Source organism: Gracilinanus agilis, chromosome 4 (genome assembly GCF_016433145.1).
Source record: "Gracilinanus agilis isolate LMUSP501 chromosome 4, AgileGrace, whole genome shotgun sequence".
NCBI classification, from domain to species: Eukaryota; Metazoa; Chordata; class Mammalia; order Didelphimorphia; family Didelphidae; genus Gracilinanus; species Gracilinanus agilis.
The window spans coordinates 253001734-253071487 of NC_058133.1; the positions used below are offsets into that span (position 1 = coordinate 253001734).

General features: G+C 41.0%; 5 protein-coding genes across 6 annotated transcripts; 2 read left to right on the forward strand and 3 right to left on the reverse strand.

Moving 5' to 3' along the window:
• Positions 1-7041: 7041 nt before the first annotated feature.
• On the reverse strand, positions 7042-13534 carry CNPY4 (canopy FGF signaling regulator 4). The gene is made up of 6 exons (XM_044673104.1): positions 13306-13534; positions 9340-9466; positions 9097-9193; positions 8658-8780; positions 8256-8373; positions 7042-8176 (listed from the first exon to the last, which is right to left on the reverse strand). Exons 1-6 carry the CDS (start codon positions 13430-13432, stop codon positions 8073-8075), a joined length of 696 nt encoding a protein of 231 aa, XP_044529039.1. The 5' UTR covers positions 13433-13534; the 3' UTR covers positions 7042-8072.
• Positions 13535-13661: 127 nt separating this feature from the next.
• TAF6 (TATA-box binding protein associated factor 6) lies at positions 13662-28006 on the forward strand. Its single transcript, XM_044673539.1, has 15 exons — positions 13662-14423; positions 22416-22616; positions 23007-23093; positions 23244-23397; positions 23874-23930; positions 24087-24206; positions 24459-24604; positions 24753-24830; positions 24942-25043; positions 25154-25336; positions 25439-25513; positions 25643-25768; positions 26440-26613; positions 26724-26921; positions 27462-28006. The coding sequence occupies exons 2-15, from the start codon at positions 22461-22463 to the stop codon at positions 27843-27845; spliced, it is 2040 nt and encodes a 679-aa protein (XP_044529474.1). The 5' UTR covers positions 13662-14423; positions 22416-22460; the 3' UTR covers positions 27846-28006.
• A 101-nt stretch (positions 28007-28107) lies between these two features.
• Positions 28108-37351, reverse strand: AP4M1 (adaptor related protein complex 4 subunit mu 1). Its single transcript, XM_044673540.1, has 15 exons — positions 37283-37351; positions 37018-37106; positions 36684-36790; positions 36507-36603; positions 36251-36361; positions 36082-36162; positions 35790-35852; positions 30098-30164; positions 29881-29934; positions 29526-29632; positions 29332-29426; positions 29161-29205; positions 28872-28922; positions 28574-28685; positions 28108-28444 (listed from the first exon to the last, which is right to left on the reverse strand). Exons 1-15 carry the CDS (start codon positions 37338-37340, stop codon positions 28232-28234), a joined length of 1350 nt encoding a protein of 449 aa, XP_044529475.1. The 5' UTR covers positions 37341-37351; the 3' UTR covers positions 28108-28231.
• Positions 37352-37673: 322 nt separating this feature from the next.
• On the forward strand, positions 37674-47915 carry MCM7 (minichromosome maintenance complex component 7). 2 transcript variants are annotated; one of them, XM_044673545.1, is made up of 15 exons: positions 37674-37825; positions 39059-39138; positions 41623-41787; positions 41880-42004; positions 42087-42267; positions 42689-42826; positions 43091-43240; positions 43350-43464; positions 43585-43716; positions 44107-44190; positions 44314-44707; positions 44971-45054; positions 46047-46215; positions 47222-47331; positions 47422-47915. In XM_044673545.1, the coding sequence occupies exons 1-15, from the start codon at positions 37795-37797 to the stop codon at positions 47630-47632; spliced, it is 2169 nt and encodes a 722-aa protein (XP_044529480.1). In that variant the 5' UTR covers positions 37674-37794; the 3' UTR covers positions 47633-47915. The 2 variants fall into 2 exon arrangements, with proteins under 2 accessions (XP_044529480.1, XP_044529482.1); XM_044673547.1 differs by lacking the exon at positions 37674-37825 and adding an exon at positions 38624-38654.
• Positions 47916-48000: 85 nt separating this feature from the next.
• On the reverse strand, positions 48001-51046 carry COPS6 (COP9 signalosome subunit 6). The gene is made up of 10 exons (XM_044673548.1): positions 50942-51046; positions 50581-50706; positions 50092-50223; positions 49805-49893; positions 49285-49347; positions 49137-49184; positions 48925-49039; positions 48746-48838; positions 48510-48610; positions 48001-48323 (listed from the first exon to the last, which is right to left on the reverse strand). The coding sequence occupies exons 1-10, from the start codon at positions 51000-51002 to the stop codon at positions 48183-48185; spliced, it is 969 nt and encodes a 322-aa protein (XP_044529483.1). The 5' UTR covers positions 51003-51046; the 3' UTR covers positions 48001-48182.
• Positions 51047-69754: the final 18708 nt, after the last annotated feature.

Sequence of the window (69754 nt, forward strand, 5' to 3'; positions counted from 1 at the left end):
ACGAGGTCAAAGAGACCAACCAATCTTGGTGGGATTGATGAGGTTCTGCCTCTACAGGGGACTTGATCCTATTTTGGGGTTCAAGGAAGGAGCTGTTTGCAAAGTCAGATGCAGGATTCCCTCATACCAGATCCAGACTTCTACCAAGTACCTCAGTTTGGCTGTTCTTCTGGTTCCCCTATCCCTGAGAGCAAAGGTAAAATCAAAATAAGGAATGCTGTTTCCTGTCTGCTTCAAAATCCAGTCCTTTTTCTTTCTTTCATAGTGTGGTAATTTTCTGTAGTCCTGGCTGCTGATTGGGTAAGTGCATAATTGATATTACAGGCTTGTGGGACATAAATCACTTTAACCGGGCCCTGATTCAAGGACCTGTTATAGGCTTATTTTTCCTTACTTAGAATTTTTACACATAAAAGTGATATTTTCTATTTTGTTCCAGAAGTTATTTTTTCTTTTATTTGGATTTTTTGATGTTTTTTATTTCTTTTCACAATTAATTCACATACCTCATAACTCAATCATGCATCCCTAGGTGATCTGTGTGTTTGTCAACACCCTCCTCAGGGGGGATTGTATAATTGTCATAAAATTCTAGATTGATAAAAATTTTTTCTTGTTTGAGAGTAATTTTAGGATAAGAAACTTGCTACCTCCCCAAATCCAGAAAGTGAACTGTTTGCAGAAGGTGCCACAAAGATGCCTGATCCAGAGTGAACTTTGGGATGTGGTGATTTGAACTGTGGGAGATTAAATGCATTTATTTTCCATGTACACTCTTATGCCAAAGGGGACTGCCCTGTAATTGTTTTTTTGTCAATGCATCTAACATTAGTTTTGTTCTTTTTCTCTTTTGTTTCCCTTTTATCCCCAAATTATTGTAGTTTCCCCTTAGAGAGTGCAATATTTATTGTATGTACCTCCAATTAAAAATCTTTAGAGTTATAAGTTGGTAATGGGTAGTGATTCCATGGGGAAACTAGGCATGTAAACCTGGGAGATTTCTACATGCTTGTTTTCCATTGGAATCACAGCGGGGGATTGTGTAATTAGAATTTTGTATCCTAGGACTCCATTTCCCAGAATTCCACTTTTGTACTCATGTTACATCCTTACGTTTTGGAGATAAAGTTTCTGTAACTCCATACCCTCTTCTTTCTTCCCCCACTATTGTGGTCGGGAAAACTTCTCTTCACTCAGGTTCTTTCTATTTCCTTTACTTAAAGCAGTGATGGGCAAACTATGGCCTACATGCCAGATGCAGCCCCCTGAAATGTTCTATGTGGCCTGTGACATTATTCCTAATATGACAAATGCAATGAGTAGGATACAATACAATGAAACTTTGAAAAAGTTGCCTTAGAAACAAACTGACAAAACAAACAAACTGTGGGTACACTAACTGCATTGTTGATCCAGTTGTAAATCAGTACAACCACTTTATAAAGCAATTTGGAATTATGCAAATAAAGTGACTAAAATGTTTACAGCCTTTGACCCAGAGATTTCAGGACCAGGTATATATCCCAAGGAGACCCATTACAAAAAAGAAAGGTCCCTTATACACTAATATATTAATAACAGAGCTTTTTGTGAGAGCAAAGAACTTGAAATAAAGCTGATGCCTGGGGAATGGCTAAACAAATTATGGTACATGATGTAAAAGTGAAATTTGGGAAATGCCATCTAAAAGTGTATATATTTCTATGGACATGGGAAATGTATCAAACTACATTTCCCGTGATCCAACGTGGTCCAACTGGTTTCCGTTTCCGAGTTTTTGGGCGTGGGGAGGCCTACGTCTTGACGCAGGGAAGAGTTTATAATCTCCTGGGTTAGGAGGGGTCTCTCTCTTGGCCAGCAGATTTGGGAGGAGACAGGAGACAGTAATGGCGAGGGCGGCAAGTTTTGAATGCTTACAAGTGTGTGGTCTAATTATCTATCAGCATGGCTTTAATTAAAATACTAATTTATATATTTATTCCAGCCTTTATCATTTTTAATATTAATAATTTGGCGAACCACACGGGAGTAATTCGAACTTTCAATTTTCTGGATAGTCTAAGAGGAAAAAGCCATGCGGCTTTGGGACCCAGAGTCTCAGAAGTGATTTTTTTCCTCGCCCAGTCCTCTCCCAGTTTTCCCCAGCCTAGAGGCTGTTTTACGGGGAAGAGAGACAATGGTTTTAATTGCCGCTGGGCTGCAAATTATTTTGCTCAATGCCCTGGGCTTGGTGGCCCTTGCGGGAACTGATGGACTGCTGGTGCCCAGCCAGTTTTGTCTCGCAGCCGATCTCCTGACTCCTAACTTGATCTCCATTCCTGCCGCGCCGAAAGCCTGCAAGCCTCCCAGTGCCTGTGATCTCCGATCCTGACTCGCTGGTGCTGCTGGAGTCCAGAACCCGAGCCCCAACAGCTCACCCAGTCCTGACTTGCCGAGATCTCGACCTCCAGAGACTGCTTCAGCTCTGCTGCTAAACAATTTGGGTAGTATATTCCCTTTTCTTCCTATTTCTAGCCTTCCACGTGTTTCTCTAAAGACCTAATTTAGCCACCCACACAAGCTCTACACGTGGGATTTTCTACAAAATTTTTTCTCTAGCCCCGAGCCCAAAGACCTGACCCCATGTGGACCTAGCGTTTACCCTTAATGGGGCCAAATGGCCTATTCAGACTTGCTTGTGATTAAAAACTGAACTCAGGGGAAGAAATTTCACCCCATACCTGCTCAGAACTTTGAGCAAAGACTGATTATAAAAAAAAAAAAACCTTTCAGAACTGAATGACTTTTAAAGAGACTGTATCTTACTGTATTTTGTTAATTACTTTTGTAAATTAATCTTGCTTATTTTGTTGATTTTCCTATTGCGCTGAATAATTTTAAGTTAATGAAGTTTGTGGCTGCTAGATTAATTCTGTTGATGATTTTATTGTAACTCCCAAATAATGAGAAAAATCTATTAGAACTGGTAAGAGGTTTTGACCAGCTTGTTGATCTGATACTACTGGATTTATAGAAGCACATGTCTTTTAAAATTTATTCTGTCTTGGTAATTGCAAAGAACCTTGAAAGTTTCCATGCTTTAAATATTACCTTGTAATTTTACAAGAGATCTTTTTTAACTTTTACTTTAAATCCTTAAGAATTGTTGTCTTAAAGGATAAAGCTTTTATATATTTTATTATAAGAGATATCATTGCCTTAAATGGGTAGAAGCATTTCCTACCCAGGATTTTTTTTTTAAATACAGAGAGTCAAGGAGCTCCTGTATATTCTTTGCTATGGAAGCAATAATGGAATTTGTTGAGAAACTCTTAGCCAAGATTTAAAGTTGTAACAAGTAAATGATTTTAAACATCATTGTTTTAAAATGTGCTATTGGAAATAATGGTACTCTATTTGAATGTGCACTGTGAATCTGCTATTTGTAAGATCCATTTACACTCACAGAATGAAAACCTCATTTTTGGGTAACAAAACCCTTCTAGTTCTAAGCTATATATATATATATATATTTTTTTTTTAAACATTTTTCTAATGAGCAATTGATTTTTCCTTTTTCTCATCTTGTACTGGAAGTACATATATAATCATTATTTATCCTTTTTCTGATTCTACAGCAAATACCTGAGCCTATAGGACTGTGATTTAAATGCCTCTCTGATTCCAGAAGGGAATATGAAAGCCGTTAATAGTGCTAAAGAAAGCACATGGTCAGAGACTTGACTGACTAAGATCTGCATAATTGCAGCAGTTCTATGCCAATACTTTAGGGCTTGGAAATTGGGGTTTGAGTCCTGGAGTCCCAGTCTTTTCTAAAACTTTAGAGGACGTGGGTCCCCTCGACTTAGATTCCTAGAAAGCACCTAAGATTGGTTAATTATTTGGTTCACTTCCCTAAAAAGCTGATAAGTCAGATCAGAGAGAGACATTTTCCTTAAGTCCTGGCCCTGAATGGGTAATTGCAATTTGCTGAATTCACTTTAATTAGGCCTTCATTCAAAGGTCTAAGTTTATTTTCCCCAGATTTTTTGCACATTTTACATTTCATTCACAAGTTAATTTTTTCTTCTTTTTTCTTGAATTTTATTCTTTGTATTTTGCCATCCTTAGCTGACCGGAGGTACCCTTTTTTTAGAAAAAAGGTGTGTTTAAGTTTTACCTCACGGGGATATCTGTTAAGTTTTTTAAAATTCGATAATGTAAAAATATATGTATATTTAACTCTTTTAGGAGTAATTTCACGGGGAATTGTATAAATCTTAGAAGAAAATGTATGTTTTGTAATCTATAATGTAAAGTTTAAATTCTTTTGAGAATAAGTTCAGGATAAGGATCTTGCCATCTCCCCAAAATCCAGACGACGAACTTGTTTGGTGAGGACACATGAAGATGTCTGAAAAGCCTTCACTGTACCATGAAGACCAAACTTTAAACTTTGGGGTGCAGTTGATTGAACTATGGGGAGTTGAAATTGAGTATGTATTGTTTTAATTGTACACTGTTATACCAAAGGGGACTGCCCCCAAATTGGTTTTTAGTCAATGCGGCTAATTTTAACCATTTGTTCATCTATTTCTTTTATCCCCAAATTCCTGAAAAATTTAGAAGTTGTTTATTTTTACAGGTCCAGCGAAGAAAAAAGGACTAACCTTTTTTTTTTGCCGGACCTCACGGGGAATTGTAAAAGTGAAATTTGGGAAATGCCATCTAAAAGTGTATATATTTCTATGGACATGGGAAATGTATCAAACTACATTTCCCGTGATCCAACGTGGTCCAACTGGTTTCCGTTTCCGGGTTTTTGGGCGTGGGGAGGCCTACATCTTGACGCAGGGAAGAGTTTATAATCTCCTGGGTTAGGAGGGGTCTCTCTCTTGGCCAGCAGATTTGGGAGGAGACAGGAGACAGTAATGGCGAGGGCGGCAAGTTTTGAATGCTTACAAGCATGTGGTCTAATTATCTATCATCATGGCTTTAATTAAAATACTAATTTCTTCCAATAGTACATCAGTTCAATGGACAAAAATCTCACATTTGGAGTACCTACATTTAAGTTAATGTTTATAGACTAAAAACTGTCCTTAGCATCTATTTCTACCACCATAACTGTGGAATAATAAGAAGGCCATCAGAACTGAAGGTGATTTTGTACTTTTCTTTGTTTCATAGGCTACAATGACAAAATAATTCAACACCTAAAGGTCGATCTAGTGATGATGAGTTTCTTTATACTTAATTTCATTGGTGGTTAAGATAGCAAACTCAGCCTATCACCATTATCATACTCAAGGCCTTTCCATTTTGGTAAAACATACTAGAAATAACGATCTCCTGGTTTAACCTTTGAGACTCCTCTGTGCCATGAAGAAGGCATAGGATAAGACTTTGTTGAGAACCAATATAATAAAAAACTATAAAATAACCACATTGTCAAAACAAAAATTAACTTAAACCATATAAAATATAAAGACTCAATTTACAAGTGTATTTTATAAAAAATTTAAAAGTACAAATATATAATTTATGTACATAAATTAATAAATTGTACTTATATAAAAATGTATTAAGTGCCTAATGTATCTACACACATATATATTGTTACATATACATTTACATACATACATGTGTTTCTTTCAAAATTGGAAAAAATGTTGCTCTCTTTTTATGAGGCAAATAAGTTCTTGATTGGTTGGATATAGGGAGGTAAAGAAGTGGAATTAAAAGACAATATTAAAACTGAGTATCAACGCACAAGTGTTAAGTAGCATTCTACAAAATGAATATGACAATGTATCAGAACATGTACCTTATAAGCAAGAAAATATATACAAGGAATGAAAGAATGGCTCAAAATCTGGAAAGCAATGAGCACAGCAAAGTATATTAATGGTTAACTCAATCACTAATAACCAATATATTCAGAAACTTAACAAATATTATGCTTATCCATCTTAAAAACAGCAATATGCACATTCAGAAGAACCGCAGGAGAAGAAACACAGAAGTAAAACAACCGCTTGAACACATGGGTTGATGTGGACATGGCTGGGGATGTAGACACTAAATGACCACACCAATGCAACTATCAATAATATGTAAATAAGTCTAGATTGATCACACATATTAAAACCAGTGGAAATGCATGTTGGATTTGGGGGGGTGGTTAAAGAGGGGGTGAAGGGGAAAGTAAAAACATGAATCATGTAACCATGGAAAATTTTTTCTAAAAAAATAAAATATTTAAATAAAAAAAAAACCCAGTAATATATCAGAATAGTAGGATTTTTCCTAAAGATAATAAAAATATATTTATTTGAAATTAAGAGATGCTATTTTGTAAAACAGATGGTGTCCCATTAACAAGTGTAAAGCAAGAATGTCTACTCATACTATTCAGTGCTTAGCAAATAATAGGTGCTTAATGAATGAAAACTGCTTGGTTCTTAGAACTAGAAGATAAAGTGAAGTAAAGACAGATAGAAAGTAAAGACAGAACTCACTGTTAGAAAGAACCTTCTGACATAAGCCCCCAAAGGAAAAGTCCTGGGAATGGCATAGCCAAAATCCAGAGCTCCCATTTTTACAAAAAATGTTGCCTGTTGTATGGATGCCAGTCCCTGGGGATAGGAGGCTTTTTTGATCAGGTCTTTCATGTGCTTGCCAGTAAATGGCCTGTCTTTTGGATTTCGACACCCATCCCTGGTTGGCTGCTCCTTGTAGCATCCATTCTTTGCCTTCTAGTGTCCTTTAAACCTTCAGAAGTTATCCTTCGTGTCCAGGTACCACTCTATCAGCAGCATATAGTATCTTCTCACAGCTTTGCCATTGAGCCACAAGGTCTTTGCTGAGTTTCTACCCCAACTCCCTCTCACTCCTCTCCCTCAACTGATCTTCATGGTAGTGCCAAAGACAAGGTAGTTACTACCATGATCACATTCCTACCACTTTCGTGTTCAGGAGTCACCCATACCTCTGTATTTCTGAGAAAATGCAAGGGGTCTATGGATTTTTTCCTAACATTTTGATAATTGTATTTCAATATAATTGGCTTCCTTTGTAATCCAATGCATTTTTTATGCATTTAAAAACAATATTCTGAGATGGGATCTAGAGGCTTTACAATCTGCCAAAGGAGTCAGTGAAACAAAAATAGTTAATGACCTTTATCTTAGCAAGTGAGAGGGAAAAGTGAATTGAAGGCTGGGGAAGAGAGGTAGGAGTGTCAAAGATCCCATTTTGTTGCAGAAAGGATAAATCAATTGGGAATAAGAGAGGGCCCTCCCATAGGGCTGGAGTAGGGTTGACCAGGGTGGTTGGAAGAGTTTTATAAATAGCCAGTTACAGTGCCTTTTACACTCTTCTCCCCCAGCCTAGAACACTTCTGGCCATGAACTTTAAGTTAGTGATGGCAAAACTTTTATTAGTGACCAAGTGCCCAAACTGCAACCCTCAGGCTTCTTGTGAGCCCTGCCTTACCCCAGATAGAGGGGGGAGTAAGCACTTCCATTGAGTTGCTAGGCAGAGGGGTGGGAAATGTCCTCAGGCATGTGGAGAGGGGGAGGGGAGCAGCCCCCTCCAGCACACATGCCAGAGGTTTGCCCACATGGCTCTAGATAGATTGGTTGCTTTCTCCTTCCATAGACTCCATCCTAATGTCCACTCCTCGCCCCCTCCCCACCGTAGCACACAGAAAAGCACCAATGGTTAGTGACCTCCATAAGTTTATCTGCCAAGATGGTACAGGCCTTGTAAACTTCCCACTAGAAACATGGGCAGGGTAGGTGCTGGTACAGGTGCAAGTCTGAAAACATCTTGGAGCTCCAAAATTCCTTTCAAAATACCATGGCCTTGCCCTGACACTCATTTCTGTGGTCTCCAACCTTAGGGGCTACCATAGCCGGTAGCCACATTTGAGTAGATAAAATCTCCAAATGTGGCCAGGCAAAAAACACAGCTGTAAAGGTGCCATCATCTTCAGATCTATGTGATATATATGTATGTACATATTTGTGTATATAAAAACTTTAAAGGTGATCTAAGAAAAAAGGAGGTGATATTAGGCCTGACTCTGGTCAGAGATCTGCAGCATCATGGGGGTGGTGTCCTAGGCTTTCTTCCAGGCCCTTCTCATTCTGTTCTCCCTTTGATTCCTCAGTCCAGGTTTCCTGAAGACAATCTGGGTCGATGAAAAGACAAACAATGAGTACCCAGGTAGGTGCTGGTATTTCCTGACAAGGCTCACCTGGGTCACTCACCTGCCTCTTCCTTCCCAAGCACATGCCCCTCACAGAGGAACTGCTGTAGCGGCAACTCCTGATGGTGGAAGTACCAGTCTTCAACAACATCTTCAAATCTCTCTAACATCATTTCACACTAACAGGGAGGGAAGAGAAGAGGAGAAGTAAGGTGGCAGAGGGAATTCCTGATTCTGGGAGGAGACTTCTCAGAAATGTGAATCCATCCATTCTTACTAATCTACTCTGCTACTCCTTCCCTCCCCCACCCCAAGATCTTTCTCTAGGAGAGGGGTCCAGTCCTGCCTAAGTCCCAGGCCCTGGTCACTCCCATGATCAGTCCTTACTGTCTTATTCTGTTCTCCAAGTCCATACCCTTCTCTCTGTCTCATCTCATTTTTCTGGCATGTGACATCTTCCTACCTGCTTCTTGAGGAATGCAACCTCCACACTGGGCTCATCCCACAGTTCCAAAGGGATTCCCAGATCCACTTTCACACCCTTCTGTACCAAGCCTTTCAAGGTTGCCATGGTCTCACTCTGACCCTGGGGTGGGGGAAGATGTAGATGGGGTGAGAGAAGTAGAGTACCACAGGGCCAGCTTCCTTTGCCTTTATTTCCCTCTTCTCTCCCTCCTCATTCCCATTACACCAAGATCATTTCACTGAACTTAAGGGAGGAGATGGAGTACACACAGGAGATCAGGGGCTAAGGTGGAATGATTGAGGGCTTGGGACATCCTAGGGGCAGAGGTCTTGGGAAAGGATTCTAGGATGAAGAACAAAAGTTGATACCTCTGAGTGGTGACCCTGTAGTGTTTTATTCCATTTAAAGGGCAAGTGGGAGAGAAGGATTATTTTACCTTAGCATATCTTAAGGAGCCCTTATGCTCAGCATGGACACTATAATCCAGAATCCGTTCACATAACTTTTCAAGGGCCTCCTCCAGACGAATCTCCCTGTGAAAGACAGACATGGATGGGAAGTGATAGATAGGGAACAAACAGCATTGGCAATGAGGAAAGTTAGGGAATGATTTATGGAGTTATGTAAGGGATGAAGCATTAGAGGTACCATGAGGGAAGGAACGCCAAGGGAGACTCACGAAGTGTTGTAGGGGACTCGTCTCTTCCTCTTGCCAGTGTCTAGTACCTGGCCTAGTTCTAGCAATTCCCGAGACTGGCTGCTCCGATTCAGCTCTCCCTGAAGCTCCAAGCTCAGTATTTTGCACACTGTGGGGAGGAAACAATTGTGCAAAAGTATGTTCAAAAAAGATATGTAACAATATATAGAACACTGCACTTAGGGAGGAGAGACCTGAGTTTTGGTTCTGGTCTGGTATAGTTGATAGTGTGCTGCCCTAGTAACCAGAAAAATGTGGGTTCAAATCATACACTAGTTATGTGACTGGCCAAATCAGTTAGTCCCTTAGCCTCAGCTTCCTCATCTGTAAATTGGGGCTAATACTATCTATAATATCTGCTTTAAACTTTATTTCATTCATCCATTCATTTATTTATTTTATTTTTTAGGGAAATTTTTTCCATGGTTACATGATTCACGTTCTTGCTCTCTCTCTCCCCATCCTCCCACCCTCTCACCCCCCAGGAGTCGACCCGCATTTCCACTGGTTTCTTCATGTGTTGTTGATCAAGACCTATTTCCATATTATTGATAATTGTTCTAGGGTGTTCATTAAGAGTCTACATAGCTCAGTGGACCGAGAACCAGGCCTAGAGATGGAAGGTCCTAGGTTCAAAACTGGCCCCAGGCACTTCTTAGCTGTGTGACCCTGGGCAAGTCACTTGACCCCCACTGCCTACCCTTACCACTCTTCTGCCTAGGAGCTAATACACAGTATTGACTCCGAGATGGAAGGTAAGGGTTTAAATTATTAAAAAAAAAAAAACCAAACCAGATAGTATCTGCTTTAAACTTTAAAGTATTCTATAAAAAGTCAGTTATGATTATTAACATTACTAATCAGTCATGTGATCTTAAACAAATCACTTTACTTCCCTGGGCCTAGGCTACCCAGGGAAATGGAGAAGATGGAAAGCAGTTCACTAAGGTTCCAGTTCAAAAATGTTATCAGCTCTTTGAGTATGATCTGTGTAAACTAGAAGGTGAGAAGGGTAGAGAAGAACACGAGTGTCAGTTATTAGATACTGATTGAGCATCCTCATCTTATGCAAAATGTATTCACCCTGGAGCAGCTGAGGAAGCTCAGTGGATTGAGAGCCAGGCCTAGAGACGGGAGGTCCTAGGTTCAAATCCGGCCTCAGACACTTCCCAGCTGTGTGACCCTGGGCAAGTCACTTGACCCCCATTGCCTATCCTTACCACTCTTCCACCTATAAGTCAATACACAGAAGTTAAGGGTTTAAAAAAAAATGTATTCACCCTGTCCTCAGGTAGATTAATATATTATCACATACTGACATCTAATTCTCCTCTTGTCCTCACCAATCCTCAAATTACTTCCTAACCTACAACTCCATGCTTCAGCAAAAACTGATTATCCTCCTTCCTAAATCTTTTCCTTCTTCTGACATAATTATTTCCATCCTTGGCACCACCATTCAGCAGGTCACCTATGTTCCTAATCTCAAAATTCTCTCCCTTATTCTTATGTCACCCAATCAGTTACCAAGTTAAACTCACCTTCCATCTTAGAATCAATATTATGTTTTGATTCCAAGGCAAAGAGTGGTAAGGGCTAGGCAATAGGGGTTAAATGACAGCTAGGAAGTGTCTGAGGCCAAATTTGAACCTAGGACCATCCTTCTCTAGTCCACTGAGCTGCCTATCTGCCCCTTGTTTAGCATTATTAAGAGCCTAATAGATCCCAAACACTATGCTAGGTCCTGAAGAGACATGGATAAAAAGCAAAATACTTTTTGTCCTCAAAGTCCTTACAAAGATACACTAAATAATATAGTCAGAGTAAAGTAAATAACTAGGTGGGGGGCACTAGCTACCGGATAAGGTAAGGATAAAGGGTAAAGAGAATGGTTCCGAGCCAGAATTCTCCAAGAGGCAATGGTGAAGAGAGGTACATTCCAGGCATGAGCAGTAGGGAAGGAGTAGTAGTACAATAATGTATTCAAAGATAGAAGACAGACAGCATGTGCTTTCACACCTTTACTGATTGTGTTGTTCCCTATGCCTGGAATGCATATTATAAGGGGAAGGGAATGAGCCCACTAGGGGTCTGGCACTATATTAAGTGCTTTACAAACATTATTTCAGTATAATACAGGCAAAAAAAAATGGTTGTTGTATTGTACTGTTGTAAACTCCACTTATGTTACATGGGTAGCACAGGACATGGAGTGAAGACACACCTGAGTTCTAATCCATCTTTAGATACTTACTGGCCAGGACCCTGGCCAATTCACTTAGCCTCTGTCTGCCTCAGTTTTCCAATTTGTAAAATATTACCTCCCACATATCTGTCATAAAGATAAAAGAAGATATTTGTAAAGCAGTTTGCAAACTCTAAAAAACTATAAACACTATCTATTGTTATTATTTATATCAAAAATACGTTTAGCATCATATTCTGAAGCTTCATGGTAGCTCTTTTACATGCCAGTAAAATTCAGATTGGTAACATATTTTATATGTTTTATATAAATATATATATTCAAGGACCAGCTTAATTGGGAAGAGGCTCATCACCATAATGACTAACAAGAGACGCTTTAAAAAAATTTTTTTGACATAACAGTTGTTCACAAAGACTATTGTGTGTATGTGTGTTGTGTGTGCGTGTAGCAGGAGTTAGTTGCCTTCTATATCAAGTGAAGGGCCAAACCTAAGAAATTAGATCTTCTGAAACAATGAATTACATTAGTAGCACTGAGTCCACCAGTGGAAAATACACTAGGCTGTGTGGCTAGGGGCAAATTAGTTTAAAGTCCATGCTATTTATAACTTCTACACTGTTCAAAATTGTTTAAGGATAACACTCTCCAGTCAGGCAGTGTGATAACTACCCTTTTTCTTCCTTTCTAGTTTATGGGCATTAAGGAGTGGCTGAATCACTTGCTCTCCAAGGAGTAAACAGGCTTGTAATTTGGTAGCGTCCAAGCAAGGGTGGAACAGTTCAGGGTGTTCACAACTGCTGCATGTGGACAAGAAGATTTCTAAGGTCCTTTCTAACTCACAGCCCACCTCCAGGCTGAATTACATACACTTTCCATCAGTTCTAGAAGGCATGGGCTCTATAGGCACTAGAGTTAAAAGGATTTGTTGATTTTGTCCAGGGAGCATATCTCTTTGTACCTTAGTGTAGTTGATCTTTTTATGAGTTGCTGAGTAGGAAAAAAACATTATTCAGGCCAACCTGGTAATAAACTTCTCCTGATTTAGCTGGGCTGCTACTTTGATGAAAGGCTTGAGAATTCCTTGCTGGGTGTGTACCTGAAGCTTTTCTGGTTTGGTAAGGCTTCCTCCTCATCTTAAACTCTACTGACATAGCCTTCAAAAACCCATCATAGCCACAACTGGAATATGGCCTTAACAGAAATCGGAAGCTAACAAGAGTGGTGAATTTCTATATTCGTTGGACCCAAAGAACCACTTAAATAAAGTACAGTAACAAAAGCCAGAATTTGGCTTTGGATTTGAGTCTCATTAATTTCTAAATCCCATTTTACAGACAAGGAAACGAAAGCTCAAGAGAACCTTAAAGGGCTTGGTCAGCAAGTGACAGACTCTGAATTCACATGCAGGTTCAATACCTCTAAATTCCAGACCCCTGGCGAGGTTAAGGAAGCAGGCACTTGCTGGGGCGGTGTGAGCAACAGCGGAGAGTGGAAGGGGAGTGACAGCAAAAAAGCACTTTCCTCCACAACAACATGTAATCCCACAGGTGGGATTACACGCTCACGACCATTTGGCAGATGGGAAAAAAAGCTCAGAGGGGTTATGTAATTTGCCTAAGGCCACAAAGCGACCGTCAGCCACACAGCCCTTTTCCCCTCTTCCCAGACCTCGTCCAAGGCTGCCCTAGGTGTGCAGGGCGCATCCCTGGAGTGCCCCGATAGGGGAGGACGGATGCTACCTTCGCATTTGGTGGGTAGTCGCTCCTCTTCGTTCTCCTTTTGCGTTCCAGCGCAGCTCCTCAACACAAGCATGAAGTAGCAAAACAGCAGCAGCTCTTGCTGCCGCCGCCCCCACCGCTGTCCCATATTAAGTTTACCAAACCCAGTCTACAGACAGAGGAGGGAAAGACAGCGATTTGCTTAAGGTAAGTTTGCCACGCAACTGGCCCTTTAAACCCAGCCCCGAGTAGCGCGACTACACGCAAAACGAACCAGAGAGGGAGAGACCGCGCAGACTCAGAAACTCAACTCGCCGCTAAGGGTCACCTGCTGCGCAGGCGCAGAGGCTGTTTACTATCGTGCAGGTCCTGAATGTAGCAAAACCGGACGGTTAGAAGTGGGAAAGCGGCCAAGGCAGACAGCAGAGGGTAGTCCTTTTGTCCAAGGGAATGTGGAAGAGACTCTTCTGTGGAAACTGTCAGCGGAGAAAGATTTTTCCGGGTTGAGGTGGCGGGCCAAGGGATATTTCCATGGTGCCTCACTGTGGGTCTGCCAGGACCTGTGCGGAAGCCTGAGGCTCTAAAACCACCAGCTGAGGAGGCAGATTGAGATGGTGGCTCGCGCCACATGAGCTGCGGTTGGGAGCCGGTGAAGAACCGGGGTGAGCACCTGGTGGGGGACTCGACGTCACGGGGCACGTCTTCAGGAGCTCGATTGGCGATCAGTGACTGGGTAGAGAGAGGAGGAAAAGTGGTCCCCAGATCTTTTGGGGGTACCCTGGTGTGAACAGCAGTAGCTACCGGATCTCTCTGCGCATGCGCGGGAAGGGGAAGCCGGGATTTTTTTTTTTTTCTTACACCCCCCGTAGGAGGAGTTGAGAAGGAGAGCGGTCCTTTTGGAGAATTGAGCAATTGGCGTGGAAGCGCCCTTTGGCCTGTACGAGGTTTGTGGGAACTCACTCACGGGAGTCACTTTGGTAGAAAATAATTGTAAAAGCCTCTTCCAGCAAAATTATATTTTGGCGCTGTGGATTGGGAGCCGGCGGGAAGCAAAAAAAATCAGCATTCAAATCGTGCCTCTCAGGAGAACTACTGGCTGTGTGACACTGGGCACGTCGTTTAACCTCCCAATGCCTTAGGTAACATTATAAGACTCTTGGTATCAAAGAAGATACCTGTAGAAGATAGGGGGAGTTTCTTTATTTCAGAGTTTCCTATACAATAAACTTTGAAGTCCCTGTAACCGGAGATGAGATGTGAGCGTCTCATTCGAATAGGATTTCTAAATGAATTTTTCTTTTCCACTCTTACCACACCTTTTGTTCTTCACCTCAGTGAGGGAGGCGAATTTTCTCATTTCTTCTTTGGGATCAGATTTGGTCATTATAATCATATTGTATTCCAAAAAAGAAAGGATGGGCTTTTTACAGATTTGGAGTGATCCGTTTTTTACCGTGGAAAGGGCATAGAACTGAGTGCTTTTATTCCCCTCCCCCCCCCCCATTCCCCAAAAGATGTGAAACTTGTAGCCAGGACATAGTTTGCTTTTTTGTATCTTTTCCTATCTCACCTATTGCATGAACCATCAAGAGATTTAAAGTATTTTTTAAAAATTGGGAACCCTGAACTGTAGAGGGTTTGTTGATTATTGGGCAAAAATTGTTATTTCTAAGCTCACAGAGATGAACATTTGGGAAATGTACGGGATATTCACTGAAAGTCTGGCTAAGGGAACTCATCCCTTTCCTAGGATTTCCTAGTTGTGGAAAGAAAAGGCCACTACTTAGACTTTCAATTTGCTGAAATGGTCCAGTTCTGTGATATCCAGGCTGGAAGGTGGTAGGTCTCAGAGCAAAGGCCCCAAAAGTGCTCATCTGAGGAAACTTCTTAAAGTCCTAGGGTAAGGATTCTTGCTCTTTCTGAAAGAGTGCAGTTACTTTTTATGATTTGCAGCAGTGTTCATCTAAATTAGGTAGTAGAGACAAGAGCTGACCATTGAGGAACAATGTTCTCAATTAGGAGCAAATTCAAAGTTCAGAAACTGCTTTTCCAGTTCAGCTGCCAAGTCCAGCAGGGATTAGAGTGGTGAAAGGCCCAGCTATGCTGAAGTTTGAGTTGTGGGTACTCTGTACCCATTTTCCCCACTTTGATATTTCTTAGTTCAAAGTCAGTCTCAGACACTAGCTATATGATCCTGTCATTTCACCTCTCTCAGTTTCCTCTACTGTAAAATAGGAAGATCATATGAGATATTTGTAAATTACAATGCCCAACACATAGTTGTAGGAGCTTCATAAATCCTTCCCAGCCTTCCTCCTCCTTTTCCTCCCAACTTTTCTCTGTATGTGGGGAGTGTTTCAGTTTAGTAAATATCTTTGCTTTGACCTAATTTAATCTTCTTGTTAACTACTAAACTTAAGCTCACTGGTGAGAGTCTGGGCTAGTAGTGCTAATCTACAAAGTCAAGTACCCTTTGGACCAGAGATAGCAAGTAATCCCTCTATGGAAACTAATCTTCAAGAGCAAGTTGGGGATAAGGAAGTTCCTGAAGAGGGAACTATTCAGTGGACCTTTGTTCAGTATATATTTGGATCCTCTATGCCTTCTAAGACTATCATTTTTGGATGCCCTAGTATTGCAAGAGAAGAATTAGCACTATGAGTTTTCCATTATATTTACTTTCAAAGAAAATGGTATGATTTATAGACGGGCATTTAGCCCCACAGAAGTTAAGTGATGATATCTGTTGATATCTCCATCAATTAAGAATGTGAAAGTAGAAACATACAATCTGGATGTTAAATGGAATATTGATTTGCCTGGAGCAGTGGTGTCAAACTCAAGTAGAAACAGAATCCAGTAAACTGCATATTGTCCTTTGGGCCTTGTTATTGAGTTAGTTTTTTAAATAGTAGGTTTGATCCCCCTGGTAGAGCACATTGTGGAAACATTCATGTTAACTTTTAAAATCATATTTTTGAGCAGAGCAGATCTGGACTGCTTGCCTTACTGTGGTGTAGCTTAAGTCTAGACAACTTGTCTACAGAACTTTATTGGACTACATGGACTAGAGTTGCCATGGCCTAAGGGCCCTATCCACCTAAAATGCTTAAAAAAAGCCACAAAAACCTTTCCTTTCTATCCTTGTAACAACTCTTTAAGACAGAAGGGCAAGAGCTAGGCAAGTGGGGTTAAGTGACTTGCCCAGGATCACACCACATGGAAGTGGCTGAGGCCAGCTTAAATGTTTCATACCTTTTTAGAAGCCTAGGATTCTTCTGAGATAGTTTGATTTCTTTTTTAATCTAGCCTGCTTGTCCAAATGAAAGCATCAGTTCAGACCTGCATTTGGAATGCAGTATGTGCTGCAGGGACCCACTGGCAATTTTGATATATATATATATATAACCCTTAACTTCTGTGTATTGGCTCATAGGTGGAAGAGTGGTAAGGGTGGGCAATGGGGGTCAAGTGACTTGCCCAGGGTCACACAGCTGGGAAGTGTCTGAGGCCGGATTTGAACCTAGGACCTCCCATCTCTAGGCCTGACTCTCAATCCACTGAGCTACCCCAGCTGCCCCCAAATTTTGATATTTTTAAGTGTTAAAGACTCTTTAGAGTAGCTGACTCTTGGGAAACCCAGCTTGGGAGTGGGAGTTCAGGAGATGAACATTATTATAAAAAATTGGAGATATGGGGAAAAGTAATTTTCTCTCCCTGGGAAAACAAAACAATCTCTTTGTCTAATTCAGTCCAGTTCGTTTTAAACATTTATTAAACACCTGCTATATGCCAGGCACTGTGCTAGGTGCCAAGGATACAGATATAAAAATGAGAGTGCCCCTGTCTGCAGTGACATTCCTGGGGACATACATGGATAATACAAGAACTATACAAAATAAATACAAAGCAGTTTGGCAGAGAGAATGATGGAGAGACAGAATGATTCATTCCAGTTTGGCTGGAATGTTTGTAGAATTGTGATAGAGTACTTTCTAGTTCAGTGATGGGCAACCTTTTGAGATTGGTGTGTCAAAATTCGCCAAAAAACCAAGCATAACTCGGTGGTGTGTCACTTTGAGAAAAAACACCATAATTTCGCAATATTTATAGTTTAAATAACAAAAATGTATAATTGTAATATTTAACTGTATTTAATAAACCAAAATAGGTAAATTAACATAGGTAGAATTGTCATCTATAGTGCACAAAGTGTCTACACTACACTATAGCAAATGTTTCATCCTTGGCATGCGGCCCCATATTTCTCTGTATGCGGCCACGTGTCATCAAAAATGTGTCATCAAAAATGTCAGTGCTGACACATGTGTCAAAGGTTTGCCATCACCGTTCTAATATAATCAGTTACAAATTGCCACTTGATTAGGAAGTGGTTTAAATGCCAAATAGAAGAATTTGTATGATCCTAGAGGCTACAAGAAGCCACTGAAGAGAATCATGTCTTAAACCTGTGCTTTAGGAATGTCAGTTTGGCAGCAATTTGGAGGATATATTGGAAAGGAGAGAATGGATGTTGGGAGACTAGACAATTCTTGTGATAGTCTAAAGGAGAGTTAAGAAGTGCTTGAACTAGTGAAGTTGTATTGAGAGGAAGGAAGGGACCAGAGGCACTAATCTTTATTTACACATTGACCCATTAAAACCAGTTTTAGGAATTTGGAGCAAGGAGGTCAAAAACAATAAAAGGTTCCATATATACAAAAATACCAGGGTAGGTAGGTGGCTCAGTGGATTGAGAGCTGGACCTAGAGACAGGAGGTCCTGGGTTCAAATTTGGCTTTAGACTCTTCTCAGCTATGTGACCCTGGGCAAGTCACTTATCCCTCATTGCCTAGCCCTTTCCACTGTTTTGCCTTAGAACCAATACCCAGTATTGATTCTAAGATGAAAGGTAAGGGTTTAAAAAAAAATAAAACTTCCTGCAACACTTTTAGTAGTAGCAAATAACTAGAACAAAGGGGTGGGTGCCTAGTGGAGAGAGGCTTGTAAACATATGAGTGTAATGTAATGTTATGATACCATAAGAAATGATTATCAATAAAGTAGCAAACATGAGATGATTTGTATAAACTGATGCAAAGCTAAGTAAGAAGAAACAGAGAATGATTTACAGAATAGTTATATATATATATATATATATATATATATAGTACTTTAAGGTTTCCAAAGCTCTGTATAGATTATCTTACTTGATCATTGATGATCAATGAAAATACTGAAAAGCTTCAGAATGCCAATTAATACAGTGATCTTTAATGACTTCAGAAAACTGATGGTAAAACATGCCCCTTTTTTTGCCTATTGACAAAGAAATGATGGACTAGTGGTACAGAATAATATTTTCATATAGGCAAATTCAAAGTGTTGATCTGTTTTGCTTGCTATTTGTTGTTATTGGGGAGGATTCTTAGTGGTAAATTATAGTAATGTTTTTAAAAAAGCATCAATAAAACATTTTAAAAATAGAGAAGAGGATGGATAGGAGAAAATGTTTTAAAGGTAAAAGCAACAAAATTCGGCAATTAATTAGGTATGGGTGAAGTAAAGAGTTGTTGACTTCAAAGTTATAGACCTGGATAATTGGGGAAAAAATAGCACTCTCAATAGAAATAGCAAAGTTAGGAGGAAGGGTAAGTTGGGAAAGATAATGACTTTTTTGTAGAATTTGAAATTCATCCAGGTGAAGATAGCCAACAGGCTGTCATACTGCAACTTGAGAGGAGAGATGAGGGCTAGATATGAAGGTTTGAGAGTCATACATGAAGATGTTAGCTGAAACTGTGGTATCTGATGAAATCACCAACAGAGGGATAATGTAGAGAAGAGGACCATATTAGTCAGTAAACATTTATTAAGCACCTAGTATGAGTCAAGCTCTAGTCTAACTGGGGATATAAAGAGAGGCAAAAGATAGTCTGTCCTCTGGGAGTTCATAGTCTAGTGGGGGAAATAATATACAAATAACTTACACACAGGATAAGTTATAAATAATCAACAGAGGGAAGGCACCAGAATTTTAGCTGGGACATAAAGAAAGCCAGGAATCAGAGATGAGGAGAGGAGAGCATTCAAGGCATAAGGAGAGAGTGTGTTTTTCAAGAAATACCAAGGAAGCCACTGTTATTGGTTTTGAAGAATGCATGGTGTGTGTGTAAATTATAATATGAAGGAATTAAAGGTGGGGTGAGGGAGTAGGTTTTGAACACCAGAGCTATATTTTATCCCGGAGGTGTTAGAATAGGTTTTTGGAACATCCCTCTCTTCTGGTTCTCCTCCTACTTAACTAATATTTTCTTTTCAATTGCCTATGCTTTGATCCTCCAGATTGTGGAGGTGTCTCTAACTGCAGGTATTCTAAGGGTTCTGTTCTGGTCTCTCTTCTCTTTCTGCATTACTTGGTGATTTCATCAGCTCCCTTTGATTTAATTACCATCTATGCTGATGATTCTCAGATCCACCTATCCTGCCCCAGCCTCTTTGCTGACCTCCAGTCTTATATCATCAGTTGTCTTTCAAACATCTTGAACTGCATGTTGTGAAAGGGATTAACCATGTCAGAGGCTATGAAGAAGTCAAAAAGGATGAGAACTGAGAAAAGGACATTAGCTTTGGCAATTAAGAGATCATTGGTAACTTTAGAGAGCATTTTTGGTTGAATGATGAAGCCAGAAGCCAAACTGTAGAGTTAAGAAGAAAATAAAAAGAGAGAAACTAGAGATGCCTATTATAGATGACCTCAAGGAGTTTCACCACAAAAGGCAGGAGAAATATGAGACTAGTTAGTGAGGATAGGTGGATCAATAATGGTTTTTGAGGATGACATAGATATAGGCATGTTGTAGGCAGCGGGAGAGCAGCCAGTAGACAGGAAGAGTATGAAAATAAGTGAAAGAACAGGAATGATAGAGCAATCTGCTAGAGGCAGGTAGAATGGAACTTGTGCATATAGAAGGATTTGCCTTGGCAAGAAGGGCCACCTCATTATATGAGATATGGAAGAAGGCTCCTGGATGGTGTAAAATGAGTAGAGAAAAGGGAACTCAGAAAATGACCTCAGTTTTTTTAGTAAATTATGAAAGTGTTCTCAGCTGAGAGGGTGAAAGGGAGAAGTAGTCATGGGAGATTTGGGAAGCAGTGAAAAAATTTAGAAGAGCTACTATGAGTAGGATGTCAAGTTAATGAGAATATAAAAGGATTGTCTAGAAAAAAGCCCAGTTGAGATTATGTTAACAGGACATAATGATGACAGTCCTGGGGACATGCCTGTTCACAAAGGGTACAATATGGGGATTGAACCTGCCAAGCATACTGAGGACTGTTAGGAAGAAGACAACTAAGAGGAGAGTTTCTAGGAATAGAGAAGTTACCAATGTAAAAAACTGCAGAAAGGGGGCAACTAGTTACAAAGTGGATAGAGCACAAGCCCTGGAGTTAGGAGAAGACTTGGATTCAAATGTGGCTTTAGATACTTCTTTGCTGTGTAACCCTGAGCAAATCACTTTATCCCAATTATTTATGCTCCTTTACCTTAGAATTAATACAAGACAGGAAGTAAGGGTTTAAAAAAATTGGAAAAAAATTTTTTTAAGACTTCAGAAAGTTAAAAATGTAGTGTAAAGATTAAAAAGGGGCCATTTGAAATGATTGCTCACCTTGGCAGAAGCAGTTTTAGTCTAATGGTGGAGTCAGAAATCAGATTGCCAGAGATTAAGATGTAAATGAGAAGGTGAGGAAATGGAGTCACTGAGTGCAGGCTAGACTTTTCTAGTTGAGTTGTGAAAAGGAAGAGATAAATATGATGATAGCTTGAAGCAATGACAGGGTCAAGTAAAAGTTAAGGCTGGGAAAGATCTGGACTTATTTTTAGGTGAAGGAGCCACTAAATATTAAGGAAAGGAGGGGATAATTGAAGCACGCTACAGTGTCTCAGGAGACTTTAAAGAACCACTTCAGCCGTATACTGAAGCAAAGGAGTGTTCCAGATGATAAGATGATTAAATATAGGAGATAGAAGCCCAGAATGGAGGATTTCTTTTTCTTTTTTTTAAAGTGAAATGTAATTTGAGGTCCTCTGTTGAGAGGGAAGAGGGTAGATGTATTGAGAAAAGGTTTGGAACAGGCACTGGAGAGTTCACTAGAAAGTCATTCTGAGACTAGTGAAAGAATTGATGTTGTGCAATAATGGACAGTTGAAATTATTTAACGGACTTAGTCCAAACATGACTAGCAGCTAAGGTGGATTCATTAGAATGCAAGCTCCTTGTCAGCAGAGAGAGTTTCAATCTTTGTGTTTGTATCTTTAGTGCTTAACAGTTTCTGGCACAAAGAATAAGAGCTTGTTGGTTTGGTAGTGGTAATAATCCAGAGTTGATATTGGGAAATTGTTGGACAGTAATGGAACAATGAGGGCAGATAATTCAAAGGATAGTATTCACTTTAACACTAGGTCCAAATTTTGTCAAGTTTGGGGCAGCTAGGTGGTACAGTGGATAGAGTGCCAGACCTGGAATCAGGAAGACTCATCTTCCTGAGTTCAAATGTGACCTCAGACACTTACTGGCAAGAAGCTTAACATATTAGCAAGTAAATTTGTATACATTTAAAAAACAAACAAACACCCTTACCTTCTCTCTTATTGTCAATTCCAAGATGGAAGAGTGGCAAGGGCTAGGCAATCAAGGTTAAGTGACTTGTCCAGGGTCAAATAGCTAAAAAGTATATGAAGCCAGATTTGAATATAAGTCCCCTAGCCTCTAGGCCTGGCACTCTATCCATATATTGATTACCTAGTTGCCCTTGTATATATGTCTTAACCTCTTCTTGATCAACTCCATTAGTAAGTTCCTTGCAGGGTAGGAAGAGGTCCTTATCCTTATATCCCTCAGCACCTAGTAAATATGTAATAAACATTGAAAACTGAATTTATCTTTATCCTTATCTAACTTTAGCCCTAGATAGGTTTTGCAAAGGGGTTTTGGAGAATATCTTACCCAACCACCTACCTTTGTCCTCTTTCATACTTTGTGTTTCTTCCCACCACTTTAAAGTTATTCTCTTTATTTCTGCCTCCTTTCTAATCCCAATTTCAGTTTATCCATCTCTTTTGGTAGGGCACTGCCCCTGGAGAGGGGTTAAGAGAAGTGCCATACTTCAGTATGGCAGAAGAAAAGAAACTAAAGCTGAGCAACACCGTGTTGCCCTCAGAGTCGATGAAAGTTGTGGCTGAATCCATGGGCATTGCTCAAATGCCTGAAGAGACCTGCCAGTTATTAACAGATGAAGTTAGTTATCGTATCAAGGAGATTGCACAGGTGAGCCTTGGCTTCTCAGAAGCCAGTGTTGGTTTTTTTTTTTCCTCTAACCCAGGGGTCGGCAACGTATGGCTCTTGAGCCATATCTGGCTCTTTTGAGGGCCAGATATGGCTCTTTCTGCAGGAGCCATAAAGTCAATTTTTTTTTTTCAGGCGCTGTTACAGGAGCGCACACTGTGAGCACTGTACGGCTCTCACGAAATTACATTTTAAAAAATGTGGCGTTTATGGCTCTCACGGCCAAAAAGGTTGCCAACCCCTGCTCTAACCCATTGATCTGTCAAATCTTCATTCATCAGAACCCTCCAATTCTCCACTCCCAAATATTGCATTGAATAAATTAGCCGAGTCTTCTCTTCTGTGTGACCCTGGTTGTCAACTTCTCTCTAGGATGCCCTGAAATTTATGCACATGGGGAAGCGGCAGAAACTCACAACAAGTGATATAGACTATGCCCTGAAGCTGAAGAATGTTGAGGTATATGGGTCAGGGATTTGGGCCAGGGAAGGTGGGCAAAGCTGCATTAGAAAAGAAAGGATTTAGGACAGAAAAGCTTCACTAGTTTAGTTTTGTGGTTTCTTTTTCCAGTCTTATCCTGAGTTTTTTTGTTCTATTCTTCTACCTCAGCCACTGTATGGATTCCATGCCCAGGAATTTATCCCATTTCGTTTTGCCTCTGGTGGGGGCCGGGAACTTTATTTCTATGAGGAGAAAGAGGTTGATCTGAGTGATATCATCAACACTCCCCTACCCCGTGTTCCCCTTGATGTCTGCCTCAAAGGTAGGAGGATGGAAGGTGTTTAGAAGCATCATAAAGTAGGAAGAACTTGGGGTGGGGCAAGTGGTGTAGTGCAACCTCATGAAGTCGAGGATTAGAAGGCACTGGGAGAATTGAAAGTTTTGATATGAAGAGACACTATTATCAAATCATAGTCCAGTGTGAAGTGGTAGTTATCGTGGGTTCTTAGAAGCCACTTGTATAGAAACTGAGCTTTGCCAAGTCCTGACAAGCTAGATTAATATGGTCTCATCCTAATGAGACCAACTTAGTCAAGATCAGACAGGCTTCTCAATAGGTTAGGTACAAAGTAATTAAATTTTCATCTGCAGCAAAGATATTACTAAGTTACTGTGAGGTGTTTTAATAGAATGAGAGCCTAAACTGAAAAAAAAAATTATTATAGATCCTTTTAAGTCTTGCTTAAGTGACTACTGATTAAATGATTAAGACCAATTTGATTTTCACTTCTCTCCCAGCTCATTGGCTGAGTATTGAGGGTTTTCAGCCAGCTATCCCAGAGAACCCACCTCCAGGTAAGCCTTCTATTTATTCCCTGCCCCCTATCAATTCTCTAATCCCTAGAACTTGTCAAGTTACACCATCTTCTTTTTTCCTTAACTTTCTCCATTTATTTCTAGTATTCCTGTCTTCTTTTCACTTTTTATGGCTCATTCCTATTGTGTCCTCAGCCCCCAAAGAACAGCAGAAGGCAGAAGCAACAGAGCCATTAAAATCTGCAAAGCCAGGACAGGAAGAGGATGGACCACTAAAAGGCAAAGGTCAAGGAGCTGCAACAGCTGATGGTAAAGGTCAGTGAAGCAAGATGTGAGGCTAAAACTCAGGTTTCCCGTTTGTTGGGACAGAGGAACAGGAAAGGATTAGAGGAATTTAGAAACTGTGTAGTAGGGGAGAAAAGGTATAGAATTCATAGACCCTTCTAAACTTGAGGGAAGAAGATGGGGCAGGAATCAGGAACTAGGTCTACATTGGTGCAGGCTGGGCTTCACATAGGAATGAGATTCATCCTATTGCTATCTTGCCACCATTCCACTCTCCACTAGGGAAAGAAAAGAAGGCTCCACCTCTGCTGGAGGGTGCCCCACTGAGATTAAAACCCCGAAGTATCCATGAGTTGTCTGTGGAGCAGCAGTTGTACTACAAAGAGATAACTGAGGCCTGTGTAGGGTCATGTGAAGCAAAGAGAGCGGTAAGATTTTCTTTAGCTATCTTTCTATAAAGTTTCATAGGTCCCTTACCCTTTTCCAGGGTTATTTTCCTAGCTGCCTCACCTGCTCTGCTTTTTCCAACTCTTCCATTTCTTCCTTTCCCAAGCTAACTGTTCTCTTCCCATACAGGAAGCTCTCCAGAGCATTGCTACAGACCCTGGACTTTATCAAATGCTGCCAAGGTTTAGCACTTTCATCTCTGAGGGGGTAAGAGGAATGTCACAAGACAAGGGCTAAGGGCAAAGGGTGAAAGCTAGGAGAAAGTCTTCAGTCTCTTTTGATATCCCACTACCTTCGCCCCTCTTCCTCTCCCCCTAGGTACGTGTGAATGTAGTTCAGAATAACTTGGCCCTGCTTATCTACCTGATGAGAATGGTGAAGGCTCTGATGGATAATCCAACCCTGTACTTGGAGAAATATGTGAGTGGATTTTCTCAGCATTGCTTTCTCCCCATCTTCCTTGCTTCTCAATAATTCTTGCCCTTAACACTGAGAGATCCCCAAACAAAGAGGTTGACTCTTCCACCCAGGTACATGAGTTGATTCCTGCTGTGATGACTTGCATTGTGAGTCGACAGCTATGTCTTCGGCCAGATGTAGATAATCACTGGGCACTCCGGGATTTTGCTGCTCGCCTGGTAGCTCAGATCTGCAAACATTTCAGTACAACTACCAACAACATCCAGTCCCGGATCACAAAGACCTTTACTAAGGTGGGTTGGGAGGGATAGGGAGCATTTCAGTTTACCCAACACATCTCTTTAGCACTCAAGATTTATTTTTCTTACTGTTGTTTAATATTCTTCCCTTTGCAGAGTTGGGTGGATGAAAAGACTCCCTGGACAACCCGCTATGGCTCCATTGCTGGCCTGGCAGAACTTGGACATGATGTAAGTGACTCGGGGAGAAAAGGAAAAAAGAGATGTCTGATAAAGGGAAATTGAGGGAGAATGGTTGGTTGGTTCTCCAGGTATAGGAACAACTTAGTAGTGATCTGGTGGTGTTCCTTATCTTTCTAGGTGATTAAAACCCTGATTCTGCCAAGGCTTCAGCAAGAAGGTGAGCGTATTCGAAGTGTCCTGGATGGTCCTGTGCTGAGCAACATTGACAGGATTGGGGCAGACCATGTGCAGAGCCTCCTTTTGGTCAGTGGATGCACGTTCTTTCCTTACCAAGTCTTTGAAAAATATTCTCTGTCTCTCTCTGTGTCTCTCTCTCTGAGTCTCTCTCTCTCTCTCTCTCTCATTAATTTATAAAACCTGCCAGAATTTGCTTTCCCTTGGCATAACCTTAAAGAAACTAGGGCCATGGCCTTGCTATGAGTGCTTAAGAGATTTTAATAGACACCAAGGAATGTCTTCACTAACATATATATCAAATAAGCACTTTATATTTCTAGAAACAGAAGTATATTTAACAACTCAAGTAGATCTAAAACCACAAATAGCCTCTCCAAACAACTGACTTATAGGAACTTTTGGAATATATCCCATTTGCAAATTTGGGGTTTCCTGTGTAGGTATTTTCATAGGCAAGAAATCAGACCATCTAAAGCAGGGATCACTGTATCATGGATCCCTTTTCAAAATAGTAATTTAAGATGTATAAGATGTGTAAGATTATAAAGGAAGTCAATTATATTGAAGCATAGTTATTGAAATACTTAAAAAACACATTCACAGATCCTAGTTAAAAATCCCTAAAGGAACCTGTGAATCACTACTTGAGAACTTCTGTTCCTACTTTATACTCTAGGAATTTCCCATCTGTTCTTGCTTTTCAGAGTATATGATGATCATATATTCTACTTCCACAGAAACATTGTGCCCCAGTGTTGGCAAAGCTTAGACCACCACCAGATAATCAGGATGCTTTTCGGACAGATTTTGGTTCCCTGGGACCTCTTCTGTGCTCTCATGTAGTCAAGGCCCGGGCTCAAGCTGCCCTGCAGGCCCAGCAGGTTAACAGGACAACACTGACCATCACTCAGGTCAGTTACTACTGGACATGGATGAGAAGGGGAGATGGGCCTGTTCTTCTTGCTGCCCTTCCTCTCTTGGTACGTTAGGTGACAGGCACTGCTTTTTTACTTCTCTGCAGCCCCGGCCTACACTGACGCTATCTCAGGCCCCTCAGTCAGGCCCTCGCACCACTGGACTGCTGAAGGTTCCTGGCTCCATTGCATTACCTGTTCAGACACTGGTGTCTGCAAGGGCTGCAGCACCTCCTCAGCCTTCCCCACCCCCAACCAAGTTCATAGTCATGTCATCTTCTTCTGGTGCCTCATCTTCACAGCAGGTATTTGGGAAGATGGGCTAGTGGGACTGGCTAGGGATACTACCTGGCTCTGAGCAAAAACCCCAATTGTTGGCAGACTGGAAAACAGCTGAAAGATTGTTTGCCACACTGTTCCTTGTTCCTATGTTGTTCAGTTTGGTCTGCTCCAATCTGAGCTTACTCTACCTGGCAGCCTTCAGGGCTTCTGAGATGGCTTTAAACTGGAGTTGTTGTGGTGCAGTTGGTTAGTGTGTAATTGGATACATTGGTTTTCCTATTCTCTTGTTGGGCTTTTTCAGATTTGTGGGTATTTAGTTTGTTAAGAAAAAAAAAAAACAAAAAACCTCTTCCAAGGAAGGAGGCAGATGGTGAAGGCTCTGTTGGATTGGTGTGTAGTAGGCCACCTCTGACTCAGGCTGGTTTAGTTGCAGTTTCTCTCAGGTTACTATCTTCTATAAGAACAAAAAAAGGACTTTAAGTGGAGAGAGTAGAATGGAAAAATGGGAGTCGTCAGATCTTAGAAGATGCAATGTTAACTTAGTTCCATCTCTTCTTCTCTAGGTCCTGTCTCTTAGCACAGCAGCCCCTGGCTCTGGCTCTACCACTACCTCTCCTGTCACCACCACAGTCCCCAGTGTCCAGCCTATTGTGAAGTTAGTCTCCACTGCAACAGCAGCCCCTCCTAGCACAGCTCCCTCAGGGGCAGGCAGTGTCCAGAAATACATTGTTGTATCTCTTCCACCATCTGGGGAAGGCAAGGGAGGGCCAGCTTCCCATGCTTCCCCAGCTCCTCCCCCATCATCTTCTTCCCCTTCTCCTCTTGGGGGTGGCTCCCTTTCTGGAGGAAAACAGGATGTTGGGGATAGCCCCCCTCAAGCTCCTGGTACTCCTAAGGCCAATGGTTCACATCCTTCTAGTTCCAGCTCTCCTCAGCCTACCCCCTGAAGGCTTCACACCCTACTCCTACAAAATCATTCTTATATTCAAATACAAATTCTCATTCATGTTATATTACATTTCAGTTTGGGAAAAGGAGTAGTTCACCTCTTCCCTCTCAACTGTCTCCAGATATATCCCTCCCCAAAATAAAACAGTTCAGTTTGTAACCACAGATCCACCTGAGTTCTTCTTAAGTCAAGAAAGTGGACTAGAGCCAGACTCCTGTTACCCTGCCAGGACCTATGTGTCCAGTTCCATCTCTACCAGAAGTTTCCAACCCTGCCTCACAATCTGTTTACCCTTGGTGGTAGGTAGGAAGGCAATGGTGGTAGGAATAGTTGGTCATTTTTCCTTTCCAGAGGCAGGCTGACATAATTCTCCCAATTTGGGTCTCAGATCCGGATGACATAAGTATCACTGTGGCTTAGGTGTCTCACCCACGTGTGTGGGGAAGTGTTGCCAGGAGTTCCAGGGGCTGTGAGCCGAAGAAACCGAACCTGGAGCCCTGAGCAAGTATACCGAGGCAGCTCGAATGAGAGGCTTGCAGGACCTAAGCCCAGAGGAGGGGCTGGGCTTGGGGGGTCAGGAAGTCCAGGGACATCCATCTGGGAAGAAGAAAGCATGGGTAGAGGTGAGGTTTATGGGAGGGGACAGAGGTTATACACACTGAAGGGATCAAAGGAACTGGGAATTGGTTTATGGAAGTCAAGAAAACAGTGTTTGGTGGTCAGTACCTGAAAGAGGCCACAGAGTTGGGAACCTCCCTGTACTCGAGGAAGGTCCCACCGAAGAGCTCCTTCGCCCAATTCTGCTTTCTGCTCTGGGCTGCTCAAATCCTGAGATAAACTAGGAGTTAAAGAGATGGGAGAGGGTAGATAAGACCTTGCCCACCCCTAAGAACAGGCTCCATTACTGAATAATCCATTCCCCACTATTCAATTTCATCCTCTACTGTACTTCTCTAGAGAGCACAGTCTTAATCCCCAGAGGAGTCTAAAGGAGTATCAGTCTTTCCTATTCCCCACAACTGACCTGGCCACTCCTCGGGGAAGTGGGAGATGGAGCTTGACATGGAGAGCTTGGCTGAAACAGTCATAGATGAACAAAGCCCTGTTAGTTCCATTCCTCATTCCCCCACCCTTCCTCCTTGCTTATGCCCCACTGGATGGGAAGGGTTGGCCCAGGTTGCCCCACCCTAAGAAATGAAATAATTACTTTGAAAAGAAGGTAACTGGGAGGATATGAGGGGAAGCATAATTTCGATATTGTAGCCTGTCTACTACCTCAAAGCTAGCACTGTCTTGCTATCCACAGTTCTTACCTCTTTGGGGGTAGATCACACCGGAGCTTCAGATAAACTTGTAGCCTTGGGTAAGGAATAAAGACAGAAGTGTCATCCTTTCCCTTATCTGTTTGTATTCAGGGTGAGCTTTGGATCTTGAATGGGGAGAAAGCTATGTAGTTCTGAAAAAGCATCAACAATATCTCTTACCTGCCTGAGCCACGGTCCCACTGCACAGAGGGAAAGAGCCGGAAAGGGAGTGGGGAAGGAAGATCATCGGAGAGTTGATACCGCATTATGGTCAGCTGTAAACATGGAAGCAATGTCAGCCTGGGCCCTTCTCATCTTCCCTCAAACCTCCCCACAGTTCCTTATTGTGGAGCAATAGTTCATCTCAATCTGACCTCGCCTTGAGGTGGCTGCAGCCTAAGGATTCGATGGGATTCAAACTCATCCAGGCGAACAGAACCATGAAATGAAACTTCATCCACCCGTACCCCTGGCCCATACCCTGAAAGAAAAGATAACCCCCCACTTTGATAATAAACATCTTGCTTAACTGATACCTTACAATGAAAGAAAAGAATCTTCTACTATGCTTGTGCCTTCCTTACTTAGGGAGATCTGTCTACAATTGAATCATCCCACCCCACCCTGCTCTGCCCAGATGTTAATAGAGAAAATCCAACACCTCCCTATTATGTTTGTATTACTAGCCTAAATGTGTATATAGGGGAGGGAAGATCCTTAGTGCCTCACCTCTCAATTCTGATTTGCCCACACAGAATTCCTCAGTTAAGCCAAGTCTCATTTCTGTCAAAGAAATGCATGTTAGTAATGAATGATTACATCATAAGTCCCAGGCTTGCATATACCCAACAATTCTCAAGTATCTGGTTCCTTCAACATGCTTAACTCCCTGTCAGTTCTCTACATCCTCTTAAATCCCAAGAAACTGAGCCTCCACACTTCTCACCAGAGCAGCTGGGCAGAAAGCTCTTGAGTCGGATTTCACCTTGGACGTCCACCTTCAATAGGGACCCCTACAGTTCAAGGGAAGGAAGATGAAAAATAAAAATATTCATAATTGTCCTCATGTCCCTGGCTTAGAAAGTTTTTTTCTCCCAAGGGTCTTAAATACAGATTTTATACTAAGAATGGAACAATGGAAATACAGAAGACAAAAATTACAGCGAGATCTTTTCCCTTTCCATCAGTGTCACTAGGTAGGCTTAGCTACCAACAAGTGACAAGGAATAGGATCCTTTTCCATTTGTTGATTCAACACTACAAGAAGGTCCCAGATTTCAGCCAAGGACATGAAGGTGCAGTGTTCTGAGAACTTTGGAGTGATAGTGAATATCAGCACAACTGAGCTCCCATGTGGGCAAATGGGCATGGATGACTACGAGTTGGCCATAAAAACTACAAACAAAGATTAAGGTTCTTGCTTCCAGAACTTGTGAAAGGCAAAAGAAATTTTGCAGTGACCAGAACATAATGTAACTTGTATTTGCCTTTTTGCTACAGCAGGTACATGCAAATGCTGATTGGTCCTCTAAGAAGAGAGGGTTAAAAGGACTGGAGGAATGCCTTTCTACTCCCTAGGTAACTAAGGAAAATGTTCATTTCTTAAAAAAATAAAAATGGAAGGGAACCCTCATCTATTCCCCAGGTTTGGAGTGTAGGAGTGATACTGTGGAGGAGTGGAAGGGCCATTGAATACAAAATATTGAACAGGTATGAAGCTTTTCCTAGACCTAGTAAAGCTGTCTTGTCAGTCCTATACTCTTTTCACACCAAACACCCTAATTCAGGCCATCACTTCTTACCTAGACTATTGTATTAGTCTTAACATTCTCCTTGCCTCAAATCTCCCTCTTCCAATCCATTCTTCCCACAATTAGCAAAGTGAAATTCCTAAAATACAGTTCTGACCAAGTCATTCTCTCCTATTCCAACATGTCCAATGATTTCTCTATTGATTCTGGAATGACATATAAGTTTTTTGTTGGGCTTTTAAGGCCTATTCACTCTCTGGCTCCAGCTGAACTTTTGAGACTTGGATAATTTCCTTCATGCACTTTGTGGTACAACTAAGCTGGATTATTTGCTGTTCCTCATACACAGCATCAATCTCCCACCTCCATGCCTTTGCACAGGGTGTTACCCCCTGTTAGATGTACTCATAACCCTTCTACTTCCTTAGAAGTGCTAGCTTCCTTTAAATCTCAGTTCAAGAACTGCCTACATGAAGCCTTTCTAAATTTCTTTATAGATGCCAGTGATCCTTCCTAAAAAATGTCTTGTATTTTCTTTGTACATATTTTTTTTTTTTGGTATGTATTTATGTGTATATGTTGTCTCCAATAGAATGTAAATTCTTTAAAAGAGACCATTTCATTTTTGTCTTTGTATCCCTATGTTTGGCACAAAGTAGGCATTTAATAAATGCTTGTTGTATTTGAAGTAGTGTGAGCATGGATTCATAGGTTGCGCCATCCAGTAATCATCTGGGAAAAGACAAATAAGGTGATATAAAATCAGCTAATTATAGAGGGCTATCACAGCTTAGAACTGCACTGAAACTTTTGGGTCATACTGTGTCTACCTGACATTAAAAAAGGTTTATCCTCCAGTGGAAATATGTGTCGGCTATGGGGGGAGGGAATTTGGGGGGGTGAAGGGGAAAGTAAAAAAATGAATCATGTAACTATAGCAAATTTTTCTAAAAATTAGAAAAATTAAAACAAACAAAAAGGATTGGCACAGTGTATGGTACATAGAAAAAATAAATGTTGACAGTGGTGGAAAAAAAAAAGTTTATCCTCTCCTTAAGGCACTTAATTTTGGAAATGATTGAGTCTTCTAAGATTTTTCAAACCTTACCACTATTCATTCCACCACCAGAAGGAATCTAGAAAGCACACCTAGGATTTATGAAGTTCTGGATAATAAATTGAAGACTTTAGGGGGTATAGGTTTTTTTGTTGTTTTTTTTTTAAATAATCACTACTGAAGATTGAAAGGCAAGAGCTTCAGAAGAGAGGGAAATTTGGGAAATGGCTAAACAGTTGCATTAAGATGCATTTGGATTTCTGAATTATGGCTTGAAATAAAGATAAGGGAATCCTAATAAGTGACAGCATGTATTTAACAAGGGCTACTAAAATATATATTTATAGTCTTGCACTTCTGAGAGGGCTTTAAAGTAGAAAGCATAAAGTAATAGCTATTACACTGGAAAAATAACAGTAGATATAACCAGTCATTCATGAGAAAGGAAATCCAAGGATATTAGACATGCTGGTAAGCTCCTCTACTTTCATTCACTGAAGACTACCAAGGCTTCTGAATATATGAATATAGGATGTGTGTGTCCCATAAAGGGAAGAGACACACTGGACTGTTTGAAACCCATGTGCATTGAGAAGCTAGCAGTATGTGGTTTATCAGAAGGACAATAAAGGACAGAAATGGAACTTTGATAAGAGCAATGTAGCAAGAAATACAGGTGGGAAGAGATAGCACAGCTGAAAACCATACGTACCAAGGAATAACCTGGGCCTTTTCCTTCACTGAGGCTAAATTATGTGGATGATATAGGTTCAAAAGAGCAATAAATGCCAGTGATCACAAGTTTTTTCCCCATGAGGGAGATAAGTTGCTATAGAGGGGAAAGTTTCCTCAGATTCTTAAAGGGATAAGATTACAGGTGAGATTAAAAAAAAAAAAAAACAAAAAACGAAACATCACTATAAAGTTGGTACTATTAGTGATTTCCCAATTTTAAAGAAACAGCAGCCTCAGACACTTCCCAGCTGTGTGACCCTGGGCAAGTCACTTGTCCCCCATTGCCCACCCTTACCACTCTTCCACCTAGGAGTCAATACACAGAAGTTTAAGGGTTTAAAAAAAAAAAGAGGAAACAGGGTCTAGATTTTAAACGACTTGCTTCAGTTTCTACCTCCTCTATCAGACCATAGGAGAATGGAGAATACTAAAGAACTGGAAAAAGACAAATGTCCTTAAAAAAAAAAAAAAAAAAAAAAAAAAAAAGAAGAGGAAGCAGTTTGCAAACTATGTTAACCAAGTGGGCTTAGCTTGATTTTGGCAAAACTCTTAGAACATAGTGTCAAAGGGATGGTTTATGAATGTACAGAAGGGAAACTTTGATCACAAATAGCCAACATAGCTTAACAAAGAACAAGTTATACAAGAATAACCTCTATTTCCTTATTTGATAATGTTACATCAAAGGAATGCTATCAGTAGTGTACATCTACATTTCAGTAAAGCATTTGACAAGTTTCTTATGCTCTATGTAAAGATATGGACTGGAAAATAGTTGGTATATTTATACATGATTGGGAGACTGGTAAGTCTTCTTATTTCTAAAACCCTACCTTCTGACTAGGCTCAATACTGAGTATTGGTTCCAAGACAGAAGAGTGGTAAGGGCTAGGCAACTGGGATTAAGTGACTTGCCCAGGGTCACACAGCTAGAAAGTGACTGAATCCACATTTGAATCCAGGACCTCCAGTCTCTAGGCTGAACATTCTGTCCACTGAGCTACCTAGCTGCCCCGACAATCTTTTCAAAGAACAGTCATGATGCCATCTTAGAAGGAGGTATCCAACAAAATATTCCAGGGATTTGGCTTTGTGCTTTTTAAGATTTTTATAACTTGGATGCAGGAATAGATTTGATAAGCATCAAATCCACAAAATACCACTAAATTGCAAGTGAATATATATATTGGATGAGAAAGTCAGAATCAAAGATTTTAGCAGGCTAGCACGAGTCCTACTGAACTATGTCCTGATTAGATCACAACTAGTGCACTGACAAGCTGGAGATTATCCAAAGGGCATCCTCAAGGTCTTCTGAGTGGGGCTGGAAACCATGCCATTCACAGATCAGCTGTGAGAACTGGGGATGTTTAATTTGGCAAAGGTTTTAGGGGAAATATTCCAGTATCTGAAGGGCTGTCATATGGAAGGAGGATTAGGCTTTTTCTGCCTGGCTTCAGAAGGCATTAGATGGAATTTATAAAAAAGCAGACATAATTCAACGTAAAGAAAATTTGTCTTAATGCTTTACACTACTTTCTTTCATGTATTGTACAGTTATGTTCAAAGGATCTAGAGCTGGATAGGTTCACAGAGGCCAGCTAATTTTACAGAGAGGTTAGGTTACACTTAGGCCCTGGGAGGTGAAGTGAATTTGCTGAAGTTCACATACCTAGTTAAGTATCAAGGGACAGGATCTGAACCTGGGTCTTCTGCCTCTGGATTCGGTGCACTTTCCCCAGTTCCATGCAGCCTCTTTCCCCAATTAACTATTCCCCCAACTACATTCTGCATTCCATTCTCAACCTCCAAGCATCTGCACAGACTCCCCTCTAGACCTGAAATATACTCCTTCCTCTAAGCATCCTTATCTTCCTTCAAGATCCAATTTAAGTGCCACCTCCTATAGGAAGTCTTCCCTGATCTACTTACCTAGCATTCTGATCTCCGGGAAAGCAGGAATTGTTTTTATTGTCTTTGTATCTCCAGCATCTGGCAGTGCCTCATACATGGTAAGCACTTAATGCTTGTTGAATGAATGAATGAATGGAATAACAAAATTATCCCAAAATGGAACGGTCTCCTTAGGAAGGAATTGGTTCCCTGACACTAGAGATATTTAAGTGAAGGAAAAGTATTATGGATAACAAAGAAAGAACTCTTGTACAGGTATAGGTTGGACCAGATGGCCTTTGAGGTTTCTTCTACCTCAAAGATTCAGAATTCTTGGGATGTTGCTTGGTATTTTCTTTACCACCTCACAATCAACTTGAGAAGTGTATAGAATGAACCTTCAATCCAGGGCAGTGATGGCAAACCTTTTAGAGATGGAGTGCTAGGCCCTACCCCCTCCCAGACTGAATGCTGTGTCCCTTCTCCCCACTGAATGCCGGGCACCCCACCTTATCCCACATAGGAGTAGGAGGGCTGGTGGGTGGATGAGCTAGTGAAGTGAGGAATGTCCTCAGCAAATGGGGGTTGGGGGTGCAGCAATCTGCTCCCCTCCAGCTCTGTGGCTTGTGAGCCGCTCATCTTATCCCACTATGTGCTCCCATTGGCTGCTGGGTAGAGGGGTGGGGATATGAAAAAAATGTCCTCAGGCACAGTGGAGCCCACAGAGAATGCTCTGTATGCCGTCTTTGGCACCTGTGCCATACGTTCGCCACCACTGATCTAGGGCTTATATGTCACCACTGGGGGCAATATCCCAGGGTACAGTCCTGGCCTCCCTGTACTTTTATGATATGTACATATTCCAGGGAAGAGGACAGATTATCGTGATTTCACATTTTCCTGGTGCCTTACCCAGAGTTCTGGGGGGTTTTGGTCCAATCTTATGATTTAATTGGTGAAGGGAAACCTTGAGTGATTCCAGTGCTATTTAGCAACTGTCACTCAAATTACAGTTTTAAGAGTCTGAGGCAACAAGAGATTAAATAACTTCCCCAGGGAAACATAGCCTTTTCTGCATCAGATTCTAGGTCTTCTTGCCTCTAATACCAATTATCTGTTTACTATGCCATACACTGAATCTGTACCTAGTAGGTACTAAACAAATTTTTTTAGCTGAATTGGGTCTGAGGACTCAAACTTACATTGGATCCAATAAGCACTGAGAGCCTTTCTACTACATCCAGAAAAACTTCATTCTTGTGACTCTGGAAAAGAAAAGGGATCTGGTATAAAAAGATGCTCAGTTCTCAGTGATTGGAGGTAAGAGAGATTTTGGGGGAGGAATGGAAATCTGGGGCCCAGGAATTAGGGATCACTGTAATATGGCAAACTGAATGGCTGCAACAGGAAATAGAGAAGCCAGGAGGAAGTTGGATATATGGACTCAGATTGAAGGATGGCTGGATATCTGGTAACAAAGATATGCTTCCTTACCTGGTCAGAGCGGCCAGTTAGGACAGGACGGCTGGCTGCGCTGCTTGGGGCCACTTTACTCTGCTGGGTTTCAGCCCCAAACTGCAAAAAATCCACAAGTAGTCAGCTATCTAGTGTATCCTACCTCAGTTCGTTTCCCAAAACCTAATCACCCCCGTCCTTCACTAACCAGACCAACACTGCTGAGCTCAAAGAGGTTGAAGGGCTTGCTGACCACAGCCTCAGTTTGAATGAAATTCCTTAGCATCTCTGTAGATGTAGTCTGGATGTAGCCATAGTCCTATAGTAGAAAAAGCAAGTTTTTGTATACTTGAGTTGGAGATGTGTAGGGATGGAGGAGAAAGGGATCTAGATTAAAAAAGAAGGCATATTCCTGGCATTTGGGATGGGGGAGAAATCTCTAGACCCTTAAGTCTGTTTCTCACCAAAACTTCATCTAAGAGCTCATAGACGAGGGCTACATTGAGAGAGAGAGTCTTCTCACTGAGGGAGCCACAATAATCACTTAGTAGGGTGGCCAGCCTGGGGAAGAGAGAAAGTAATGAGTCTTCCACACTCATTATTTTATTCCACCCATACCCTTTCTCTATTATCTTCCTTACCTTGATAACAGCTCTAGGAGGATGAAGGGAGAAACACCTCCTGAGGTGGTGACTACAAGGTAGAGCCCAAAGTGTCGGATGTGGACAAAGTGGTGGCCTTTGTGATGCTGGGGGAAGAATTTGGGGTTAGGAGTGATGGTGGAGGAATAAACACCAATGAAGAAAGTTTAAAAGTATAAAGGTCAAGACCATGGGAATAAGAGTCTTGAGAGGGCATTCTAGGGATAAGAAAACTTTGGAAATCCAAATTCCATCTCCTAGAAACCCCACTGCGAGGACTACGGAAAGTACTCCTCGTTCCCAAAGCCCACCCTGCGCCCTGAAGGGCTGTTACCATCACGACAGGAGGCTGGTCCCCTGGCAGTTCTATCACCTTCCTGTAGAAGATCTCCGCTACATCGCTGCCTCCACAATCTCCACGGACTGAGAGAGAGCGAGTTAAGAAGGGCCAAGGCTAGGTCGCCAAACCAAACTCTCGTCCTTCTCTGACCCTATCCCCTACAGCTCATTCTCTACGAGGCTTCTACCGCCCACCGACCTCAGGCCCTCCTCCGCTGCTCCTTCACCCTCACCCCCACTGCCCAAGGATAGGAGGATACAGTCCTTGTAGATGAGAGGATCCCCCTTGGAAGACAGAATGAAGAGCTGGGATATCATGGCTCCTCTGGGTGAACAGCAGATCTAGATCTGGTTAGAGTCGGCCAGCTACCGGTAACTATTAGAGAAAGCTTCTTCCTCCTTAAGTCCCGCCTGTCTAGTCACATCCTCCTGATTTGGCCCCTGATTGGTTGAAGTTTGGCGGACTGGTGGAGGAGGAAGAGGGAGAGGGTGACGCCTACAGTTCCGACTTGAGGCGGGGTCTTCGGCAGAGCCGCGCCCGCTGGGGCGGGAACTTCGGCGACGGCGGCAAACATACCTTTCTCTATTGGCTCTGACGCGGAGCGTCGGTCACGTGGGCAGGGACGTTTCGCGCCAATTTCGGTTGCTCCTCCGAGTTACGCCCCGGGTCGTCTCCCTTTTTCCCTTTTCCAGGCACCACCAACCGCTTTCTGCCGCAGCCCGCGAGCCGTGCTCTGGACACTGCCACCCCTTACCCTTTCGTCCGGCAGCGATGGCTCCTAAGGACTACGCGGCCGAAAAAGGTGATGGGGCCAAAAGGAGTTAGGCAAGAGCCTAGGGCGCTAGAGGCCGAGAAGACCAGGCTGGGGGCCGGGCCGAGAGGCGGGGAAGAGGATTCAGGAGAATAAAATTGACTGGGCGGAGTGAGAAGGGATGACAGGGATTAGAGTGAGGGGCCACAAGCAGTGGGGACTGGGACGGACGGGAGAGTGAGTCTGGAAGTAATGCGGGGGGGGGGGGTCAGGTGAAACTCAAAATCGAAGGGAGGCAGCCGGGCTTTCGGAATGGGAGTGAGGATGGGAAGTGGTAGCGGGGCACAGGGCTCTAGAGAAGGGAGTATGGACTGCGGTGGGAGCTGGAGAGGCCAGGAGCGGATAATATCCCCGTCCTCTAGGCGGAGGGCCCGGGGTGAAACTCTGTTCCTGGAGCAGTTGTCCATTCATCATCCGATCCCATATCGGAGTCCTTCCCCGAGAGCAGAACCTGAGACGCTGAGCTTCTAATGTTGGTTAAGGACTTGGCAGCTTAGACGGAAATGACGTCTGCAGGCGGAAGGGCTGTGTTTCTGTTCGAAAGCTAGAGCATGTAAACAGTCTCCTTCCGCGGGGCGACGCTTGCTTAGATCCAAAGGAGCTGAGGAAGGGCACCAAGTTGGGGCAACTTGAAGAAGTTATGGAGAAGAAGTTGTTGAGGATACAGAATACTGTCCAGGATGACCGGAATCTCGGACACTACCCCGGGCGGAGTGATCTAGGCTTCTGTGGGTCTGTAGAGGGGGGTGTGGTCCCGGTTAGCGCCATGTGCTTCTTTGTTTACAAAGAATGGAAAGTATTGGAACCAGTAAGGGAAAAGGTAAGGCTGGAGTAGTGAGCCCACCCTTTGGCATTGTAAGGAGCCATTTGAGGATTAGAAGAGGAATAAAAAGTGTTTTGTAGGACTGGAAAGCTGGAAGACTTGTGAGAATCTTGGGCGTTTGGAAACTTGTAGAGAACTAGAGGAAAAAGTGAAGAAAATCTGGTCAAGGTAGATGGGTTTCATTTGTACCCTTGGAATAAATGATGGTGACCGAACATGAAATATTTTTGGTCCACTCCACACCAAGAAAGAGAAAGGGGACACCACCTGGCAACCCTTCTTTCATTCCTTATCATTTAGATCTGAGAAATGATGATTTCCAGTCAGTTTGTTTTGCTGCTAAGTGCATCAATGGGGTTCCATAAGAAGGAAAAAGTAATTTTCTGTCTCTTTGCTAACAGAGAAAGCTAAGAGGTTTCTACAGGAGTTTTACCAGGATGATGAGTTTGGCAAGAAACAATTCAAATATGGGGACCAACTGGTGAGTTCAAGGTTGGATGGTTAAAGGAAAAACGAGGACAAGTACACAGACCAAGGATGACACTTTTGAGAGGTGGTTCATTCTAAATATTTTCCCAGTAGTAGCCAGATTACAAAAGTTTTGACTGTACTGTGGGGACATGTCAGGGTAGTTCTACAGAATTTAGGTAATGATGAACTGATTATGAAAGATAAGAGAACCAGGAGTGTAAATTACATGAGTACAGAGTTTTCCCTTGCTCTGAAAATGACAGCTGAAAATGAGGGATGCTTTTAAAAACTATACTCTTAGGGTCAGAAAAGTATATTACCTGTGGCACATGGGTTTAAGTCCTGTTAAGTTAGAATAGTGAAAATTCAAAGTTAACCTTCATGTACAATGAAGGTTCAAAGTATCCAGTGGTCTAGGGATTTCCAGGGTCACTAAGATTTAAAGATTGTACAAAAAGGGAATTGGTGCTTATGAGGGTCTCCATGGATTTATCAAGAATAGATCATAACAGACCAATTTCTTTTATAGACACGGTTATTAGATTAGATCAGAGAGGTTCCATAAACATAATTGACCTAGATTTCAGCAATGTTTCAACTCATCCTGTGAACAAAATGATACTTAGGTTAGTGTGTTTAGGTAGATTTGTAACTGGTTGTATCACCTAAACAAATAGTCTTTATGGGTTTCTTTTATCTTGGGAGATCATCTCTAGTGAAGTTCCCTGGGAATCTCCTTGGCACTCTGCTATTCAGTACTTTTATTAGTGACTTGGACCAAGACATACAGAGCATGCTCACAAATTTTTTCAAGTGTTACAGAAGAGTGATAGCTACCATGTTTTAATAATAAGATTTAAAAAAAAAATCTTGACTGGCCAATCTAGTAAAATGCTTTTGTATTTAAAAAAAAATGAACTTGAGTCAGTCATCAAACATCTGTTAAGTGGTCAGTATGGAGCAGTGGATAAGAGACCCAGGTCTGGAGATGGGAGGTTGTGGGTTCAAGTGTGGCCTCAGATACTTCCTAGCTGTGTAACCCTGAGCAAGTCACTTAACCCCAGTTGCCTAGCCTTTACCACTCTTCTGCCTGAAAACCAATACTTAGTGTAGACAATTCACATTTTCCAAAATGTAGGTTTTAGTGACCTGAAAGCTTGACATGAATCATTAATACAATATGGCATCACTTAATCTCTTGTCCCCAATTCTCCTTTCTCTAGATATGTGTAGAGCCTGGGGTTTGTGGAAAAGAAAAGTTGTGACAGTTATTTAAGTGAAAACTGAAAATATAGGTGTCGTTTAGGAAGGATGGTTAGTTGCCAATGACTATAAATCAAAATTAGAAAGCATTATTTAGAAAGTGTGCTTACATGGTTAACAGTTGCCATTCCACTACAGATGGAATATTTTTGTTGGGAAAAGTAGCACCATATTTTCTATTTTTAGAATGGTAAATAATGAACAATGTAAAACTTAGTAGAGCTATTAAGAGAAATATAATTATCCAGAACAATTTGGTAATTTCACTGATCACTGTCCTACTCAGGCCATATCTAAATTATTATGTTTGGTTTAGAAGGTCATTGACAAACTAAAGAATATCTAAAGAAAGGTGATGAGGATGATGCAAAGATCATGCCATAGACATTTTGTTAAAGGAATTTGGGGTGGTTAGCCTGTAGGAAAAGGCTTTAGGGAGGTCATGAGTGAGGCAGCTTGGCATGGTGAATAGAGAAGAAAGTAAACCTGCATTCATGGTTTGCCACTAATGTTTTACTAATATGTGATCATAGGCAAGTTGCCCAACTTTCTGACCCTTAGGTTCCTCCTCTGTAAAAGAAAAGATTGAATTAAATACTTTCAGCTTTAAACTTTTGATCCTAAAAGAGCTATTGTTAAGTATCTGAAGTGCCATCATGTGGGGAAAGGACTAAGCTTGTTTTTATTGTTAGAGGGTAGAATTAGCAGCAAATGGGTATGAGTTGCTAAGAGATAAAATTTAAGCTGGTATAAGGAAATATTTCTTTTTTAAAAAGAAGCTAACCAAAAGTGGAATGCCTTGGGGCAGGGGGAGGCAAGTACACCTCACTTCTTTTTTTTTTTTTTTTTTTTAAACCCTTAACTTCTGTGTAATGGCTCATAGGTGGAAGAGTGGTAAGGGTGGGCAATGGGGGTCAAGTGACTTGCCCAGGGTCACACAGCTGGGAAGTGTCTGAGGCCGGATTTGAACCCAGGACCTCCCATCTCTAGGCCCGACTCTCAATCCACTGAGCTACCCAGCTGCCCCTAGACCTCACTTCTAAGTGAAGCTTTCTTTGAGATATTATAAAAGGGGATTATTTGTAAGAAGTAATTGGACTATTTGGCCTTTAATTCTGTAATTGTCTAGTTTTACTTGACTAGTTCTTGTCTTGTGGTGGGTTCTCTAAACTGATTAAGAAGGGTTTCTGGAAGATGACTTGTAACTGGTGTCTGTTTCTTGCACCTGCAGGTACGTTTGGCTCACAGGGAGCAAGTAGCTCTTTATGTAGATCTGGATGACATTGCAGAGGAGGATCCTGAGCTAGTGGACTCCATTTCTGAGAACACGAAGCGCTATACACAGCTCTTTACTGAGGCTGTACAGGAGCTGCTACCACAGTACAAAGAAAAGGAGGCAAGGGATGGTGTTGGGCAGGAGAGCTTTTACTGATGCTTTCTAAGATTACATGAGAATTTCATATTTTGACTTTTATCTACCTCCTTCAGGTAGTGAACAAAGATGTCTTGGATGTGTATATTGAGCACCGGCTGATGATGGAGCAGCGAAGCCAGGACCCTGGAGCCACTCGTAGTCCTCAAAATCAGTATCCCTCTGAGCTCATGTGCAGATTGTGAGTGGTCTCTGTGGGAAAGGAATGGGAGAGTACTTCCTCTAAAGTCCTAATGCTGACCCTCCTACCTCCTCCTCCTCAGTGAACTATACTTTCGGAGCCCTAGCAGTAGCAAACCACGAGTGATTCGAGAAGTACGGGCTGATTCAGTTGGAAAGTTGGTTACTGTGCGTGGGATTGTGACCCGTGTCTCTGAGGTCAAACCTAGGATGGTGGTGGCCACATATACCTGTGACCAGTGTGGAGCTGAAACCTACCAGCCGGTATGTGTTGGGGAAGAGGAACTCATAAAAGAGACTGTAAAATAAAAAATGCTTATCTCTTTGTTTCGATTTTTTTTTTTTTTTTTTTTTTTTTGCCAGTTCATATTTGGTCATTGTGACATATAGAGCATGACCATCTGCTGGTTCATCTGTAATCCTGTCTGCCATGCTTTCTTTAGATTTTATGTGGTTGTCAGCTGTATTGTCAGGTAGCAGTCTATCATTCTCTCATTAACTGTTCTTTTGTTTCATTCCTTAATTCTGTCGTTTTTTTTTTTAGTGTCTGTTTTTCATTATCCCCCTAAAGGCCCTAGTATACTTGTTACTTTCCTAGTAGATTTTTAAAGTATGCTTAGTTGGCTTAAGGTATGGTTTGTTTTCTCTTCTAAACTTGTTTATGTGCTTCTTTCCCCCATTCCAGATTCGGTCTCCTACTTTCATGCCACTAATTATGTGCCCAAGCCAGGAGTGTCAGACCAACCGCTCAGGAGGACGACTCTACTTACAGACTCGTGGCTCCAAATTCATCAAGTTCCAAGAATTGAAAATGCAAGAACATGTGAGTTTTGCTGATATGTGTTCAGGACAAGGCATCTTAATTGTTCTTGCATTCATTTATAGAGGGGAAGGAATAAAAGGAAATTTTTTTTTAGGACAACCAGAAGGGATAAGTGCATTATGAAACAAACCAGAGCCTTCTCCCATCTGAAGGGAGAACTATCTAGTTGCGTTTGCTTGAGTTGGGAGGTTAAAGGGATATAAATGGGGAAACGAGAGAAAAGTATCTTGGATTTTAGCTTGTATATCTTTTCCCTTTCTTCAGAGTGACCAGGTGCCTGTGGGGAACATCCCACGAAGTATCACAGTATTGGTAGAAGGAGAGAACACGCGCTTGGCCCAGCCAGGTGACCATGTTAGTATTACTGGTATTTTCCTGCCAATGCTACGTACTGGATTCCGACAGGTGGTACAGGTGAGATGACAGGAAGAACAAAACTATTCCTGACATCCCTTTCCCCACCCAAATTACAAAGAGAATGTGTTCTCTTGTATCAGTGCCATGATCTTGTTTTCTGTGTTAGGGTTTGTTGTCAGAAACATATTTGGAAGCCCATCGGATTGTGAAGATGAATAAGAGTGAAGATGACGAAGCTGGTATTGGGGAGCTGAGCAAAGAAGAGCTGAGACAAATTGCAGGTGAAAAAAACTTAGTGAGGGAAATGAAGTGGGAAGTGAGAATGCGAGTCAAGGAATCTGTAGCACTTCCCCCAATTCTTATCTTAGGATCCCATTATTGACAGCTCTCTCCTTCTTTAGAGGAAGATTTCTATGAAAAGCTGGCAGCCTCAATTGCTCCTGAGATTTATGGCCATGAAGATGTAAAGAAAGCACTCCTTCTCCTGTTGGTTGGTGGAGTGGATCAGTCCCCTCGAGGCATGAAGATCAGAGGTGAGACTGAAATGAGGAAAAGGGCAGAAGAGTCAAGTAGATCACAGACAGATTAACTATGCTGTGGAAGTTGGTGTCAGTTTTGTTTAAATCTACTTTGTTCTTAGAGAAAGTTCTCTTGAAGGGTGTGATATGGGGAAGTAGCCATATTAAAAGATAAAACCCATTTTAAGGGAGCTAGGAAGGCAGCCAAAGGGGAAATTGGAAGTAGGGATTGATAGCCTAACCTGAGGAACACAGGAAGAATTCAGAATATGTAAGGCAGAGTACATAGGTATAGTAGACCTTTGGGAACCTTTTACTTATGACAAAAATAGCTCATTGGATGAGTTCTATTAGGAGAGTGGCCATTTTGGCATCTTCTCTTATCTTTTTTCTGTCCCCAAACAGGAAATATTAATATCTGCTTGATGGGGGATCCTGGTGTGGCCAAGTCTCAGCTTCTGTCTTACATTGATCGTCTGGCCCCCAGAAGTGAGTATCTTTAAAAGCAGGTGCTAAAAGAATGATCAGGCCAGAACATTGCATCTGTTGCTTTCTGTTGAATCAGTTTTCTTTTGTAATCTATTTGTTTGTCTCTTTGCCCCTGACATCCAGGCCAGTATACAACAGGTCGAGGGTCATCAGGTGTGGGATTGACTGCAGCAGTGCTTCGGGATGCAGTGAGTGGGGAGCTGACCTTGGAGGGAGGTGCCCTCGTATTAGCTGACCAGGGTGTGTGCTGTATTGATGAATTTGACAAGATGGCAGAAGCTGACCGCACAGCAATCCATGAAGTGATGGAGCAGCAAACTATTTCCATAGCAAAAGCAGGCATCCTTACTACACTTAATGCTCGATGTTCCATCCTGGCTGCTGCAAACCCTGCTTATGGACGATATAATCCTCGTCGGAGCCTGGAACAGAACGTACAGCTTCCTGCTGCTCTCCTGTCCCGATTTGACCTGCTCTGGCTCATTCAGGATCGCCCTGACCGTGACAGTGACCTGCGGTGAGGCTACCAGAAACACTCTTCATCTTTAGCTCTCTTGGAGAGACATCTGACCTTTCAGCCACTTTTATATCTTGCCTTCAAGAAGCTCCTAGTTATCTTGTCCCTCTGCTTCCATCAGTGAATCCTTCCAGGCCTGTCTTAGAGATAAGATTGAATTGTTCCAAAGATATTTTTCCTTCAGAAGAATCAGCCTTGATTTCATTTTTGTGGGAAATTATTGTTTTGAGGGATGTTACTGACACCTTCTTCTTTCCTCTAAGGTTGGCCCAGCATATCACCTATGTGCACCAACATAGTCGGCAGCCCCCTGCACAGTTTGAGCCACTGGACATGAAACTTATGAGGTACAAGGGCTTTTCCATGGAAGTGTCTGAGGATATTCTAGTATATCTTAATTTTCCAGTTTGTAGGTATGGGATATAGGCAGCTAGGTAGTAGGTACAAGACTTTATCTTCCTGAATTCAAATCTAGCTTCAGACACTTTAAGCTGTATGACCTTGGGCAAGTTGCTTAAACCTATTTGCAGCAGCTTTTTTCATGAGCTAGAAAAGGAGCAAACCTTTCACTCCTGTATCTTTTCCAAGAAAACCATAAATGGGGCCATGAAGAGTCAGATGGGACAATAACAAATATGTATATATCTGTAGAAAAGCTTAGAAGAGAGACCATATGATATAGTGAATAGAGCGCTAGAATCAGAAGACTTGGTTCTACTTCTGAGTCATAAGTTCATGAATTAATCTATTTAATCTGAACCCATTTCTCCATCTAATAAATGAAGATAATCAATACTTGTAGTACCTCAATAGGACTGTCTTAAATGAATTCATAAATACTTTATGCATATGTAAAGTTGCTGGAAATTTTAAAGCTCTCTATAAATGTTGGGGGCCTCTTTCTTTGTTCTAGTATTTCAGACTTGAGTTGAGCAGATCTTGGGGGAAATTTAATTGGAAAAATAATTGTTTCCAGAAAAATTCTAGATATTTCTTCTTCTAGGCTTGAACATGTGTGTATAAATTATACTGTACCATTACTCTGTATTTCACTCACATATCTCCCCTTACTGATGATGGGTCAGTAAGGATCTGGTCTCCTTTTGTACACCAAGCAGACCTCTTACATGAAGTGTTGAATCATCTATTATTTCATATATAATTTTATAAATTGAATCTAAAATGTTTTAAGTTTTGGAGTTTTAAAATAATTATTTAAGTGAGGTATGAGGTACCCCTAGTTGCTCAAGACGTACCAAGTATGAATGGCTAATAAGTGGATGCCAGACTAGTATTTTGTTCTTTTCCATATTTGTACTAATATACTAATATTTCACAGGCGTTACATTGCCATGTGCCGTGAAAAACAGCCTGCAGTGCCTGAGTCTTTGGCTGACTATATCACAGCTGCCTATGTGGAGATGAGGCGTGAAGCCTGGGCCAGTAAGGATGCCACCTACACCTCTGCTCGGACTTTACTAGCTATTCTTCGGCTTTCTACTGCTTTGGTATGTGGCCTATGTACCTTGTTTGAATTCATTCCTGTGAGCTGTTCTTTTTCTGCCCCAGGCCTTATTCTTTCTTTGCCTTAGTCTTTTACTACTCCAGGCCCTTCCAGGGCTACTGTCCTAGTGCGCTGAACACAAGCACGGCAGCTCTGGGGGGAACCTGATGCTCTTCCTGGCCAATTTGAGCTGCCCTCATGATGGGTATGCTGCCAGCTATCCTTTTTCCTCTTCCCATTATCCTCTGGGGTAGCGGTTCTTAACATTTTTGTGTCATAAGGTCACTACCTATTGCCAAATTGGTAAAATATATGTATTCTTTCTCAAAATAATGTTTTTAAATACTTGAAATAAAAGTACATAAGATTACTAATAAGTTCATGGACTTCAAGTTAAGAACCCCTGTCCTAGAGCCACTGCTCCCCAGATTCTGGGCCTTATCAGTCTTGGGGGGCTCCAAAGTGCTGTTCGTGCAGGTAGTGTGATAACCTGACCTACTGCTGAGCTAGCACTTCCAGAGCCCCTGGGACACTATATCCCTGGAATTCCTAGGATCCAAACTTCTAATCCATTATCCCTCTCCTCCCCTTAATGCTCTGTGTAGGCTAAGGCTGGCCCTTTTGTAACTCAAGCCATTCTTGGTGATAACTGATCTAGTTCATGATGACTCTTGCCTAACTCTCCACCTGTGGCAAGGGGAGTGGGTGGGGTCTCTTCTCCTTTACAGGACATCTAGACTGGCCAGTGTTGAGAGGCGGAGACTTGGGCAATTGCTGAACGCTGCCCTGGGCATTGCACTTGTCTCGGTCTGACAGTGCTGGCAAAACACTGCAAATCCTTGGGGGAAAGGGGGAGGCGCCATGAAGGGGAATGGGTTTGGATGGGGACATCCCTAGTTCTTCCACATATACACACAGCTTAAAAAAAAAAGGTAGGTAGAATAGCTTGTCTGTCTTATGAGGTGTAGTGAGGTGTTCAACAAAAGTTTCTCCCTCCTTCCCTTCCCTAGGCCCGACTACGCATGGTAGACACCGTGGAAAAGGAAGATGTGAATGAGGCCATAAGGCTAATGGAAATGTCTAAGGACTCGCTACTCGGGGACAAAGGGCAAGCAACAAGGTGAATAATTGGGTGTGGGGAGTTTTAATTGTGTTTCTAGGTAGGTAATCTCACCACATTCCTTTGACCCTTCTTTCTCCATTTCCTTAGAACCCAACGACCAGCAGATGTGATCTTTGCCACAGTGAGGGAACTGGTCCCTGTAGGATCAGGTAGCCAAAGCATCCGTTTTTCAGAGGCTGAACAGCGCTGTGTGTCAAGAGGTTTTACACCTGCCCAGTTCCAGGCTGCACTGGATGAGTATGAGGAACTCAATGTATGGCAGGTTAATGCTGCCCGAACTCGGATCACGTTTGTGTGACCTTGCAGAAAACTTAGGCAGAGCCCCTAACCTCATTTTATAATGCCTAATGCTTGGATACAGAGAAGTCCTCTTCCTAGGCCAGAGGAGAGTTAAAAACTGCTACAATGTATGTTTATTCTCATTTTGAATAAAGTGTTTATAGGATTCTTGCCCAAAAAAACCCTAGAATTTCCTTCTGGCAGAGGTGGGGAGAGAGGAGGAACAACCAAACCAGTTATGGTCAATTCTCCAGGCTTTCCTCTCTTCTGATCTTTCTGGTGGTATCTCTGGCCTCAGGGCTTACTGGTGACATATACTGGAAGAAGGTAGGCTGGACATAAAGGTACTCTATGAACATTACTTCCTTTTAACAGATAGGACAAGAATCATGGGAGGGAACTATTCCCCATTTATTAACAATTTGGGTGGAGGGAAGCTATGCAGGTTTGAGGGCTTCTCTAAGGGGGGAATCAACCACTTTTCTGCCTCTGGAGGCAATTGTTCTCTGGTGAAGCAGACAGATCTCTGCCCTTTGCCATCACTTATTGTGAAGGAAAGGATTGCCCTTTTAGAAGAAAAGTCCTCGCATTCGTCTGCCGATGCCCTGGCGATCATACAGGACGTTGAACTTATTTACAAACTGGTTCATTGTGTTGCATGTTTTGGTGATGGTGCCAAGGTAGGCCATGAGTCCAACATCATTACATTGCTGAAAGGGAGGGAAAAAACAAAGCCTGGGTTACTTTCCAAATATCACTGTTCTCAAATTCAGCAAAAACCTGTGGCTCAAGGGTAAGATAAGCTTATAGTTGCTTTCCCAAGTAAAGGCTTAATGGCATTCCCCTGCATATATCATTAGTAAATCTTATTTCCCAGCCCGACAGGTTAGACTCACATCATAGAAGTCTGTTTTGAACTTATCTGTGCTGAGCACAGGGAGGCAATGACACAGAGCATAGGCTTCACGCAGGATTTCATGATTAAAAGGAACCTCCCCTAAGATACAGAATGAAAAATATGAGACACGTTTCTACTATTTTCATCCCATTCCGGTAGTAAATTCCCATAGTTTTATACTGGTTTAGTGGAGTCCTTTAGAAAAGAGTTAAGGGATGCATTTATTTGTCCTACCTGCTTCAGAAGCCTTGACATATTCTAAAATGAGCTTGACCCGGCTGTGCAGCATCTTGATGGCACTATGCTGGGCTATTAGATGTTCGGCCACTATAATGTAAGATTAAAAGGCATAAGTCTCCCACTTTTCCAGTTCCAGACAGTAAAAAGAACTGTTGCCATATCTGTCCACTTACCAGTAGAGTTCTCTCCACTACCTGTAGCTGTCATTCGAGCTACATGGTCCACACCGATCCGTTCAGCCTCCTCTGTGGCTAGTGTATAGGTCAGTTCAGCAAATAGCATTGTTGCCTGAAGAATAGGTTATCAGAGGTGAAGAATGTCACAAGCAGAAACTAGAGGCAAAGCATAAACAAAGAGGACCAGCCATAGCAAAAAGAGTAATTACCTCTCCATTGATGATGTCAATGACTGACTCAAAAACACTGACTGGAAGCTGTTGAGAGACACAATGGGTTAGATAAAAGGAAACGAGACTGACAATGAGAAACATTGTCAAATAACAGGCCCTAAAACCCAAGGTCTGGTTCACTCACATCAGTGTGCTTGGTCATGGGATTTAGCTTCAGGAACAGAGGGCTCTCGATAATTTCACACACCTGGGGAAGGAAGGAAAGTGACTGACTACACCATAGAGTCATAGGAGTTAAAGGGGAACTGAAGTCACTTATCCTAATTCCCTCGATTTTAACAGATGAGAAAACAAGACCCAGAATTGGGGACTCAAAAGTTAAAGGCTTTTGCTAAACAGTGGCAATACATAAACTAGGCTCCAGGTTTCTGTTTCTGGCCTATTTCCAGTGCATTACCTTATATTGCCTAGAAATCCTTCCCTCACCCCCATGCAAAGAATGATGTACCAACTAGAATGTAGTATTTAGTCCAATCCTCTCATTTTACAAATAAGATCTTACAAATGGGTGTTACACTGGTGGCCAAAAAACCTCCAAAGGTCTTGCAACTCCCCGTCCAAGACTCTTATCTACTATACTGTGATGCGTCTGCCCTAGATCCTTCCCTGCCCAAATGATGTGTGTAATTTTCTTGGGCTCTTACCTGCTTGTGGACGTGGATGTCTGAAGGATCTGGTGGACCTCCTGTGGTATACCAACCTAGAAACTCCAATTCCTTGAATACTTGCTTAACTGGGAAAGGGAAAGTGGAATAAAGAATCTTCTCAATGCATCCCAATCACTCCTGAATTCCTACATAGAGTAATTTTTACACTGACCTATATTTACTTGGTAGGTATTTGTCTTTGTCTTGATACCAATTCTCACCCCTTTCCCTCCCCCTTCCTCCTACTCTGTTCTTCCCAACTCTGGCAGCCCCTTCCTTCTCACACTGCTCCTCTTTGGTGTAGTAATATTCTTTGTCAATGATGATCTTCTCCTCCACCGTGTGGGACAGAAGCTCAAATGAATTCATCACCTCAATATTTCGTCCCTCTTGTTTGCCGATCAACGCCCCAATCACTAGGGGAGGAAGAAAAAAACAGATAAGATGGAGTAATTAGAGCCATCATCAAATATGAAGGAAGACTTGAGGTTCATAAAGCTCAAGATTTTGGCTACTGATTAGTCAACTTAATTTTACAGATAAGGAAAGTGAAGCCCAGTATTGAAGGTCAGGGCTCAGACTGCAAACGACCAGGGAATAGAAAGAGTCTGGCCTCCGGGGGATGCCTGAGGCATTGACTGGAGAGAGGAAAAATTTCAAAGCTAGGGCACATACAGGATGGGGTTTGGGGAAGGGGCGGGGAGCAGTCCCGGGGGTTGGTGTGGGAGGCCCCCCCTCCCAGTAAAGAGGCTCTGCCGCGCAGGCGCACACACCCTGCACGGGCCGTCCTTCCTGCGAGCGCATGCGGATCCAGTGGTCGGAGATGTTGAGGATGACGAGGGGATGCAGGGCCACAGACACGCTGCCGGTCACGCCGGAGGCCATCACGCTGGGGAGCACTAGGGATCGATACGCGCGCGCGCACACGCAAACACACACATAAACACAAACAGTGAGCGGGGGTCAAGCCTGCCTCCCCTTTACCCTGCCCCCCCCCTCCCACCACATTAAGGGGGCGCAGCGGTTTTATTTTCTCGATATGTGTCGGGAGTGGGAAGGTCGGCTCCTTAAGGAATGGAGCATCTTTTCTAGACAGCCGTGGGGTAGGGGATCTATAGAGGCAGACCCCGTTACCTGCGGCGTCCACCTCCATCCCGCTGCTCCCGCTAGCCCCGTTCGCAGCCGTCGACGCCATCTTGCCCGCATCTGTCGGCCTCGGTGGAGTCCCGTCCTTACCGGCTTCCGTAGGGGACCGGCGACGCACGACGCATGCGCAATAACCCCGGGACTGAGGCGCGCGATTATCGGTTTCTTTCCTTCCTTCCAATGTTCCCACCCCCTCCTTCCGCTTTGTTGTCCTCGGGTTCTAGACCCCCCCGGCGGAGGGAACGGTCGGAGGAACCCAGAACCTAGTTTCCCGATCCGATTTTGCTAGGAAATGGTAATCTCCAGGGAGTTGTTTCCTGGGAAAGATCTGAGTGCGGCCTGGGGAAGTAGTTACCTCTTAAGGGAAGGTTGCGCTTCGTATTCGGGGCTGTGGGGCAATGGTGGCTGCTCCTCTCGCTCCTGGGGCAAGGTGGGGCTGTGGAGGGGCATTGCCCAAGAGGGCAACTGCTGACCCAGGAGAAAAGAGAGCATTGGTCCGAGCTGCAGCCTGGGAGCCTTAAGCTCTAGGTACTATCTAGAACTCTTGACTGGTGTCTCTCTCGCCCCATTCCCCACATCTCAGGATCACAGAGGCCAGAGGTGGGGATATCACCACCGTGTTAGAAAAGAATTAAAGCGAAGAGAAAACGATCACTTCTTACAACGTGATGATTTACTTGGTAAACCCTAAAGAATAAACTAACCGGCAATGTTGCAGGTTATAAAATAAAGGCTCATACAATCATGCACAAGAGGCCGCTAGGTGGCGCAGTAGATACCACGCTGGATCTGGAGTCTGGAAGGCTTAAAAGCCGGGGCTGTGTGATCCTGGGCAATTCAGTTAAACTCTATCTTGACTCACTTTCCTCGTCTATAAAATAAATAAATTAATAATAGCACCAACCTCCTAAGATGACATGCTATTTGTAAAGCGTTTTGCAAACTCATAAGCGTTACATAAATGGATAGATGACTTGGTCATAAAAAGGAGCAAGGAAGAAATTGCCCATCAGACCTTTTGGATAGAGGAAGAATTCAAGATCAAAAAAGGGTAAAGAGTCACAAAAGGCAAAATAGACATTTTATGATTATGTAAAAAACAAACAAATGCAGTTATAAGGGAAACAGGTAACTGGGGAAAAAATCTTCTCAGAGTTTTTCTAATAAAGATCTCATATCCAAAATAAGGAACTGATTGAAATTTAGAAGACCACTCTCCATTTAAAAAGTGGTTCAAAGGATATGGATTGGCGGTTTTCAAACAATGAAATAAAATCATTACGATCATAAAAAATGCCTTAAATCACCAGTAGATCACATTAAAGCCAATCTGAGGTTTCATCTCAGATCCTACCAACTGGTGTCACAGGAAAATGCAAATGTTGGTGGGGCTATGGAAAAAATGGGCACGTTACAAAACTGTTGATAGAGCTGTTAATTTAGCTAACCATTCTGGAGAGCATTTTGGACCTATGCCCCTTTGACCCAATGATACCACTACTAGACTTATACCTCCAAAGAGATCAAAGAAAGGAAAATGAATCATCTGTACAAAAATATTTGTATAGCAGTTGTTCATATTAGCAAAAAAAAAACAAAAAACCAAAAAACACCTCTGGAATTAAAGGGTGTATGTGGGTGTATGCCTCTTATTAGAGAATGGCTAAAAAATTATAATGTATGAATGGAATGAAATGGATAGTTTCACAGGAAACAGAAAACTTCTATGAATTGAAACAATGAATGGAATTAGTAAAGCAATTTATACAATGACAACATTAAAAAACCAACTTTGAAATACTTTAGAAATCTGATCAAGGCAAAGATAAATCAAGATTTCAGAAAGCTGATAACTACCTCCTGCCAGAGAGGTGATAGACTTAAAATACAGAATGAGACATTTTTTACCAAGTGGGAATTTGTTTTGCTAATAACTAACACATATAGTGCTTTAGGGTTTGCAAAATGCTTTACAAATATTTCATTTTATCCTCACAACAACCTGGGGAGGTAGGTGCTATTATTAACCATTTTGTAGATGAGGAAACTGAGAGAGATAAGATGTTCAGTAAGAGAGAGAAGTGTTAAGGTCTGTTATAAAGGGGCTAATCAGACTGGTAATAGAGTAGATGGAGGTACCTGTGAGTCTCCTGGGCCAGGGAGCTAACAGCTTCCCTATATTTAGATTTAGGACAGCCAGGGATGTGAGGTCCTTGAATAGAGAGGACCAGTCAGTCTCCCCGCTATCTATAGGCTCCTTTAAGGTGAGGAGTGAGGAGCCCTTCCCTGCTGGTGAGAAGCTGGAAGCCAACAGCAAGTTTACTTCCTGAGCCAGATGGATGCTTGGTCTAGCCCCTCAGGAAAAAAGTGATATTAATCTTCCTTCTTCTCAGTCCTTGGCCCTAGTTGGTGATATAAATGAATCACTGAAGCTCTCTGAATAATGCCAAGGGGTTTATTAAATACAAGGGTAAACTGAGGGAAGAGGGTTGAAGTCTGGGAAAGCTGTTGCTAAGGGTGAAGGCCAGTGCTGGCAGAGGGTCTCAGAAGGTAAGAACAGGCTGAGGGAACCAGCCCCTCAGCCAGGGATAAATTCCACTGCCCTGATGCAGAGTAGTCTACCCTATTGACAAATGAAGGATAACTATTTGGGTTAGGGTGTCCCTGCCTGGCTAAGTAAACTAATTTCCCACATTCCACCTCCCACCAGAGTCCTTCCTCCCAGGGCCCAAGGGGGAGTCCAAGGGGATAGCTGGATGTCTGGGTCAGGTCAAGGAAATCAGAACCCTGAGGTTGGTTCTCCAGGTATATTTATAGTGCCAGCTCCAACAGTCTCATCGTGAGACCACCGGATTTGCTGGGTCAACATTCCATTTCCCTAACTGCCAGGATTCCCTTAGGTGAATTTGCAAATGCAAGAGAACTTTCACCAATCCTGCATTACAGGTCACACAGCTAGTCAGTTTTAGAACTTGTCTTTCTGACTCTTAAGTCAGGAACTATAATCCACTAATATAGTGCAAGCTAATAGTCACTCATAATGACTGACCATGCAATTTGCTATGTTTTTTTTATATAGTTCCTTACTTATCACTTGGTATCAATAACTTGTTAATCATTTTTATTCTGTCATTTCCAGTGTAAAGTTCATTCTCCTTTGCTGAGAAAGGATCGAAAATGAATCTGTGATTTCTTTAGGATAAAGAACCCCTATGAGCAATAATTCATTTTACTAAAAAAAGATCCGTCCTTTCTTTGGAATTTACAGCCTTAGAGGGTTGCCCTGAGTACTAAAAGGTCATATGTCAGAGGATTAAGTGATTTTCATAGTGTCACATAGTATAGGTCTATGCAGAGAATGGAAATTAAGAACTGAGTAACTCTGTCTTTCCTCTTATCATCTTTGATTGTTCCATTGTCTTTCAATATAGCTAAAAACACTGTTTTTGGTTGAACTTACCTTTCTCACCATACTCAGTTCATGCTGGGCCTTGTTTCCATCTTCTGTACATTTCTTTCTAAAATCTAGTTTCATCAACAACATAGATAATGTAGGATCCACAAATCCCATTCTTCCTCTTCATTTGAATGAATTAAAGATCCTATAGAAAACTCACTAAGAGACCAGATTGCATAGTATGTGAGGAGTGGGGCAGGAAGGAATGTAAGGTGTAAAAAGACTGGAAAGGTTGGGGCAGGGGCAAGTTATGAAGGGCTTTAAAGGGTAAATTTTATATTTCATCTCAGAGGTGATGGGGAGCCACAGAAGTTTATTGAGTAGGGAGCAGGGAAATGACATGGTAGGATTTACACTTTAGGAAAACCAACAATTGAGTGGAAAGTAGACTAGAGTGGGGAAATAGTTGTGGTCAGCAGACTAATCAGTTGGGTATTACAATAATCCACTTACAAAGTGGAAAAGGGGCATATTCAATAGATATTATATAGGTAATATAGAAAGGCCTTGCCAACAGATTGCCTATAAAGGGTAAAAGAGAATCAGAAATTGAAGATGACAATTAGATTCAGAGCCTGGGTGACTAGGAGTATGATGTTATCTTCAATAATGATAGGGAAGGAACAGCTAGGTGGCCCAGTAGATAGAAAGCTAGGCCTGGAGAGAGGTCCTGGGTTCAAATCTGAACTCAGACACTTCTTCCATGTGATCCTTTGCCTCAGTTGCCTAGCCCTTACCACTCTTTGGCCTTAGAATCATATTGATTCTAAGACAGAAGGTAAGGGTTTAAAAAAAAAAAAGTTTTTTTAATATTGATAGGGAAGTTTGAAAAGGGGCAGTTTTATAGGGAGTGATAATAAAGTCAGTTGTAGGCATGTTGAGTTTAAGATATCTAACAAGACATTCAGTTCAAAATATCAAATAGACAGTTGGAGATGTGAGACTGAAGGTATTATATTATATTATATTATATTATATTATATTATATTATATTATATTATATTATATTATATTATTATATTATATTATATTATATTATATTATATTATATTATATTATATTATATTATGGCTAGATAAGTAGATTTGTCAATCATTAGCATAGAGAGCTGAGGACATCACCAAGGGAAATCATANTTCATCTATCTACAGATCAGAATAGAAATTTCATCTATGTTCCATTACTTTGAATATTATGTCACCAATTGTGTCTAAGTCCTTTTGGGGCAGACTTTTTTCATATTTCCAGTGGTTTCCATCAAATAGTCTTTACCTCTCTCCCTGCCCCCCCTCAAAAAAGCCCCCAAATAACTGAGGTCTGGGTTTATCAAACTCCATTCCATTGTCAACTAAGTTTGGACTCCATTTTGGGAGCAATCTCTTACTCTCCTTCACTCATTCCCAACCTAGCTGGGATACCCCTTTCAGTCAAAACTTACAATTATAGAAAAGGATAGAAATAGAAAAATAGAAATAGAAGGAGAAGGGGGGAGGGGAGAAGCTTAGGAGAGGGAACCACCAAGATTCCAACTTAAGTGATGGACCTGTAGGAATAGCGAAGAGGGCACCCTAAAATCCCTCTGCCCTTCACCCCTTTCCCCAATCCCTGATTTTGCAAATAATAAAAAGCCATTCAACAGTCAGATAGTGTTCCAGAGTGCCTGAGAGACAACAAGGGAGAGGGGAACCACAGCTTAGTCTGGCTGCCTCCATCTTGAAGCCAGACCACCCACTGTGAATTTAACTGATTGGGGGGGAAGTTTATGTGAACCCTGCCCTTATTCAGGATCAGATTGGGTATCACATACTTCCTTTTATAGGGAAGCTTTGCCCCCAACTCCTGTGGGGTGGCATGACCATCCAGGTCACCCAGTTTCGGGATGACACCCCCTTAAATCAAACATTGGTTACTGGCTCTTTTATTATTACACTACTCAATAGCAATTACTATTTTTCTAATTACTTAAGTCTGTCATTATATATACACACACATACACACACACACACACACACACACATATATACTTTTAAATACCAACTTCTTTTAATAGTTATACAATAAGATATAGTTTAGCATTACTATTACCTTAAAAGCATACGACTTAAAAGCAAATATGGAAGAGTTGGAAAAAGTGACCATTACAACAAAGGGCATAGTAATTTAATGACAAGTAAACAATTTGCAATGCTGCATGTAATCTTTATTTGGCCATTTTAAGAGCAAAGAGTGTTTTGTAGTAGTTTTTATAGAATTATTTTGTCTTGGTAGAAAGACTCCCTATCCTATACATTTCATTGTTATTTTGAAATTTTCTATTGCAGTTTTGTTGGTGATATACAGAAATTATAGCGGTTTATTTGAACTTATTTTATGTCCTGCAACTTTGCTGAAGTCATTTGTTTCAGTTAATGTTTGGTGACTTTTCAGGGTTCTTTACATATCATCCTAAACAAACCACAACCTCTGCCTATGTATATTTATTTTATCTACTATGAAAATTAAAACAATTTTTAAGAGTTACAGATATCATTTTTCCATATGGTAATATAATCAATTTAACCTTAATGAAACCCTTAAATTTTTTTTCCTCCTTCTTGTTTACCTTTTGTTATGGTGCTCTTGAATTTTGTATTTGGACATCAAATTTTCCATTTAATCTGGTCTTTTCTTTAGGAATGCTTGGAAATCTACTTTATTAAATGCTCGGGGTTCTTTAGATAGACCCTATTATATAACCTGGAAGACTGGATAATTTTCTTTCCCCTTTGTGTTTATTCCTCTAATCTCTTTCCTGATATTACTATAGCTAACATTTCTAGCATTGTTAAATAGTAGTGATGATAATGAATATTCTTGCTTTACCTCTGATCTTATTGAAAAGGCCTCTAACTTTTTCCATTGTATATAATATTTGCTCTTGGTTTTAGGAAGATAATATTTGCTATATTGAGGAAAAGTCCATTTATTGTTATGTTTTCTAGTATTTAGGGGATTATATTTTGTCAAAAGACTTAATTATCTAATGATATAATCATGTGTTTGCTAATTTATATGGTTTATAATTTTGTATTCTTTATTATATTGAACAAAATTCACATTCCTAGTATAAATCCAACTTTTTCATAGCACATAATATTTCTTTTTTTTTTTAACCCTTTCTTTCTGTCTTAGAATCAATACTAAGTATTGGTACCAAAGCAGAAGAGTGGTGAGGGCTAGCTAGACAATTAGGTTTAAGTGACTTGCCCAGGGTCACATAGCTAGGAAGTGTCTGAGATGAGATTTGAACCCAGAACATCCCCTCCTCAGACTTGAATCTCTATCCACTGAGCCACCTAGCTGCCCCTACATAATATTTCTAATATGTTGTCAGAGTTAAAATTTTTGTCAGTGTTCATTAGGGATGTCAGTCTGTAATCTTCTTTCTCTGTACTATCTCTCCTTGGTTTAAGTACCAAGTTTATATTTATTTCATAGAAAGAGAATGGAAAGATGTCATCTTTTCAAATAATTTTTGTAATACTGAATTTGATTGTTCTTTGAATGTTGTTGTTTTTTAAAACTCTTTATGTAACCAATAATAAGTATAGGTTCTAACCACAATGAGGATAACATAAGATTTAGCAGCATCCATATAAAAGGGTTAGAGGGCTTGGAATATGATATTCCAGAAGGCAGAAGAGCTAGAATCACAACCAAGAATCACCCATTCAGCAAAATTTAATATAATCCTTCAGAAGGGAAATGTATATTTAATTAAATTATTTTTAATTAAATTAAATGCTTGTAAACATTTCTTTTGAAAAGACCAGAGCTGAATAGAAATTTTTACTTTCGAATACAGGACTCAGGGCAGACCTAAGATGGCAGCAGAGTAACAGGAACCTTAGGACCTTTCTCTGTAGGAAAATATAAGTAATGGGGTCACCAGGGATATTAAAATTCAACTATGGGGTTTATGGGAACACTCTCTGGGATGTAAGAGACACTAAAACTGATCACTGAAGTCTTGTACAGCTACACCACTCCCAACTGGAAAAATAACAGCCAACTGTCACTCTGGCCAGAGGCCTTGAATTAACTGACAAGGTAACAAGGTGAAATTGGGTTTTAATTAGAAACAACTAAAAGGAGGGATAGGAATGACTACTCTAAAATCTTAACACCTAATAACAAAACCCAAAGGGACAGGGAAGGACTTATTCACTACACTAATTAAAGCTATCTAACTAACAGGGCCCAAGGAGCTATACTGGAGTTTCTGGGTTTCTGCCTCACACCTGGAACCTGCCAGGCTTGAGTACAGCTGGGGCTTTTGTGGCTTTGGGATTTCTCACTGCAATCCACTGATGATGTCTGGATGCCAGGAGCTACAGTTGTCTCAGGAACTAAGCAGTAAGGGGTTTGCTTGAAGCACTGTCCTCTTCTCTTGTTCTTTCCTTAAATGCCACACCACACAGGATCCAGGGGAAAACAGGATGCAAGGTGTCCTTTGCTCTGAGTTCTCCCAGGCTGGCAACAGTTTTTGCCTACCACTAATGGAGTCCACACACAGCACAGATAGACTTCCTCCTCCTTCATTCCAACCTGGAATTCCCAGCTCCAGCTCCTTCCTGCTAGGTACTTCCTAATCAATATATAATCAATACCTAATAACTAGCTAATCTAATCTTACTCATAACATCTCCCAACCGATCACTACAAAGCCTCTCAAAAGGTGCAGGCTTAAAGGTAGGCAGTGTTTGAGAGTTTCCATGCTATAAGGGGACAAAACCACACTTAGCAAAGCACAAGCTGATCACCCCTCTCCCACCTCACACCATCTACCGTGCCAGATTCAGAGCGAGTGCCAGGTAATCTCTAAATTTGGCGGGGTTGGCTGAGGGCTTACTCCTGAAGGCAGTTAAAGACCTGGGCAGCAAGACCTGGGACCTGAGGCTGGAGAGCTCACAGCCTGGGAAGTAGAGCTTTGGCAAAAGTGAGGCAGGCCACAGCAGCTGGGACTGGAAAAGTTTGCCTAGGGCAAATTGCTTTAAAGTACAAGAACTGACTGGATGCAAAGTTCTGTGAGTCAGAAGCTAAGAAAGCAATGTCCACCAATATATAAGAAATGCAATCCACAAGTAGCAAAAGAAATAAGCAGCAGAAAAAGCTTTTGACCCTAGATAATTTCTATGGAGGAAAAAAAGCAAACTACAGAAGCAACAGCACAGAGTGACAAACAAGCAAACACATCCAACTTTCCCCCCCCAAAATCAAAATTGGTCACAAGCTTTCAAGGAACTCAAAAAGGAGTTCGAAAACCAAGTAAGAAATAGAAGAAAAGTGGGAAAAAGAAATGAAAGTAATTCAAAAAGAAAATAACAGATTAAAAGACAGAATCACCCATATGGAAAAAGAAGTACAGGAATCAAATGAAATAATAAGTAAATTGGAGACCAAAATTGACCTGCTGGAAGCTATGAAAAGCAGGAAAGACCAAACCAAAAAGGAAAATCAAATACGGGACTCAAGAGAAGCATAAAAAGGTAAATATGAAAGAGAAATCACAAGGGAGGAAATAAGGTAAAACTGTTTAAATTCATATATGAGAAGATGATACTTGTTATTCCTAAGAACTTTATCACTATTAAAGCAGTTAGAAGAAATATACATACACAAAGGGTGTTATATGTGCCTGGTGTTATGAGGGCTGAAGCTGAATGAGTGTGGAAGATCCCTAAGGGTAGCACACAAGTTGTGGTAGTGAAACACAAAAGGACTCCACAGGACTATATCTGTAATGAATCTGCTGCACCCAACTTCAGTATAAGTGTCCTAAGACAGGTAGTCAAGTTAAGAACACACAGCTGTTTCTAACTGGCTGTCCTGGCTCAATTATGGATAACACTGATTGACTACGATCTGAGTCTTTACAGTTGAAAGGAATTTCCTTCTTCCCTCAAATGTCCAAGTATATATTCACTAATCCCTGAAGTAATGATAGCATTCACTTGAGGTGAGTTTAAGGATTTAATAACAATAGGTTTTAGGGAGGGAAGCAGGGAAATGATGGGAAGAGGGGTATAGGAGATCCTTGGCCCAAGTTATTGTTGACCAGATGGTATATGAATCGAAGGTAATCTGGACATTCAAGTTTGTTAGTTGTTGATGGTTAGTCTGCCAGTTCCAAGCCAGACAGCTTCAACACGAACCAGGTTATTTGATGATGAATGATGTTACTTCTCCTTGATGAGTAAATTAAATATTTAGCTTAAATTAGTTAGCTTTGCTAAACTGAGCCTGTCAGCTGTCTTCTTTTAACAGCTGCCCAGGCAGGGAACCACTGAGAAGTTGTAGATGTAATCAACTTCTCTAGTTCTTCAACCTGAGGTTGGATTGAATATTGATAAGGGCTATTGGTACGCTGATTGAATAATACTGTGGATCTGACTTCGAGGCTGTTTCCCCTTCCCAAGGGCTTTAGGTATATTCACCACCCAGGAAAGGTACTTTGTAACAAACAACTATATTTAATCTTAGCTTAACAGAGTTAGGAACAAGGGAAAGGATGGAGATTCTTTAACTTCTCTCTAACAGAGCCAAGCCAAAGATTAGGGTAGGCTATTGATGGTCTTCTTGAATGACAGTAGTGTTCTCTCACAGCTCTATTGATGATGGTTGTAATAGCTCTCTAGCTCCCTCAAGCAAGGCAGTTAGTTGCAGGTATAGGGCCTACCCTACCTCTTGACCTCCCACCTCCCAAGATTGCTCCTGACTGAGCTGTCTTGTGCTGTGCATGATGGGTATTTATAGGGATGGGTCCACCTGATTTTTGGCCCTGGCTCACGGCACCTGGGTACATTCCGAGGTCTCCAACTGATGGTCCTGTCACTCAAAGTGATGTCCATTTTGCCCCAGGAATTCATTATAACAGTAGGCAAAACTTGAACCTTACTCTCATCAGAATTGACCCAAAGGAATGACTGAACAAATTGTGGTATATGATAGTGATGCAATGTTACTGTGCAATAGGGAATGATAAACTGCTTGATTTCCATACTAGCTAAAAAGACTTCCACAAACTGATGTGGAATGAAATGTGCAGAGAACATTGTACACAGTGTTGTAGGGAAATTGTAGGATTTAACTTAGTTAGTTAAAAGAAGATTTTGCCAGGCAAGGCTGACAGGAGCTGGAACATTCCAAACTGGAATGCTGCAGAGGAACTTGCTCAGTGACTATCTCTAATGGCAGTTGGCTTTTGGGGAGTGGGAGTTTTAGCCACTGATTGAAGAGCCTGTTGATTTTGGGTTATCTCTGTGCCTTAGGAAATATATTCAAGTTTATCTATAAAGCCCCAGAAGTTCAGGTTGAGATTAGTGTCATTTTGTATGATGGACATACAGATGTATCTTCCTCCCTGACTTCCCCAGTGGATTTACTTGGCTATTTAACTGTGTTCCTGGGACAAGCTGATACATCTGACCAACAGTCCAAGGACATCTTGTGAGAAACCCTTTTCCCTTTGACCGGCCTGCCAGCCATTCCCCCAAGCTGTCTAATGTAGGTTTAAAAATATAGAGTAGCTAAAGCCAACCCTCCTGTCCCTGTTTACCAATAGTGTGTAGTGGCAGATATTTCCTTTTACCTCCACTTCCTGTCCCTGTTCTTTTATTAAACCCTGTTTATAAAAGCCTTTACTCCTTTCCCAGATATTTGGCTGACACATTATACCCACTGTGTTATTTTCCCTGGTTATATATTATCCCCAGCTAAGAGGTTTCACTTGTGGATATTCTATTACTCTCCTCCCTATAGTCAGTTGAAACATCTAACTGACTACCTTCTTTCCCCATTGTTGTGAGGGACTCATTTTAACCCCTATTCCACATTTGGTAACCATCTTTAACCATCCTTAAATCATTTACTTATTTCAGCAGTAATTGTAACATTGTGGGACGATCAAATGTAATTGACTTTGTTAACTAATAGCAATGCAATGATATAGGACAATTCTGAGAGACTTATGAGAAAGAAATGTTATCCACATTTGGAGAAAAAACTGTAGAAGTAGAAATCCAGAAGAAAACATATGACATAACTTGTTTATATGAGTATCTGATTTGGAGTTTTGGTTTTAAAAGATTACTATATTACAAAAATGAATAATATAGAAATAGGTTTTGAGCGATAATATATGTATAACCCAGTGGAATTGTTTGTCATCTCTGGGAGGGGATAGGGAAGAGGGGACAGAGCCAACATAAATCATGTAACCATGGAAAAATTTTTAAAATAAATTTTAAATTTTTTAAATTTAAAATTTAAAAAATAAAAAAAGGAATTGACTCAAAGAAGGAATAATATACACATTCAGTCGAATGTAGAAAGCTCTCTTACCTTACATGAAAGTAAAGGGGAAAGAGAAAAAGTGAAGGAGGAAGACAGAAAAAAGAGAGGATAGATTAAGGGAGATAATTGTCAGAAGCAAAACTAACTTAGAAGGGGGGACAGTTTTTAAAGAGAGAGAGAAAATGATAAACAGGAAAAAATTGGGTGGAGAGAAATACATAGTAATTATAACTATGAATATGAATGAGATAAACTTACCCATGAAACAGAAGCAGATAGTAGACTAGATTAATAAAAAGAATCCAACAATATATTGTTGACAAGAAACACTTGAAACAGAGAGACAAACATAGAGTAAAAATAAGAGTCTGGAGCAGAATCTATTATGCTTCAAGTTGTGGGAGGCCTGCTCCTGCAGTTCAGGTATCTAGGAGGTGGAATATCGTCAGTGAATTGAGATGAATGAGAACAGCCAGAGATTCAGCAAGGCTTCACAGGTAGACTATTCTGTATGCCTTGTGCTGTGTTTATTTTTTATACCTTTTTCTTAAGATTACATACAGGTTGGCATGGATTTTCATATTCAACATACATTTTTTTCTTATAGATAATGGATCAAGTCACACATTAACTTTTACCAAATTACAGAATATTTGATTGACATTTCATAATTAATCTATTTTCTTTGATTAGACAAGGATGCAAAGCTTGGCAAGAATTATTCATCATGGCATAACTAGGCTAGAAATTATATTATCCACCCATGTTGAAAGCCGTTATATGTAAAAAGCCAATTGGAGAAATAGGGTCAAATTTAGGGCCTGTTATCTGGATTCCCTACGTGACCAATCCAGGCTGAGGCAGTCTTTGTGTTTGGTCCTGGTCACCTGAGCCCTGAAAAGCTCTGATACCAGCAGGTAGATTAATCCAAAAACAACTTGACCCCTCCAAGAGGCTATTAGGAGTCATTTAGAGAAACAGAGTCTGTAATAGATGTTTTATCTGGATCCCATTACAAAATCATCAGCAAGTAAAACTGCGTGTATGATTTTTCTGCACTACATGTCAGATGCAGATAGAATGGACCATCTAAGGTAAAAATCTGAGGCTCCTCTTTTGACTCATTTTTAGATCCCCACATTCTCTCAACATTCTTATTGGAAAGCTTTGAGTCCTTAACCAGACCAGCAGCTACTGAGTTAACAATTCCTCTCCTTGACAATTTCTCTCCTTGATAATTAAGAAGCCTGAAACCTAAAAAATATATTACTTAGATAAAGACTGGAGCCGGACAATTTAGTCCAGACTATCTGACCAGGTGCAGATCTGTAAATCAAGGCAGAACGCAATTAGTAAACATCTCCATGAAATTTATTTCTGCTCCCAGAAGTAAACCCTACTAATTGGTGGTTGGAATTTGGCCCTTGTCCTTGCACCCATATCTCTACTTTTTAGACTTTAATGGATTGTGTATGATTTGTAACCCCTTCACAGCTGTTATTCTTTCTTTGTGTTCTTTGTTTGAAACCAGTATAAAATAAAGTCCAAATCCCATAGCATCGGATCAGCATGGGCTAACCTCTAGTTCGGCTGTTCTCAGTTTCTTTTTCCTGTCTTAGCAATCCGACGCCGTAAAACGCCACTCAGGACCCCTGCCATATAGAGCTGGTCCTCTATACACCCATCCACAAGGCACAGGAAATGCTTTACAGCTAAACATAATAGTTAATTACATTTTTTTTTGCTTGTTTTGTTTTTTTTTTTAAACCCTTGTACTTCGGTGTATTGTCTCATAGGTGGAAGATTGGTAAGGGTGGGCAATGGGGGTCAAGTGACTTGCCCAGGGTCACACAGCTGGGAAGTGGCTGAGGCCGGGTTTGAACCTAGGACCTCCTGTCTCTAGGCCTGACTCTCACTCCACTGAGCTACCCAGCTGCCCCTGGTAGTTAATTACATTTTAACCAGTCAAGTCAAGCATGATTATTCTTTGCTCTATTCAGTTGTATAATTAATCAATGGTGATTCGTTATGCTATTTGATTACACAATTACACAACTAATCAGATTTCAAGAGATATTAACCCTTACCTGTTCCAAATATTGTTCCGGTAACAGCCTTTCATTTTTCAATATTTTTAAAAGGCATTTTTGATGTTCTTTGAGCAATGGGGTTAATGAGAACAGTTCAGTATTATGGGGAGGTAACTTACTCTAATTTTTCATCCCTTGTTCTCTCTGCACTAACATTCTACTTCAAGGATCAGGGAAGCTCGAAAGCAGTTCTACAGACATCTGTGTATGGGAATTGTGAAATCTAAGTATAGCTTTGTTGGGGATTTAAAATCTTAAACATTAACTCACTATTTGCTAGTTTATTATGAGGAAGGTGGGGCTTTCTTAGGAGTTTGTAGGGGGCCTGTAAAGGCTCTAGTAAGCCTTTACTATTCCTCTGTATTTCCCTGGGGCTGAGCAGGGATATTGATCACAATAATTCTAATAATAAGGAGTGTTAGTAAGAGAAGAGTCACACAGGGTGTCTGAGTGGGATTCCATCCTCCTCTGGCTTGCTCTTCAGGTTTCAGGATCCAAGCATGGCTTTGTCATACATCATGATTTGATGGCCCCGGGCATCAGGTAAAGTAAAAAAAATGAGTAGAAATCATGATCTCAGACAAAGCAAAAACAAAGATAGATCTAATTGAAAGAGATAAGCAGAGAAATGGCATATGCTAAAAAGTACCATAGACAATGAGGTAATATCAATGCTAAACATATATATGCACCAAATTATATAGCATCTGATTCTTAAAGGAAAAGTTAAATGAGTTATAGGAGGAAATAGTAAAACTATTCTAGTGAGGGACTTCAACTTTCTCCTTTCAGAACAAGAAAAATTTAACCAAAAACTAAACAAGAAAAAAGTTAAAGAGATTAATAGAATTTTAGAAAAGTTAGATATGATAGACCTCTGGAGAAAAGTGAATAGGAATAGAAAGGAACATACTCTTTTTCAGTAGTACATGACACCTTTACAAAAACTGACTGTATTAAGGCATAAAAATCTCATAACCAAATGCAAAAAAAAGAAGAAATATTAAATACATCCTTTTCATTTTATAACTTGATAAAAAAGTATATTCAACAAAGGGCCCGGGAAGCAAGGAAAAAATTAATCATAAACTAAATAATCTAATATTAAAGATAGGATGGATCAAAGAAAAAGTCATAGAAATAATTTCATTAAAGGGAATGTCAAAAAATAAGACCATATAAAAATTTATGGGATATAACCAAAGCAATGTTTAGATGAAAATTTATTTCTCTAAATGTTTACATCAATTTTAAAAAAAAAGCAGATCCATGAATTGGACATGCAACTAAAAAGAAAACAAATTAAAAACTCCAATTAAACACAAAATGTGAAATCCTGATAATCAAAGGAGAAATTAATAAAATTGAAAGCAATAAAACCATTTAACTAATAAAACTAGGAACTGGTTTGGGGGGGGGGGAGCCCAACAGAATTAACCAATGGTTAATTTGATTTTTAAAAAGAAAGAATACCAAATTACTAGTATCAAAAAATAAAAAGGGTGAATTAACTACTTATTAAGATGAAATTAAAGCAATTATTAGAAGCAATTACATATCAACAAATCTAACAATCTAAGTGAAATGGATAAATGTTTACAAAAAAGATAAATTGTTCAGATTAACAGAAGAGGAAATGGAATACTTAAATAACCCTATTTTAGGGTTAGAACTAACCATCATTCCCTAAGAAAAAAATCCCTAGGATTAAATTGTTTCACAAGGGAATTCCACAAAATATTTAAAGAACAACTAATTCCAATACTATATAAACTATTTAGGAAGATAGACAAAGGAGGAGTCCCTCCAAATTTCTTTTATGACACAAATATCATGTTAATATCTAAACTGAGATACCATAAGCAAATTGAAGTTGTGCATGTGGTTGCCTAGATCTCACTGTCCCCTGCTGACTCTGTGTCTTGTCTTTGTCTATATAGAAATTTTCTATGATTAAGAGTCTCTTTTGCTGTTTGCTCATTTTCCCAGCCTTATTTTGCCTGTGGACCAGGAGTTCTGAAAGCCAATGAATTTACTCTGCTGATGGTGTACAGGACTCAGCACTCTGAGTTATTTTTCCCTGGGTCTAGGCCTTCACTGCAGCACAGGCTTGAAAGGGCCAAGCATTATAAAATTTTGGGCCTCACTGCAGGTTGGTGCCAGGGCTTGGGACTTCAAGAGGAGGGTGTGGGGTATTGGGTGCTCTGTTGTTGGTGTAGGAGGGGTTCCAGGATCCCAAAGTTGGTCTATGCCCAGGCTTCAAACCTGGTGCATTAGGTGGAGTGTGATCAGTCAGTATTCCTCTGTGGGCAGTTTTACTTTTGGTTCCCATTTATCCTATGAAAATCAAACCTCTCTGCCTACCTTTCAAGTTCTTTTCCATAGAAGAGCCCTCTCTCTTCATCTTGCTGTTGGTTTTTGACTCCTGTCATTTTGAGGCATTTTTTAAAGATTGGTTTGGAAGGACTGTCAGAACAGTTTCAGCTTTCACTGCTACTAAATTGCCATCTTGGTTCTGCCCCCCTGATCCAACCATTCTAGAGAGTAATTTGAAACCATGCCCCAGTGATTATAAAACTGCATACCCTTTGACCCAATAATATCATTACTAGGTCTATATTCCAAAGAAATTAAAGAAAAAGGAAAAGGACCTATATATACAAAAATATTTATAGCAATTCTTTTTGTGGTGGCAAAGAATTAGAAATTGAGGGGATGTCTATCAATTAAGGAATGGTTGAACAAGTTGTGGTATATGATTGTAATGGAATACTATTGAACTATAAGAAATGATGAGTAGAGTGGTTTCAGAAAAACCTGGAAGGATTATATGAACTTATATGAAGTGAGGTGAGTAGAACTAGGGGAACATTATAAACAGTAACAACAATATTGTATGATAATCAGTGTGAATGATTTAGTTATTCTCAGCAATAAAATAATCCAAGATAATCAAGAGGGATTTGTAGTGAAAAAAATTATCCACTTTCAAAGAACGAATTAATGGAGTCTCAAGGCAGAGCAAAGTCCCCCCTCAGGACTCTCTTGCTTAACTCAAACTGCCACTGGCAGGTTGGCTTCCCAAAAATGTGGTTGCTACTATTTTCAGGGTTCTAGTGGTAACCCTGTGGATGGCTATCTGCCTAAACACTAGCTCATGAGCTGCCACCAGTGGATTTCCTTTTGACAATCATCCAGTAGACTTTGTTGGTTCTTTAGCAAAAGCATTTATTCAAATAGTGTAATAATTAGATTAAGTCTACACTGCCCATCTTTAGATTTAATCACCAAAGGTGAGAACACCTCTAATTCTGGGAGGTCCATAATCCACATGTGCTAGAGTGGGTGATAATCAGAATCAACTGACTGCCCCTAGGCAGTACTATGAGAAGTGTCTATTGTGATTAGACAGGCAAATTAGGAGGAAGGCACAGGAAATGACGCATAAGTGTCCCCTTTAAAAGGAGAAGGTCCTCAGTCAGCTGGGGGCTTCTGGTGAAGAGGGCAGCTGATGAAGGAGCTCTTCTGGTCCGTGAAGGAGTGTTGAGACCTTGGTGAGACTACTTTAAATATCTTCTTTTGAATTCCACGTGGTGAGTTTAAAGACTGAATCTTCCTGAACCTCTCTTAAGAAACTTCTTTTAATAGACTCTGGAATGAATTTTTGCTTCATTCACCTCCGGGCCTCTTACCTACTGAGTTAGATTCTTATTTCCTTATTTCCTCTCTCTCTTTTTAATTGTAAATAAACTTCCATATAAGTCAATTTTGACTTGAGATTATTTTTAATTGAGGATTGATAATCCTCTGGCAACCATCTTTTAATATGTTGAGCCCAAAAAAACCCTTTTCCGCCCTTACAATAGCAAGAATGATAGTTGCAGAGCTTTACCCCATCACCAGGGGTACACTCTCCCACAAATACACTTTTGAGTCCAAGAAGGAATATTAACTTAAAGTACAATAGTATTAAGGATATATGTAGGAATCCTACATGACCAATACAATTCACAAATGCAGAAGTACAAAGCTTTGATACCCTTTTTCCAGAGTGATCTCAACATTTACTTTAAGACATGGGTATCAATGATGGACATAGTCTGGTAGCTCAGCTGAGCTTGCTTGTCTTAGTCTCACCAGTATGGGCCAGTTAGAGTAAGTATCTGGCTCCTCATCAGGCTGTATGGCTGTTGGCCTGGGCAGTGGCTGTTGGACAGGTCTAGACAGACCTCTGCCCCTGGGCAATTGCTATCAGAATATTTCAAGCAGAATTTTTTAGCTACTGTCTCTTCTCAGGATGTGATATCTCTGCTGAATACATCAATCATCTGGCCTCCTGAGCTCACTCTTTGATGAACAGCAATCTTTTTTTCCGTCGTTAACCATTGCCTTGCCTATGTGGTATGGCATTCTCTTTAATTAGAGTGGAATCATGCTATTTTCAGCAAGAACATTATGGAGCTCTTTTATCTAGGGCAGTGGTTCCCAAACATTTTTGGCCTACCGCCCCCTTTCCAGAAAAATATTACTTAGCCCCCTGGAAATTAATTTTCTTAAAAATTTTAATAGCAATTAATAAGAAAGATAAATGCACCTGTGGCCATCACCACCCCCCCTGTATCGCTGCAGCACCCATCAGGGGGCGGTAGTGCCCACTTTGGGAATCACTGATCTAGGGGAATCATCCTTAGTTTAGGATTGACAGAAACTACTTCCCTTTGATTCTTTCAGAGACTCTATTCCAGGTGGTTTATCACTTCTGGGCTAGAGATGGAGAAGAGTTGCTTCTCTCTTTCAACAAATTAATTTCAATTCAATCAATTTTTCCTCCCATTCTTCTTTAGGAATCTTAATGTAGATGAGTGGCTAGTATTAAAGAAATAATGGGTAGAGAGAGAAGATATATATGTATAGTGATGG

Excerpts from the sequence above, each read along its gene's own strand:
- CNPY4 (XM_044673104.1), bottom strand. The coding sequence starts at position 13,432 with ATGGGACAGCGGTGGGGGCGGCGGCAGCAAGAGCTGCTGCTGTTTTGC. Across the intron at positions 9,194-9,339 it reads CGAGTCCCCTACAACACTTC|GGAGATTCGTCTGGAGGAGG; the intron begins GTGAGTCTCCCT and ends TGTCTTTCACAG. Across the intron at positions 8,177-8,255 it reads GCTTGGGAAGGAAGAGGCAG|ATTGTCTTCAGGAAACCTGG; the intron begins GTGAGTGACCCA and ends TCATCGACCCAG.
- MCM7 (XM_044673545.1), top strand. The coding sequence starts at position 37,795 with ATGGCTCCTAAGGACTACGCGGCCGAAAAAG. Across the intron at positions 42,005-42,086 it reads TCTGAGCTCATGTGCAGATT|TGAACTATACTTTCGGAGCC; the intron begins GTGAGTGGTCTC and ends CCTCCTCCTCAG. Across the intron at positions 47,332-47,421 it reads GACAAAGGGCAAGCAACAAG|AACCCAACGACCAGCAGATG; the intron begins GTGAATAATTGG and ends CCATTTCCTTAG.
- AP4M1 (XM_044673540.1), bottom strand. The coding sequence starts at position 37,340 with ATGATATCCCAGCTCTTCATTCTGTCTTCCAAGGGGGATCCTCTCATC. Across the intron at positions 36,791-37,017 it reads ACCAGCCTCCTGTCGTGATG|CATCACAAAGGCCACCACTT; the intron begins GTAACAGCCCTT and ends TTCTTCCCCCAG. Across the intron at positions 29,935-30,097 it reads CTTTCTGCCCAGCTGCTCTG|AAATGAGACTTGGCTTAACT; the intron begins GTGAGAAGTGTG and ends TTTCTTTGACAG.
- TAF6 (XM_044673539.1), top strand. The coding sequence starts at position 22,461 with ATGGCAGAAGAAAAGAAACTAAAGCTGAGCAACACCGTGTTGCCCTCA. Across the intron at positions 23,094-23,243 it reads TGAAGCTGAAGAATGTTGAG|CCACTGTATGGATTCCATGC; the intron begins GTATATGGGTCA and ends CTTCTACCTCAG. Across the intron at positions 25,514-25,642 it reads TGGCAGAACTTGGACATGAT|GTGATTAAAACCCTGATTCT; the intron begins GTAAGTGACTCG and ends TTATCTTTCTAG.
- COPS6 (XM_044673548.1), bottom strand. The coding sequence starts at position 51,002 with ATGGCGTCGACGGCTGCGAACGGGGCTAGCGGGAGCAGCGGGATGGAG. Across the intron at positions 49,040-49,136 it reads TTGACATCATCAATGGAGAG|GCAACAATGCTATTTGCTGA; the intron begins GTAATTACTCTT and ends CCTATTCTTCAG. Across the intron at positions 48,839-48,924 it reads TAGTGGAGAGAACTCTACTG|TGGCCGAACATCTAATAGCC; the intron begins GTAAGTGGACAG and ends CTTACATTATAG.